Below are 68198 nucleotides of genomic sequence, written 5' to 3' on the forward strand. Positions count from 1 at the left end.
TTTGCACAGAAGACAGGACAAAGTGCTTTTTGGATTGCTGGATGTCAATTCAAAGCTAAGAAGTGCGTGCATTTCCCTACCAGATGTGCTTATAAGATGCCCATAATGCATCATTGTAAGAAGTTACTGCCCTATGTTTTGTGTGTTTTTCTAGGCTGAATGGGGTCATATTGTTCGTAATCTGAGCGTCGCTTTCTGAATACTGATGGAGGAAGAATAATGACCTAACACAGCACAGGTAAACAGAGGGCCTGATTCCCAGTGGTCCATGTCTTATTGGAGAGACAGTGTGAAACTGTGTTTGCTCTAGATCTGTGAGACTTTCCATTACAAAGAAGCAGGATGAGGCACAGTTCAGCATAAATACAAGTATGACGTGTGTATGAAATGAATCTATTTGAGATAGCTAATAGAACACATCTACCGGGATTGTTAATTTTTGAATCCCCATTTCTAAGCTTTGATGTTTTTTTTCTGGATCTTTACCCTTTCAAACCTATGGTCAAAAGTGTGGAATACCCCAAGAATGGTAGTGTTTCATGATTTCCACAAAAATATTAAACAGCAAAAACTGATAATTGATCATTAAAAATAAGAAGAAATGTTTCTTGAGCGCCAAATCAGCATATTAGAATGGTTTCTGAAGGATCATGTGACACTAAAGACTGTAATTGCTGCTACTAAATTACATTTTAACATATGTTAAACAAAAAAATGTGGTATTTTAAATTGTAATGATATTTCACAATAATATTCGGTACTTTTGATCCGTGTACATTCATCACTGTTCTCCAACATTTGTCTGAATTTTTTTAATGAAACAAAATGAAAAAGTGAATCAGTGTTATCTTGATGATGCACAAACCAAACGGTGTTTTGAAACTTTTTAGTTTCTGGTTTTTCAAATTGCTTCATGTTTGTAACTTCCTGCTATAACTAAAAATCTGTCTTTTGATAGATGGAATCATGCAAAGAGATTATTTAACGGGGACGTCTGACAAATAATTGCCTTAAATCAAATAATCAATAAATCATCCATGGCAGGGTGAGATAAAGCAGCTGTAAAAGGAACGCAGATGTCAAATATTGGGTCAAAAAAGATGTGAAAGGGTAGAAGTAGGTTATTGAGGCTATCCACCCACCTCACCTTTTACCTAGTATTTCTTAACTTCAATACCCTTGTACTTCAGAAAGACTGTCATTAGAAAGGTTACATGGGTGTCACTTTGTTTTAAAAAGTAGTTTGGAAAATTGTGTGTGGGATTGAGCAAAGATTTTTGGCTAATAATTACTCCAGTAACTCTTTACTCTAATAATAAATAAATATGTAGCGTATTGGAGTAAAGTTGCCCATTTGCTAGTTTCAAGTAAAAAAATGGCTACAATGAGTTCAAAATGCATGACTTTCTACCTGAAATAATAACAATGTAATGTGAATGTCTACTAATGTTGGTTTAGCTAATAATAGTTTGTTATTATTTTTTTCCAGTATAGTATTTACATACACTACTTTACTCAACCTAATAGCCTATTGCATTTTGATTGCTCTAGACGAGATCCCTTCATTGACTCGCATCATTAAAGATGCAATTTAGATAATTAGCAGAACCCTCTGGTGGAAGCTAATTGAATGGTTTAATGGCCGGACAGGTGTGGATGTATAGTCTCAGTGGGTATTCTGTGTTCTCGTGGCCAGGAACAGAGTCCCACTGTGCTCTTACAAGGTCCGTTTTTGCTGGACAGTGATCCCAATAGTAAGGTGTATTGATACCGAAAACATTCATAGCATAACGATATACGAACCAATTATAATGGGAGACGGCATATAGTTTAGCATATAGAATATTATCTTTAAACATTATTAATCTTAGTCTTTTTTTAGGATGCACTTATTTAAATGGTTACAAACTGTGCCCTCAGGGCTGAATTAGAAGGAATAGCAAAAGTTTTTTTTATGGACTAACACTTAGATTTCACACAGTGAATTTTGTTATCTCATTGTTCACCTCCAGGTGGGATTCAAATGTCCCATGAGATTGAATACACTGGATCCTAGTCCTAGCTTTAGGCTAGGGTATGGGTGAAAACACAAAACACCAGGCTTAATTGTATTGAATGTGCACTTGTACTTCTTAAAATTTTATTTTTAAAATGTTATACTTGCTGATAATGTAGAAGGCCTATTAAGGAAATAAAATGGCACTTAAAGTTGGCATGTGAAACGGATGTTGCAATGGTCTTTTCTTCCCTATTGTGGGATATATCTGAGTAAAACGGCTTCTCGAATGAAAAAATGTTGAGCGAGACTCGATTTTGTCCATCGTAATTGATTGGATGGTTGTAGGTTGTCAGGTTGTTCTGCGCTGCAAGAGGGAGGGGAAGTTATTTAGATTAAAGATTATGAGGGGGCACATGAATTTGAAAAGAACAATGATGTGCGTGGTCGTGGATAAATAATATATAATTTTATAAATGTTATAGATAGATTTATTAGAATAGAATAAAATGTCCATTTTGATTTCATGGTGACTTTAAAGCCTTTTGGTGCTCTAGCGGTTAATAAACAAAACTGCAATCAAAATTATTCAACCCCCCGGAGACTGTAATAATTTAAAAATGTAGGCTTTTCTAAAGATACAGAGTTTTTAAAAAATTGTATCTATAACATACATTTATAGGATTTTTTTGTAATACAGCTATGTCAGCCCTTATTCAACGCTGCTGTTTTAATTTAAGCACTTATTTGTATGGTATGGTACGAAATTGTGTTACAACACAATTAAGCCTTTGTAAACTCTATAGCAAAACTGAATTAGCTTGTGCTCTCACAAAAGCTATAGAGAACAAATTGTTTTATTACATTAGAAAGTCTATGGTTACAAGAAGATTTCCAAAACACTAAAAGTTCGACTCCGCTGCCAGCCTTATTCATAAGTTTAAAATTTGTTGTACCAGAAAACCATTGATGGTTTTGAAGAAAAAAGCACAATATCATTAAGGGGAATAACATATTTGATCAGAGCAACTCTCATGGCCTTCATGTTGGGATATCTTGCTGAATGCCACTTTTGACCAAGAGGACCATGAAAGGCAGACTTGAATATGCAAAAAATCATTTGGATAGACCTGTGGAGTTCTGGAAGTATGTTTTATGGAACAATATGACCACACTGAAACTTTTTGGACTCATGGATCAGCGGTATGTCTGGTGCAAAATAGGCAAAGCTTATGAGCAGAAGAACACCAAACATGGTCAAACATGAAGTTGGTCCAGTCTTGTTATGGGGGTGCTTTGCTGTTGCAGGAAGTGAATATCTTGTATGAAGGACATCATGAATTCTTTGAAGTATCAATCCATTTTGGCAAAGATGGTGATGCCTTCGGTGCAGAGACTGAAGCTTGATGATCAATGGACTTTCCTGAAGGACAGCCATCCCAAAATATATATATATATCCAAATCTACTTAAGCTTGGTTCAGGGATCAGACGTAGAATGTTCTTAAGTGGCCTGTACAGTCTTCAGATCTAATTCTCATTGAAAATATTTGGTGGAATTTGAAGAAAGTAGTGGTCAAGTGAAAACCAAAGATTATCAGTGACCTGTAAGCTTTTTCAAGCGAGTAATGGGCCAAAATTGCAGTAGAGAGGTGACAGAAGCTTCTAAGCACTTACAAGCAGCGTTTATTTGAGGTTATAAAGATAGAATAAAAGATTCTGCACAAAATTTGACTTTTGGGGATTGAATAATTTGGAACACTTTTTTTTCATTTCTCATCAACTTTACATTCTCAGAATTACTCAAATGTGTATTAATAAACTTTCTATAATAGTTTACTGATGCCTGTCACAGGGTGTTTTGGTGTTGGTTCATGTTCATTGTTCATTGTTCATGGTTTAGTTTTATCTTGTTCTTGGTTACATTTAGTTTATCATGTTATGTTTGAGTGTCATGTTCTCTGTCTTGTTTCCTGGTCTTGTCATGTGACTCCCATGCCCTCATGTGATCTTGTGTTGTCATGTCATTGGTTCATTGTCTCATCACTGTTCACAGGTGTCACTTGTCTTGTCATTAGTCTGTGTGTGTGTATTTAAGCCCTCATGTTTGCCATGTGTCTTTGTCAAGTATTGAATGTTGTAACCCGCTGTAGGTGAGTGTTTCTCAGTCCAGTCCAGTCCAGTCCAGTCCAGTCCAGTCCAGTCCAGTCCAGTCCAGTCCAGTCCAGTCCAGTCCAGTCCAGTCCAGTCCAGTCCAGTCCAGTCCAGTCCAGTCCAGTCCAGTCCAGTCCAGTCCAGTCCAGTCCAGTCCAGTCCAGTCAGGATTATGTTTGATTAAATAAAGAACTGCATTTGGGTCCTTCAACTTGCCTCCAGTGGATCCTACCGTTACAATGCCTTTGTTGAATGGTTTTCATAATATTTTGTTCTTGGCAGCAAAATGTCTTGCAGGTCAAGGGGGTTGAATTATTTCGATTGCAACTGTATATGACTGGTCATAAAGGATATGGAATTGATAACACTTATTATAGGCGTACCAATTCAGGATTAGACAAAAACATGGATTCATAATGTACATTATATACATTTTGTAAGTTTTGAACAAAAAAAGTTAGTGTACCTTTAAGTGTACTTAAAGATAGTACACTTTCATGATTATGTTTCTTAACACCCCTAAGTACACTTTGTAATAATGTCACATTTAATGTTTTACTTTAAAGTACATTTTAAATGATGTTTTAATAATCATTCAACATGTACAATTATTAATAAAAGAACATGTAAATCACTTGATTATAATTTTAACTGATATTATTATTATTTTAAATGTTCTAAATTACATTACATTACATACACGACATGCAAGTTCAAAAGAAATTACATTAAAGTACATTTTAGTGTACCAAATTCTATATTCGTAATTGTAAGTGGGTCAAAAAGCACTCTTAAGTAATAATACATAGTAATAATAAACTAATACATTTTCATTTATTGTATATATATAACATCCAATTAAGTGTCTGAAAACATTACATTCAGTTTGCACTTAAGTATATTCATTTAAAGTAAATTATTTTAAAAAAAAAAGTATGCTAAAGTGTACTTCTTTTTCACAAATGGTCTCATTTTCTGCACTAGTCATTTCATCTTAAATCAAAAACTCATTTTGTAAGTTTAAGTTGTGCCACATCAAACAAATTAGCTTTTTGAGATGTTGATTTATAATGGTATTGACTTTGCTTTGACTTTAAAGCATTACAGAAAGCATTACAAACGTGTGCCTCTGTACCACATTTTGCTGGTTTAGATTGTGTTTATTCCTTCTTTCGATGTTCCCTTCATATTTCATGTGCTCAGTTGTCAATATAAGCCCTGCAAGAATGTGCACAAAACCACCCCCATCCTGCTCCTATCGGTCACAGATAGACTCTTCGTATGGGCTCTTATAGCAATCCTCTGCGTGAGTTCTGATAAGGGTCTTACTGCTTTGTAGCTGAATCAATACTGACATCAAAAGCCCCAAAGTTCACAGAATTAATTCCCGTGGTTAAGTGCCTGACAGACACCTCAGAACTGGCTGTACAAAATTAGTTTGTTTGACAACATGTGATGTCAAGTAATTGAAAAACTACATATTTAAATGCCATAATTTCCTCTGCTGTGTTTTGGGCAAGTGTCCTATTCATGTGGCAGCATCTATTAAAAGGTTGTCAGTGGCATCATGGGAATGTAGTCTAATCAACTTTGTTTAGATGACTGTGTTCATGTTATTGTCTCTCTGCCTCTCCCTCTCAAGGGTCAACCGTTTATTTAATGCGGTGAGACTGATCTATTACGGAAGATGACCTTATTACAGAACGTGACTACTTAAATTCCACTCACATTTCAAAGCTTGATTCCCCTCCATTTAATTTCTTTTAGAGTAATTAACAGCATCCACTCTGTCATATTTCATTTGAATGTATCCATGGTGATCGCACACTCACCAACCCCCATGACATAAACCACAGGATGGATATCTGTGTATATGATGGAGGAGGTGGAGTTTAGGTGGAGGGAAGATGATGGGGAGGCGGGTGGGGCTTAAGTTTGATATACAGTGCCATTCAAATGGCAGATTAATGGGTGAAGAAATGGGTGTGGTCATCCTACCAAGAAGATGAGATACATTTGCAGGGAGACAATACATAGAGATGAAAAAAAAAAATTGCACGCACTTATTTTAAATGGGTAGTTCCACCAAAAATGAAAATTGTCATCATTGACATTCTAAACCTCACTCTTAGAAGAAAAGGTTCTATATAGAATCTTAAAGAGTTCTTTCAGGCGATTCACATAGAACCTTTTAGGGGTTCCCATCATGGGATCATTTTATGGATTTCATTTTCATTCATTTTTAATTTCAATTAACCCTTTCATGCATGGCTTACACTACAGTGGACAGATATTTGGAAGCCATTTTGAGCCATTTAAGTTTTAGTACCATGTCCCAAACATTACGTGGCGAACCCCCAAAACGTTGATTCTCTGAAGTCTATGATTCCATTGTATTATTGTCTTTGTATCTCTTTGTTGTTTTGAGATATTGCATCATACATTCAAAATAGCGGAGAGAAGAGGAGATGAACCAATTACCTCAGGAATAAGTGTTAAATCCTTTTATTCTCAGAAAACCAGACTGGAACAAAAAATATTTTTCAGCTAAATAAGATGTAATAAATTGTATTAATATTTTTCGTGCACATTTTCTTCTGTGACAGAAAATACATCTGTCCACTCCAGTAGACGTCATGCGCCACAGGGTATATTGTGCCTATTTCCACCTTATTTTGTATGATTTAAAAATGATATAATTTACACTTGAATAGTTTTATTAAACAGTAATATTAAATAGTCTTCATATTTTATCATTTATTTCAATGCTTACAGTCTATATTTACTTATTAGAAAGTGTAGGCATGAACAAATTTTATATATTTCATAATTATTTTATTAATAGTTTTAATTGACGGAAGAAGGTAAATCAAATGAGACTAATTATGATACTGGTTTTGATTGGTTTAGAAGAAAAAAAAGAGTTCCCATTCAGTCCGTCATGTTCAACGTTACGTCAGATTATGACGTTTCGACACCTAGAATGATGTTTTTCAAATGTCCTCTCTATTGTTGTTGTAATGTTCTTATGTGTATTCATACCATTTGCTCTTAGTAAATGTTTTAAAAACATGTTTTTTTTTTTTTCAGACCAAACAATGAGTTCTATTGAATCACTTTGTATACCGTTGATGCATGGTGTCCGCTGCAGTGAACAGATATGTAACTCCCTCAAAATAAAATATATTGAGAGGGAAAAAATTTTTGGCATGATTTTTCACTTGTTTAAAAGTAAACACACACATTCAAAAATATATATTACTTTGTGACTCGATAATTCATGCATGAAAGGGTTAAATCTTTTAAATAACCCTTAATGTTTTGCCAATCATTATTATATATTCAGGTCTTTAGATGGATCTCTATCTGTCGCGATAAGATAAAATTATTACAAAGAATAAAATAAAGCAAATTTTGTTACATTTTGGAGCTTGGAAGTGTTCCGTTTGAGCAGATGTTTTATGCCATCATTACTGTCCTTGTCAGAGCTCATTTTCCAGTACATTCAGCATCTGGCTCATAATCCCAATCTCAAACATATTCTCGAAACTATCATTTTCAACATCTTCAAAATCAATATTTATCGCTGAAAGCTTCTTAGATCCACCATCAGGTGACAGTGACACTAATATTTGATTGTGCTCATTACAGTAAATCGCTGAGCCATTTCAAGTTTGCTTATGATGCTTCCTATTCTTTTGTTTTCTGCCTGCGGTAACTATGAGTGATATATCACATCATCATTATGTTTTGGACATTGCCTCCTTGTGGAATAAAGGTGAATTGTACTTATTTAGTCATCAAAGATGAAAATTTACTTACACTGTTACATACCTCGGGTCGTTAGTGACCCTGTACCATTTTTACAAAAATAAATGGGAAAACAATTTTTCTTGTTATATTGTTTATAATAAATTGATTGAGGAATACTAAGAAGGTTGATGTCTAACTTTAAAAATGAATGAGGAGGATGGTAGTGAATGACGCCCCAGGTCACTAAAGTTAAAGTTTATTTTATGTTAGCTATGATCCATTACACTGTCCATTTTAACAATGTTGAAATTAACATTAACTAAGAAGAAATAAATGCTCCCTTAATAATATTTTTCATTGTTAGTTCATGTTAAATAACGTAGTTAACAAATGTAACCATATTACCAGATTGTTTTTTGCAAAAACCTATTTAGAAAGTTGTTTCAACAAAATATTAAAACCATCAGACCATCAATCACTGAAAATCTTTTAAATTAACTATTCTAGAGCTGAAAATCTAAATTTGTCATGTGGTTTTACATAAGAATGTCAGCCGCAGCTCAATTATCTATGAACAACATTACGGAAGACAATCCGAGCATTGAGTGTTTAAAGCCTCTTCTTCTCAGTAAGTTTCTTTCGGCATTATATTCAGCTTTTATTTCTGCTTAATTACAGGTCATAATATGAACGGGGGTTAGTTCAACCGCTTGCTCTCAGAAAATAATTGAAAAACTAAATGTTATAAATTGCTTTTTTTGTTTAATATAATATGCTCCATCTTGCCCATAACAATATAATTTGTGAATAAATGAATCCCAATCGCCTAAAATATCTCTAATTGTGATGTCTATGAAGATTTGCTTTAATCAATGAAATATTCAATTTTTTTCTATCAAAATTCTGAAAAGGAGGAGGGATAGAGGATGTTGGCCTGGAGTCCCTTTCCTCAAATAATAGCAGCCCTCTGCCGTTCAATCTTTCCAGACATTTAAATTAAAGGTCACATGCAAATGACTATCTGTAAAGGCATGGCACTCACAGTATTGTGGAAAACACAAAAATTCAGCTATGAGAGTGAAACAATGTTAAGGTGTTTGCAAATATGCCGTTTCCTCTTAATTGCTCAGCACATCCATATAGTTGATTCCATTTACAATTCTATGATTAAGAGTTTTTCAGTATTTTTATGGGTATGAATTTTTTTCAGGTTTCTCTCTGATGTATAATGTGTGAATGGGATGCTGCTAGTGTGTTTTGAGATGGCTATTAAGTGTAATTCACCGCTTTGATATACATTTTGGACCCACTTTATATTAAGTGTCTTTAATATGTACTAACATTTAAATTAATAATTTGATACAATGCACTTATTGTGTACATGCATGTTTTTACATTCTACTTTATATTTTTTTGCATGTAATTACAGTTGTAATAAATGTATAATTACACCGTTGACCCTTCCCTTACACCTCAACCCACCCTTAAACCTAACCACACCACCACAACACCTGTCCCGAACCTTACCCGTATCCCGCCTCAATAGCAGCGAAAGTGTTTTGCAATACACAATCAGTACATTGTACAACAATATTTGTTGTAAGTTCATAGAAGTTAAACACACCAACTGAGATTCTTATTATTTTATTTTCTTCTTGCAGCTGACAGAAAATCTGTTCACATATTTGCATATGAATCAATTTCTACATTTCTGTTTTTTTCTGTTTTAAATATTATTAGTTTAAAAAGGAAATATTTACACATTTCAGTTATCAACACAGAGAGGTGTCACAATAATGTGGTCTTTTATTGTGGTTTTAGTAGTCTACTGTAACATTGGATCAAAGAAATCTCTGTTAACGCTATTAATATAGATGAATTATTAATAGAGGCTGCATGAAACTGAACATATAGTGTCAGTGTGCTGGTCTGGGCTCAGAGCAAATGGCATGTCCCTTGGTCCTGCTTTGATTCCAGACCGGCCATCTGCATGTTTAGACCACAGAGAATCCTCTGAGAGATCTAGTCACTGTGGTCTTGCATTAGATTGTGCACATTGTTTCAGACATTGTGCCCTTAAAGTCACCATGAAATCAAAATGGACAATGAACCCATTTTGGTTACACATTATTTTAAGGTGTCCTTGTTACAGTGTAATTCTACATTTAAGTACTAATAATGCTAAATAACAACTTGGTTTAGGTTAGTTGCATATAATTATGCATAATTTACTGTTATTACATGTGTAACAAAGACACTGCAAAATAAAATGTTACCCCTATTTTATATCTGTGCACATCGTTATTTTTATATAAATGAATGTGCCCCTCATAATCTTTAATCAAAATAATTCCCCTCCCTCCTGCAGCGACATCTCTTCTCAGATGACGTGTTTACTGGTGTGAGAATGGGGCAACCTGTCCCTCACAGGACATCCCAGTGATAGTAAACCCAACCATCCAATCAGTTTCTGATGAACAAAATCAAGTCCTTTTTCCTTTGCAATACTTTTTACTCAAACAATTCAACACTGGATTAAACCATGCTCTTTAAGTGTATGCATCTATGTAAATAATACAGTAGATATTGTGTAGACAACATAATAGTAAACTCTGTACCTACTCCGAGTTTACCCTCAATACTTGGTACACAATACACAGTGACGTGACATTCGATGGATTGTTTTTGATGAATGTGTCATTTTGAGTAGAAAATAAACTCCAAATGTCACAAAATGGCAAGTTGCTCAACCTAACAACAAAAAGTAATGATAAAACAGTGTAAATAGAGCTGGAAAACAGCGGAAATTATTCAAGCACCTGTGCATGATGGGAGCACCAGTATCAGAAAAGTTGTTTTACTCAATTTTATAACATTGATATTTACTGCTATAATTCCTGCAAGCATGAATTGAGTACTAATATAGAATTTACTACTTGAACTAATGTTTTCAAGTTGAAATTTTAAAAAAAAATCCCGTAGTATTTACTTCACCACAGAATCATTTTTATCAGTGTATGTTAATATTACTTTTCTTAACGTTTTCTGCAAGTTTTCGGCCAGTTGAGAAAGAGTGTGTGTTTCTCCTTTAATCAAACATCACGTAAAGTATAAACATGACAAAGCCATTGTCTGTGGTGCATGGCTTCACTCAAGTCCTCTTACACACACACACACACACACACACACAGGATTCAGAGGAGGGACTGTAAACCTCTCCTTTCAGACCAGCTCCCATAGGAACATTTTTGCCAGTCCTTCACCCTCATAATTATAATAAATTTGACATTTCTCAGATAATATTGATTTCTTTATTTTAACATTTCACAGTCAGTGATGGTCCAAAGCATTGAGAAACAGGATGTCTATTGATCTGGGACTCATGAATCCCTTTCGTGTATGTGATCATTTTTATAAGGCCTTTCTACCAAACATAAATCAATATTTTATATTCCCATCCTCAAAGAGGTGGGGGGTACGGGGGGTGATATCACTGGACAGAGACCTGACACCTGGAGAGAAACACCTAAGCTGCAGGAATGTTAAATGCTTGAGACAGTTAATGTGTTCATTACCAAACATTTAAACCGTTATTGCATTTGAACCAACACAGGATTATTCTTACAATCTTTTTTGGGGCTATTACATTTAGAGACGGGGCGTTCCATCTAAAATGTATTCTAGCATCAAAACATTCGCTCAAATCTGATTAAACTGTTTTTCAGCTATCTTCAAATACATCTATAAATTAAACAGTAGACATAACTATTGATTTGTTTCTATCCCATAATGAAATGATACTTTGTTCGGAGGGAAGAAATCAAATCTTGAAACAAATACTGTTAAAGGAATGGCCATCATTCATTTAACAAACTGAGATCTGGAACATCTGGCTCTCAATTAAATGAAACATTTCTTCAAAATACAGTTAATGGTTAAACTGAATGCCAAGACCAAACAGAACAAGCAAACCATAATTGATTAAGTGATTTCTGTATTTTTATCACCCAAATAATGAGAGAGAGGAAAATAGAAAAGAGGGGACAGACTTCTTCACTTTATATGGTCTTGACTGTGAGTTGGTCCACCTCTGCTGTACTTGAGCTTAAAATCCATTTGCACATCCTTTGTGTAAAAGTATTGATTCTTCATATCTGTATAGCCTGCACATTTTTACGCATTCAACTTTCTCATTCTGGTGTTGTGTGTATATATAACAAATCGTAACGATGTCAACGCGCTGACTACCTGTGTGTTTTTTCACCCTCATTTGAAATGATTCACAGGCTGTTGCATCCTGATTGTGTTTTGTTCTTTCATCTGTTCAATATAGATATGACCTTTTAAAAAGTTCAGGCTATACACTGAGAGACGAACTGCCGCGTTATCCGCGTTTCATAGAGCACTGAAGAGTTGCTTGCCTAACAAAATCTTTGTAATTTGGGCTATATCAGCTATATGTGAAACTTGCAAATGAGTATTAATTAAGAGAATAATTCCCAGCAGATTTGTCAGCTGACTGAAATAATTTTAACAAGATCGGTCATCAATGTATTTCTACAACCTAGCATTTGAAATGCTTTTTCATTCGTAAATAATTAAGGTAATGCACGGTCTTTTATTGAATGTTTTTTTTTGTTTGTTTTTTACATTAGGGGGGCATTTCATTCGAAAATAATTCACAAGACAATTTCAAGTTTTCCTCCTCATTTAATCGTAAATCTTCTAAAGAAATGCTGCCCATACAAATATCGCCTCCGAAAGTGTGTGTTTTTTTTTTCTTCGTTTCAGGAATTAATGGTGAATAGTCTACTTTAATAGAATGAGAAACCTTTCAAAAACGTTCATACGCAAATTCGAAAATTTTAATAGAACATGTAGCCTACATCGAAAGTCTAAATCTTATTGACAAAACGAGAGAAAATATATAATAGTTAGGTTTATTCAGCAATACACTAGATGAGAGAAGCTTAACATAGAATGCAGTGCAAAATCCATATAACATCATAGAAAACAATGATCTGAAATATATAAGCATAATGTTAAGAATTTGAAACCAGTTGCACGTAAACCTCATGGACGTTATTTCAATATGAAATTAATACAAAGTGCTGGAGAAAGTTAATAGCTTATAATGAATTCCATGCATACTTTCTGAACTGTAAAAAGGCGATTCGTGTCTTAATAACAATATAATTCACTACTCAAAATAATAAACACAAAAAACGTGCTATATATGTTTGTATCCATTCTGAAGTCTGAAATGTTTTTAAAAATCTCTCTTGTGCACTCAGTACAATCTCTATACTATAATGCAGAATTAGCTAGTGGTTAAAGTACCAGTCGAAATGATTTTGATCTCTTAAATCATTAGGCTACATCTTGCATGACACGTGTGAAGTTGTATATAAATGCTTTGCAGGTAACAGAAACAATATGACGCGTAACAATACAAATACATTTCCACCACGCCGCATTTTTTCAGTATGAATACACTTTAAACAAGCATAAGAAGAGTCCTTTTCTCGCCACAATATTTTATCCTCAGTGGTTTGAATATCTGAATAATCTATCGATATTATTTCCTCCGCGGTTATCTTGAACAGAACTGTCCCAGGCAGCCGTGCTCCAACATAAACAATACCATCCGCCAAATTTCATTTCTTCATGTCCGACACATCGAGGCATCACGAAAGTCTTATGAACTTGTCGCCGTTCAGTGGATTGTTCAGAACGGCAGAGTATCATGAAAAAGTTTGTCAATGATCGCAGGCGTGGGAACCAAATCCTCCAGTTTCAAGTAAAAGATGCGCTGCAGTCCCTGCGTGCACAGCGCGCGCACCTCCGGCAGCTTCTCCAACAGTTTAGACAATTCACCACTGCAGGACACCTGGTCCTTCAGACAGTTTATTAGCTTGTTTTGAAGTTCTTCTGTTTTCTTGGGCTCTTTCAGTCCGTGTCTCTCTGCGGGGACAAAAAAACAACAACCCGTCAGAGGTCTGAAGCATGCTGTATTCTGTGCATCACTTGGAAAAGGTCAGACATGTCTTACCTGTTACTATGGTGAGAGCGGCTATGCAGGAGAAGGCAGAGACGTCTATGCTCATGCTCAGAAGGTTGGAAGAAAACTCGACAATAGAGTCGATCCACTCCCCAAAGCCTCGCACACACTGCAACTTGTGTAAAACCACTCCATTGCAAAAAATAAGTTTGTCCTCTGCCAGGTTAGATCTGGAAAAAAATGGCCAAAGAGATGATTTGTCTTTTGTAAAGTAGCTATCCATATAAAACAGAGAGTTATGTTCAATTCATGATGCATGCTTACCTGTAAGCCAGCCGCAGCACAAAAAGTTCAAGGAAGGCCGACTCGAAAAGCAGTTCCTGGTCGCATTTGGGAAGGTCTGTAAACCCGGGGATTTTTTCGGCCCATCCGCGAATGATGCTCATTGAAGCAGTGAGTAGATCGTAGAACTGCTGAATGTGCAGAGATTCGTCTCCTCCACCCTGATACTCTGGACTCGTCTGAAACTAGGTTTTAATACAATACATGTAAAAATGTAAATATTCCTCCATAAAACAGTTTATTAGCAAAGGCAACTTTTTTGTGCTCACATTTTTCCATTGCGCATTAAAGCTTAATATTGTGCACATGCTCACCTTTGAGTAGTCCAGCCGGGCCATAGAGGGGTTGGAGTCTAAATGCGCTCTCACTAGGGCGTTCAGGAGATTGACGGGTGTCATAGGGACAGGGATGTCCTGGGGACTTTTAGGTTTGGAGGGGAGGCGACCTCTTCGACCTTTTAAACTGGCTGTTCTCACAACTGTAAAAAAAAAAAAAAAGGGTTATAAACACTGCACCACAAAATGAAACCAGATAATTAGCTACACCACATACAAATTAAAACAGAAAAGGTGCTTGACGTTACCTTCCTTTACCATCCCCACGACCAGGCACTTTTGAAAACGGCAATACTGGCATCGATTTCGCCGCCTTTTATCCACAGGACAGTTTTTGTTTGCCAGACAAACGTATTTGGCGTTTTTCTGCACCGTGCGCTAGAAAGGAACAGCACATGTATTCGGCGTATTAATTGCATGTAAATCTACTCAATTCGCATGGCAACAACTTGAACTGCAATCACGGTGTGAAGTTACAAAACAATAGGACACTCAAACCCTGCACTCCAACCCAAAGCTGCGTAATACATTCAAGGGCCGGACAAAGCAGACATTCGGTAAATACAGATCCGTGGGCAGCCATAATTTGGGGTCCCCCGACGCTCCCTCCGCGACCCCTCTTGTCGGATTAGCGAGATTATTCTATCACGATGGTGACATAAAGAGCTGTCTTAATGTCACCGCTGGGAGTTCCGTTACGCTCCGTTAGGCGCGATTCGACTCTCGGCACAAACCAATTTAATTCTAGATGAAAGTAATGGTTGCGGAGATGAACGGAGGTGTCCCTGGGTGCATATCGGGTCAAATCAATACAACTAAGATAATTAGGGCTATACTGTAGACCAGTCCTAAACCGTGTTCAAATCTCTAGTTGGGCTGGAAACCAAAAGGTTACAGGTTCAGACCCTGCAAATGTTATCCATGAACTACAATCATTTACTCTTGCGCAAAATAAACCCAAAGGGATTACGCCTCTAATTTGGTTAAAAGACTTGCAGTAATTAGTGATAAACTTGTACCTTGAAGAATCCTTTGCACCCCTCGCATGTGCGCACTCCGTAGTGCTGGCAGGCGGCGTTGTCTCCGCACACAGCGCACAAACCCTCGCTGGACGGAGATCCTCTTGCCTGGGGTGAGGCCACCGGGCTTTCCAGTAATGGATGTCCGACGTTAAGGGAATGGGGTAAACCCACAGCGTGCTGTTTCCTCGGAGGTCCCGGTAAACCAAAACTGTCCAGCGCACGATGCGCACCCGGGGTGTCCGGGCCCATGGACACGTGCAGAGATCCATCGAAGCGCATCTGGCAGCTTGACATCGGCGTGTCAACAGGAGACTGCTTGAACGAGAACAACCGAGACATCGCGTTTTTCCGCTGCTGTTCTATCATGTGTGATGTCGCAAGGTAGTTCTGATGAAAGCTGTGAAGGGACCCGCTGTCTTCCCACGTGTGGTGTGGAGGCGCTGGGAAACTGGGCGATTGGGAGATGTTTGGGGAGGATGGTTTATAGTATATAGGTCCGGTTTGGGGTATGCTCTCCTCAGCCTGGTGCGGCTGATGATGATGATGATGCTGCTGCTGCTGCTGCTGCTGCTGCTGATGATGATGATGGTAGCTGTGTGCGGGTATCTCCTCCACCTTGATGGACAGCTGATCCCCAGAGTGGGACATTTGGTAGAGGCAGGGAGGCTTCACGTCGTAGCTGGAACTGTAGGTGTCCACAAAGGTGCTGAAACTGGGGAGCGAGGAAGTGACAGCTATCTCTGCGTTAGTCAGGTCCATGCTAAACTTGACAAACTCCGGTGTTAGGAAGTCGCAGTTGTACTCTCCCGTGGTGTTGTAGCTGTAACTCTGAGATGCAGGGCTGGCTCCTGGAGGTGATGTCCCATACTGAGCCTGGACGCAGGGCATGGCTGCAGTGTTAGAGAACTCAATTGTAATGGCTTTCTCTGACAGGGTGCATGATATTTGTTCAAATGTTTAGTTTAACACTTTTGGAAACAAGTGTCTATTAAAATGCAAATACATTGTACATATTTACTTTTAAAATGATAAATTATATTTATGTGTAACCTTATAAGATGTAGACATTGAAACGCTCGACTTTCCATCGGAAAGTATGTATGCAAACTTTGTGACATGCATTTCCATGGCCTGCTTCAGTTTACCTCCGCGCACCTGCTACTTTTATCTCTCGTGGAACAATCTCTGAAGTCAGGGATCTTGCACAGGTTGATGTCAGAGCGTGTCTCTCCGTTCGTTTGCTTTTCTGGGAAAGAAATATTTTATCATTTATATTTTTTTCTTCCAAGTATTAAGATCAACATATATCTAACGCTCTAAGCATTTCAACTTTGAAAATCTACCTTAACCGTACTAGCAAGATTAAAATGACTATTTTTAAGTGTGCAAACTAAAATTAACGGCTGTTTTTTAAAAGTTAAGAATAGGTCATGTATTTATGCTAGATGTATTGCTTTACAATCTTGCCACAAATTCTGAAAAGCATTTAAAATAGTTTATTGGTGGAAAAACATCATGATCTATTCTCTGTTACATACCTCAAATTGCAAATTATGTATCCATGTAGCTGCTCTTGTTGATAGAAGTTCCGTTTGCATGTAGAGCCTTTGCGCACCTTACTCCTTCGACTGCACCCGAAGACTGGAGCCCGAGCGCAATGTGCCTTTGTTTATGAGAACTCTGAATGCCACAGCCCACGTGCAAAGAGGGCGTGACGTCAGGCGCGTCAACTCTTGACGCGAGCTGATCACTGGACAGAGGGACTGTTCTTCGGCGCGCTCATTGCGCACGGTGCGCAATTCAACCGTCTGCGCGTTTGCATATGCGGGGCTGTCCACTGGGTCAAATGAGTTGAATTTCCTACACATTGTCTGTTGCGCAAAATCATTTCCAAATATAGAAACCACCTACAAGAGATCAGATCTCACGGTTTTTAAAGCAATGAACTGGATTTTTTGTGTGTAGAATACTACTATTTTGGGAATCGCCAGTGAGCATAACAAATCAAAGACTTTATTTTTAAGACGAATTTTTGATCAAATTCATAAAGGCTTTCAGCGATGATTGGTGGCAAATGAAATGTTCTTCTTTCAGCACACCTGAAATGAAAACCACAAATTAAGAATTCAATTAAAAAAAAATAATAAAATGGTGTAAAAATAAATAAAATACATAAAAGGGTGCAGAACTACTGTTGCAATATTCTTTTTGCGAGTATAGGCGCGGGGAAAATCCATAGGTTAAATGAGTCCTAATAAACAAAAAGATTAAAGTAAACCAAATTATATATTTTTATAAGGTGAAAAAGATATGGCATAAATACTTTGCATTAAAACAAAATCGTATTATTACCCTTTGAATCTAAGGATGCAGGACTAGAAACTGATTCAAAATAGTGACGCCATGTCTGTTTGCTACCTGCATCATGCTTGGGGAAAGTTTCAATAGATTAGGATGTGTTTCATCTGATTCCATTGCTCTCTCTGAGCGGTGAAGGCTTTCCATTGTGAGAAGGGAATCCCGCTGTAACAGAGGCAACTTTGTTTGGACTGAAGCGAGCTGCGTCATCGCAACGTCAGCAGCTTCCAACTCCATGACGCCTGAATGCGGTCGCGCTCAACTTTTTTAGGCTGAAAGTCTCACCTGTGTAACTGACACGATATATTAAAAAAAAGCCTGGCGAAAAACCCTCTGGAAAAAAAGAAAGAATTTGAAAACATTCCAAAATGCACGCAGTCCTACATATAGTGCCACATTCGTGTTTAACATGTCATAATAGAGAAAGTAGGCTAAATGTAGGCTACACAACTGAGAAACAAATTGTTCTCGGATATATATGTTATAGCAATGCATGTTGTCTAAATCCAATGGGTCGTTAAATCCTACTGTTTAACTGGGTGTGTTTGTGCACCTTCCCTTTTTCATAAAAGATGGTCTAACCAAACGCCTTTCTATTCTTAGTGCGTCTAACAATTAGACGCATGCAAACGCCTTCCTAAATATGATTGGACGAGAGCTGAGAATCCTCTAAACTGATTCGTCCATTCGCCTGTCTGTCAAATACTTCCTGTCATTGTACTTCCTGGATTCCTGAATAAGTAACATTGTAACATCACAGTTGATACCTTCACTGTCCATGATTTTCCTTTTTAGAAATCATCATCATCACCGTCGCCAAAATCAGTAAGTAAAAACCAGGGGTCTCGCCATACTATTCGTGTTATTATTTGACGTCGTTCGTCGAGTCTGTCCGGTCTATTCTTGGATGCGAGCCACCCACTGTTGCTCCATCCCATAGTGTGTCTATTATTAAAATATTTGCGTTACACAATGCTTTATCATGAGTACATTTCATAGCTGTAGGCTTTGCTTTATGTTATCTCACAATGTATTTGCAACGAATTCGATCGTGGATGATTTAACGCGATGTTAATGTGGGTTCATGTGATGGACGGGATGGATTACACGAGTCTGTATTCATCACTGTTGACTTTAATATTTGTGCCTAAAGGCAACTGTTCTGTTGTTTCTAATTAAGTGAAAATGATTTGATGAAGGCCAGAATCAGCCTACATGTTCACACTCAAGCCTGCTCTCATATTCATTTGATTCTTGTACACGAACTGGTAAAACAATAACCTGTAAGATCCCTCTCAGACATTGTGGCTCCTCTCTGTGCCTTGCACATGGTTGGCCATAAACGAGCCATGCGGGACAGGCGTGAATTCAAACAGTGTAGTAAAAATGACTCACTCACTTCCTCTAGTATCATGTAGTGACATGACTTGCATCCCTACCCGGAGCATTAGGTCGAGATATTATAGCTTTACTTTGACCTTCAGCAGAACCTGTCAGTTCTAGGATTCATACAGTAGTCATTTACACAAACTGGACTTGGAAAGCTGACATTTGTGAGTTTGACACAAACTTCTGGGGAGATTCTGACCAACTGTTATGGGTTTGTTTTATTACATCATGCCAAGGTCAGTGATTGTGACAGGGAAGTCAGTGCTTTGTTTTTAGTTTCTCAATATGGCTGATTTATACAATGTATATGCCCCCTCATTACCAGAAATACAGTTTATATATGTCTATATATTATACAGTCAAACCGAACATTATTCAGACACCAGATATCATTTTTACTAGTGGGTGCTGGACACTATAGTTAATCTAAGTGAGGATAGCAAAATAAAGTAAACTGTGACATATTATACCCAAAGATTCTTCATACTAGTAAAATTTATTTAAAAATTGGAATCAAAATTATTCAGGCACTTTGACCGGACCATGCTTTGTGTAAGTGTTTTTCTAATGCAACCTTTTACACCACAGACTGAACAAAAATTAAGCTTTGCTTGGTCATTGGTTGACCTAAACTGGTATTATCTAATTGTGTACTTAAATTTAACAGCTGACAGCTGGTTGATTGTAATCCATTACATACCTTTCTATCAAAGGTATCTGATATTATCAAGATGAATTTGTTCTCACACAGTTCTTGTCATATTTTATTACCATTTTCTAAACTATAGCGGATAAACTGTGATAATGTGAGAAAATGTTGAAGGTCTCGAAATAAATGTTTGTTTGACTGTATATATTTCTATTATGCTGTGTTATATTTAAAAATGTATTTGATAATTGCCCTTTTTAGTTAATTAAGTTTAATTTCAAGACACCAGAGAGGAGGCAGACATATTAGCATATTAGCAAAAAATTTATGATATAGTATTTTCATTCAATATAAGCATCCTTATGTTTTTGCTTAAACTGCATAAATGGAAATTACATTTGTCGTAATAATTTGTTCATATACACTACATTGTGCAACAAAAACGTCTTACTGCTGGTTTATCTGTGCAGTTCTGCTGTATAACAGACTAAACAGGAATTAGACAAATAAACATATATCTTTTTTTTGGATGTTTCGAAAATCATTTATTCATGAATCTTCTAAATCTGTTTCAGGGATCAATGGCTTTCAGAAAGGCAGTGAAAGGAGCCCTAATAGGGGGCGGAGCTGTAGCAACAGCCATCAGCCTATCACAGTTCTTTGAATACAGGAAGAATCAGGTATATATTTACAGTAAACAGCATCCATGTTGTTGCTTGGAGTCTGTCTTATACCATCTGAATGTAAAACTAAATTGGCCAATTCTTTTGACAAATACCAAGAATTTTGTTTTCACATTTCACATCCATACAGTGACTCCTACAGGTTATAGTGCAGAATACACAGAGCGCAGCTGTTCACACCCATCTGTACAACAGCATGTCTTGTCCTGACTCAGGAATGTGCTCTCTGTATTGTTTACATGACCTTAAAGATACAGCTTAATCGGCTCACATAGGACAGTACAACTCAGGCCCTGTATTTTGTATCAATTTATATCTATTTATAACTATTACCTATTTATAATTAAAGAAGGCTTATTCATGTTTTCATGTGGTCAACAACCGCACAGAACAGATTTCATGAATGAGTGCGAATAATCTTATTAAGATTAAACCTAGCAAATCCAGATACATTTACAAATCTCATTCGCACCTTTAGGTATTGCCTCGAGTCTCCAAACTTACCCTGTTCTCTCTCTAGGGTAGACTACCGTGTTAAAATCAGGTTTTGTTTGCTAAAGGGAGATTACACTTGAACAGTGATACACACATTGTTTAAAGGATCTCTCTTGAATATGTAATCATGAACAATCTGATCCCCATTCAAGCCATCAGGGAGTGTGTCACACACCATGTTCTGTCTGTATTTAAACTAGTAAGAACCCCAGGGGTCTTGTCTGTTTAGACGCTATACCAAATAACGGAAGGTCAAGTAGATTAAGATAATCAACAAGGCTTTCTGAAACAAATGAAGAAAAAAAGACAGACCCTTGAAGAGCAATGGGAGTCCTGATTTTCTCTCTCATCATTTATTTAAATCTTCCCAAGCCCATTTTGTCCATTATCTTGCATCTCAACTGTTCCAATCCCAATGAAACTCCAGGGAGCGAGAGAATTATGCACTTTCAAGGACGTGGTTTCCATGGAGATTGTCACTCCACGATTAATTTGGTCCAAAAAACATTTATGGGAGATCTTGAACTTAGATATTTTCCCTAACCATCTAGGTTACTCTGTGTTTATTCAATTTACTGATATGATTTGCAGAGATTTTTTTTCTCAGATGTCACCAACACGAACGACTTTATTAGCAGTCAATCAGATCACCTTCGTGTGGAAGCTTGTTTCCGCCACGGAATAAAACAATTTCAAAGATAATTGCGACTTTTTATCTTGCAATTCAGACTTTTTTTGCTCAGAACTGCAAGATATAAACTCGTAATTGCGAGTTATAATGTCACAATTGCAAGATATAAACTCGCAATTCGGACTTTCTCAGATATAAAGTCGCAATTGAGAGTTATAAAGTGGAAGGGGAAAAAAGAAAAAGTTTATTAAAAAAATAATTCGGACTTATAACTTGCAATTGCGAGTTTATATCACGCAATTCTGAGAAAAAAGTCAGACTTGTAAGATAAAAAGGTGCCGATTACCTTTTTTATTCTGTGGCGGAAACAAGCTTCCATACCTTCATGTCACATCTGCATCAAGTTTCACTGACACAAACTTTTGTTCTTTTGTTTTTCCATTTATTTATGTTTATTTATCCCTTGTGTCATCTCATTGCAGCCTAAATGGGTAAGCAAAAGTCAAAAGAGAAAGAATGAATCTTCTTTCAAAAATTGCTTGCAATCATGCATGTGGCAGATGCTAATCTTTGGGATTGTGATGTTAATTTGCTGAGCGTGTGTGTGTTAGTGAGTGCCTGTTTGTCTCCTCTATGGCAAGGGCACTGTTACACTCTGGCTGAAGTATCACTCTGCGGTGGCCGATTGCGTATTTGCATGAAATTCTCTGTTTCCGTCATGCACTTGTCCTGATTGCAGGACAGCCTCTCTTAATAGTGTGCGGATGTTTTAAATATGTCTGTCCTTGGAAATAGACACTAATTACTGAATCTTGTTTTTACATGCTATTACTGTCTAAATTGCAAATGTCTGGGCTCATTTGGTCATTTGCAAGTCAAATGGACCTTACAGGCTTTTGGGGGCAGATTGATGTAATCATTTAGGCCAAATGCTAACGAAAAAATGAATAAAACGTTTCATCATGGCTAAAACCCTCGACACCTATAGCTTCACCCAGGCTCGTTTTCTCTGCACTGGAATTTTACGTCTGATATATTGATAGATTGGCAGCTGTTCATTCACAATTTTTGACTTTACAAAAACACTTCAAATTTTTGTTAACACTTTAGTTTGGGGACCAATTCTCACTATTAACTAGTGGCTTATTAGCTTGCATATTACTAGCATATTGGCTGTTTATTAGTACTTATAAAGCACATATTAATGCCTTATTCTGAATGAATGAATGGGTGAATGTGAGGCAATATGTAAAGCGCTTTGGTGGCCATGGGTCTGTTAAAAGCGCTGTATATTCACCATTTTACCATTTATTCTGCATAACCATATTCTCCCTTAAAGGGATAGTTCACCCAAAAAAATAAAATTCTGTCATAATTTACTCACCCTCAAGTTGTTCCAAACCTGTATGAATTTCAGTCTTCTGCTGAACACAAAAGAAGATTTTTTTGAAGAATATGGGTAACCAAAGAGTTGATGGGCGCCATTGAAAAAATTACTATAGAAGTCTATGGGGCCCATCAATTGTATGGTTACTGACATTCTTCAAAATATCTTCTTTTGTGTTCAGCAGAAGACAGAACACAACAGAAATCCATACAGGTTTGGAACAACTTGAGGGTGAGTAAATGATGACACAATCTTCATTTTTGGGTGAACTAGCCCTTTAAGGTGATGTGGTCATGCAGAATAAGGCATTAATATGTGCTTTATAAGTAATAAACAGCCTTTAATCCTATCCCATACCTAATAAATTAGGAGTTTATTGAGGCAAAAGTTTCTCAAACTAAAGTGTGACACATTTTCTTTTACTGATGAGGAGAAGTATTGAAAATAGCAGTTGTATTTTGAGAGTTAAAATAGTTAAACTCATATCAAGCTAAGCATAAGGATAAAATATCACATTGTTGTCTGTTATGATATGAAAGGTCACAGTGCAAATTGCCATAAAGAGTGACCATGTCATGAATGCTAATTTGAATGTTTTTAACTTTCTTAAAAGTAAAACTAGAACTGACACCTAGATGTGAACTGAACTAGAACTCTGATAACCCAACACTAATTTGACATTACCAATAATGCATCCCACTTAATTCCCCTCTCTCTGCATGGTGACTAACAAAATGTTTCCTGAAATATCTTTTATGTTGACTTGATGTGGGGTGATCATTATGAAAGTGCATGTTCAGAGTTTCACTAGTACATTTATAGACATCTGTTTAATTGTCTTGTTTAATTAATCTAATTAAACTTGTCTAATTATTATTATTTTAAAGATCAATCCAGAAAAAAAGAAATTATTGAAAGAATCTAGAATTGTGAGAGACTGTAATTTTACATGCAGTTGCACAGTAAAACTACTAGAATGTCAATTCTGGCCTAAAACCTATTGTTATGCATTTGACCGCATTGTCACAATGTTCTGTTTTTGTTTTGTACCTGCTGGATGTGTTCAGGCCCGGATAGCATATGTTGAGGCGCAGGGCGAGCTAAAGGTGCCGTTTAAAGATGCTCTCCCAACACGAGAGGAGCAACTTTCAGCACTACGAAACACAGAGGAGTTTGACGTCTTGGTGGTGGGTGGCGGAGCCACAGGCTCAGGATGTGCCTTAGATGCAGTCACACGAAGTATGTACTTTTTGGACAAAGTTTTGCAATATTTACTATACTTATATTAACTTTGCATGAGTGTGTTTATTGTGAAGTTCAGTTTTAATCCAATAATAAATTGATCCAAATGCATTTTTAGTGTTATTTAGGTTATTGTTTTATAGGGTTTTTTTTAAAGGTGATGATTTATATTGGATTTTGCAAAGATGCTTTATTCTCATTAGATGTTGATGCTCTGGAGGCCAGACAGAATGTGCCTGGGTGCAATAAGCATGTTGTGATTTTACAGAAAGTGGAGAAAGCCATATGTAAATGACAGCAGCTGCAGTCTAAATATTTGGCACCATAATGTCTTAAAATGCCAGTGCATTGTCTAATCCGTTCCTTACTTGTCTTTCTGCCCCCTCGTCCAGATCTGAAGACCGCCCTGGTAGAACGGAGCGATTTTTCATCGGGCACCAGCAGCAGAAGCACCAAGCTCATTCACGGAGGAGTCCGCTATCTGCAGAAAGCCATCATGAAACTAGATTATGAGCAGGTGAAGGCCCCATTTTTCCCTATTTGCCCCTAATATTTAGAAGAAAGATTGCGAGGCCGCTTACGCCACCACTGTGACATTTTGAGCAACTATCAGACAGAGAGAAGCACAAACATTTAGTAGGATGCTGCAGATCTGAGGCATCAGTGTGGAAGATGAATAACTAAAACTTAGCTTGACCATTAACTATTTCAATAAGTCTGATTATCAGTACAATGAAAAATGATGCTGTCAATTATAATGGGAAACAACAGGAGTCTCAGATTTGAAACTCGAAATGACTGCAGTCAATTGGTCGTCGGACAAATTTAAAAAACGCATTAAAATGGATATTTAAAACAGGGTTATTATAGTTAAAGCTGCTGTCTGTAACTTTTTTTGTGTTCAAGATTTACAAAAAATATATAATGAGATTGTACAACATGAATCCATTTTCCAAACCGTGTTTTTGTCTAACCCTGAATCATTATGGTACACTTATGATAAGTGTTTATATTGGGACTATTTCAGACTGGTCTGGTAGGAACCGCTGCGGAGGAGCACAGTCCCTGCTTGACACACCATAGACATAAACAGACAGAAGTAGCTCCGGCTGCAATGTTCTTCCGCAAGACGCTTGCAGTTCTGTTTATTAACCGCTAGAGCGCAAAAAGTTACGGACTGCAGCTTTAAGTAAAACTAAAACCATAATTTAAAAAAATTAAATGCACAAAAAACTTATTTCATTTCAGCTAGTTGCCAAAGCAAGAGTTCTTATTTTCATTTTAAATTGATGTACTAAACTCAAAATTAAATAAAAAACTATAAAAACTATACAGACATATTTCATGTAAATAAAAACATCAAAAAAATTCAAACTAATCCAAAATGGAAAACTATAATAATATCTAAATTATACTAAAATTACACTGATTGAAGTATTTAATAGTAAGTATAATGACAGTAAAATATAAGATCATATTTATATTAATTGCACACATCAGTATTTTGCTGTAAAAAGCCGCCAAATGAAGATAATTCAACTTGAAAATTTCCAATGGGTTTTTAGAGTAGCCGTTTCTTCCATTTATGACTAAATTGACATCTGTGGTTTACATTAATTGAAGAATCCTTGATGTTTTGTTCTTCAACAAAAATTACATACATTTACACCTCAAATATACCTTGAAAATATGTGTACATGAATCTTCTGGACCCAGAAATTTTGATTAACAGATTTATTTCTGCCTTCAGTACATGATGGTAAAAGAGGCCCTTCATGAACGTGCCAATCTTCTGGAGATCGCCCCTCACCTGTCTGCACCTTTACCTATAATGCTTCCTGTTTACAAGTAAGAAAACCAGACAACCAGAAAAGTCAATAAAAACTGACTAAAAACTGAAAAAAAGGAAGAGACATATTGGGCGTACATGGCAGAACGTTAAAGAGAAACACAGGAGACATCCTAGATGTATAAAATACAGTTTTTGTATTTAAAAACATTGATAAGTTCACAGAAATGGCATCGAACCTTTCATATGGTCACCCGTAGCAGTTGGTGTTCGGAAATTCCGTGGATCAATGCTGAACCTCTCGCCTCCTCAGTCTCTGCCCCTTGTCATTCTGGGTTTTTAAAGGATCTTCCTGTCCTTACCATCATCATTACTAATTACTCGTGGCATTTATGTCTTGCTCTGATATTTAAAGCAGCCAGAGAAGTGTGAAAGGGTCACAGAAATGAGAAACCTCAAGATTACATCATTTGCCTGTCAGATTTTTTTTTACATAAAACAAATGTCACAAGGTGCTATATATGATTTAGCGCTACTTGGACAAATTCAATTCTGCCCATGTTCAACCATATCTATTTGAATTAGTAATAAACCCGGCTAAAAAAAAAATGCTTAAACCAGCTTGAACTGGTTCTGAGACCAGCAAACAGACCAGGCTGGTAAACCAATTTGACCAATTTTACTCACAAAATCCTTGTTTGTATATTTGAATGCAGGTGAATTCATTTTTATCAGCCATGTTTGTTAACAGAAACCGAGAGTAATAGTGTGTTATTGTTACTGGACATGTTCTAACCAGGTGGTGGCAGCTGCCGTATTACTGGGCCGGCATTAAAATGTACGACCTGGTTGCCGGATCACACTGTCTGAAGAGCAGCTATGTCCTGAGCAAGAGCAAAGCACTGGAGCTTTTCCCTATGCTGAAGAAAGACAAACTCGTGGGAGCCATTGTCTATTATGATGGTGAGCAGGAACGAATCTAAGATTTCAGTCTTGAGTATGATCTGAAATATGATATTCCGAGCCGAGGTGTAACTATGCACATTTTCTTTTTCTTTTTCATCTCTGTTAGCTATGGAAGCTTGTTTCCGTCACAGAATAAAACATTTAAAAAGATAATTGCAGCTTTTTACCTCACAATCACTCGGATTTCTGAAATTTTTTCTCACAATTGCAAGTTTTTATATCACACAATTCTGAGAGAAAAAGAATCTGATGAGATGTAAGTGATGTAAACTCGCAAGCGAGAAAAAAAAGTCAGACATGTGAGATAAAACGTTGCAATTACCTTTTTTATTTTTTATTCTGTGACGGAAACAAGCTTCCATAGTTATAGCCAATAATCAATTTAAAATGCTAAAAATGAATTAATTTCGGGAATCATTTTATATTATAAAAGTTCAAGCGTTTGGGTTGGTAAGATTTAAAAAAAAGTTTTTTTAAATTTCTTATGTCCACCAAGGCTACAATTATTTGATCAAAATAGAGAAAAACAGTAATATTGTGAAATATTATTACAATTTAAAGATGCAATTTATTTTTTATTTGTTTGAATTTTCAGCATTACTTCAGTCTTCAGTGTCGCATCATTCTAATATGCTGATTTGGTGCTTAAAAACATTTATTATTATTTTTATTATTATTATCATCATCATCAGTGTCTTTCTGCTTAATATTTTTGTGGAAATTCATATTTTTTCATCATTCTTTGATGAATAGAAAGTTCAAAAGTACAATTTATTTATAATAAAAATATATTTTAACAGTATAAGGATCTTTTTTTTTAATCTTTCTGACCCCAAACTTTTGAATGGTAGTGTGCGTACTACAATAACACATAATGCCACATTTAAAGACATTAAACGACTTAATGGCATCTGTCTCGTAACATAGTCAAACAGGGTTGAACACAGTTAAACCCAAGTCATTATATGGCCACAAATGGAGAAAAAAAAGCTTTCACCTGCATGGAAACCTTGCTGTTAGATAAAAAGTGCTGTTTTACAGGTATCATCGCTTCCATAAAACATTTCAATCTTCTAGTTGATAGTGCTTTTCTCTTTTCATTATTTACATATGTGACCTTTAAAAGAACAATCGAATTGAGCCGTATCGAATCGAATTGCTGTCGACCCATAGATTCACACCCTGATTTCAGAGGTTTATTTCTTGTGAGAGGCTACGGGTTTCAATCTGGCTTTTTAAAATAAATGATTATTTGCATTTGTTTGCCAGTAGTTGCATATCAGTAACAGTGGCTTACTGATTGCATTTCATTTTGTAATTTCACTGGAATAGAGCTACGCCCCTGCTAAATAGGGTCTAGCAAAGACTATGACAGTGAGAAATAGGAGAGGAATAATTTTTTGCTCTTTAAAACAATACAAATCTTTTTGAGTATTGCCTTTGCTAAGCATGTGATAGACAGAATGACTGAAAACATTTCTTTAAATAAGCCAATTCATTACAATTCAATTCACATTTATTTGTATAGCGCTTCTCACAATACATATTGTTTTAAAGCAGCGTTACAGAAAATGCATGTGTCTTCATGACAATTTAGAGTTATTAAAAGTGACTGTGTCGAAGTCAAGTAAGAAATGTACAGTTAAAAGACAATACAAATCATGCAGTAAGCTAACATGTATTCCTTTAGGCAGAAACAATGAGCTTGTTAAAGCAATTTAAATAGAAGTTGTGATCATAATGATCAATTCGTGATTTGTTGTCACAACTGTTGTCATTTGTTGTTTTATGCAGCAATAAGTGCAAGCTCATTTGTCTCTGTGACATTCCTGCATAATCTCTGGAAAACCGCCACCGGCTGTTACGGGCCAAACTCATTGTGCCTTTCTCTCTTGGCCCGTCTGCGCCCTGGGCCGCCCGAGGCTGCCACCAGGCAAAACTTCCATATGTTCCTGGTTAGTCTGGGTGTGCAGAATGTGTCCCCTTTATTCAAGGTCCCGTCCGGGGCAGCACAAGCCCCGCCCTCCAACCCTGCCTTCCGGTGCTTCCTGTCAAACTACATTTGGCCCACACTGATACACACGGTCCCTCGCAGGGTGCGCGGGCAGCTTATATTCAGGGGGTGTGCGGCGGCTATCTGAGCAGCGATCTGTCACATCGCGTCCATCTGTGGGAGAAACAGAGGCAAAGAGACGTCTGGATGCTCTGTTCCCTGCCGCGGTGTGTTTACGTGCCGCCCAGTGACTGCGTTCAAAAGCGTCTTAATTTGCGTATGTATGTGTGTGGAGAATCGAACCCAGCGATTGTAATGACAGTTTAGAGGTTTTATTCGTTCTTCTCCCCACGTCCGTTCCTCCTCCTCCCCCCCTCACCATCCCTCCTTCCCCTGGGTTGTCAGCCGGCTTTTCTCTCCAATTATTCAATCTGGAACAATCACGGCCGTGACATTTCCGAATCTGACCTTCTCCGCTGGAGATCGCAGCCTGCCTGTCGCTATTTGCCTCCCTCTATTTCTCTTCCTCTCTCTCTTTTTCCCCTACTCGCATCGCTTCTTCTGCTCCTGTCCCTCATCCTCCTTGAGTCCTCTCTCCCTTTCTTTCTTTCACTATCTCATCCGCGTGCACGGCCGCCCGTCACATCCTTCCTCCGCTATGATATGTCATTCATTCTTTCTGTAGGTCTTTTTTATTAATCTAATCTGACGCTAAAACTCCCTTATCTGCGTTTTCAGTCATTTGTAATGTCACGGTTTCTTTATTTCATTATAATTTCGCTTGCAGCACAAAAGCACTGCTCTTTTCGTCGTACCTGCGAGCTGTACTCTAATAAACATTCAAGCTCAGCCAAGCGTTTTCTATCTACTGCTGCGGGACAAAGCTTTCCGTGTGAGCTGTGATTCGTCCTCTTACATGATATTAACAATTTTCCAACATGCAGATGTGCGCATTATCCTTCTTAACATGGATGTTTTCCCTGCATCATGATTTGAGCGCACAGCCGTGAGCCCAAATCCGGCCAGCGCAGGTTCATGGGATCTCTAACAAAGCATGCTGGTGCCTTCACTGCACATTATTCTTTGAGAAGTGTGCCCTTTAAACAGGCTTCCTGCCTGTGTTATTATTTTATTGTCTGGTGGAGTTGCCCCGAGCATGTGTTAGCATTAGACATGCTTACGTGGGTTACCTATCCCTCTGGTTCTTTAGCATGGAGAACACAGAGGCGTTTTCTAATTCTAGTAGCTCTTTAGTCGCCGTAATAGAGTGATATCGCATTGGCTTCAAGGTTTCCTGTAATTCATGTTTCAAATGTGTCTGAAATTGTTTAAATGCCTCGAATGGCCCTATAACAATATTGAACGCCGTCACACCACTTCAAACATTGAAGCAAGTCTTGACTCAGTGGCCTCTGGCATGTACAGTAAATCATTGTGTACCTACTTTACTGTATTTTGGGGACACATTTGTACCCAGAAGTGAGCTAAATCTGACAAAACCTCCTTTTGGAGGCATCCTGATTGGGAAAAACAGTGAATAAGTTAAAACTTTTAGGGTTAGGTTATAGTGTGTATAACTAGATGTATATAAAAACAATAGAAGTCTATGGAATGTCCCCATTTTGAAAGCTAAGTAAATTGTGTGTGTGCGTGTAGCTATAGCTTTGGGGCAATTTTACAAAAAAATTGCTAAAGTTACACTTTTTTTTTTTAGAGATTCTAGCTATATGGGGAAAGCGTTTCAATAAACTGCAAGAAGTTATTTTAAAAGTTTTCTTTTAGTATTCTAAAAATGCAAAAAAGCAAGTTGCCTTTTAGGGATAGTACTAATATGGTAACACTTTATTTTACAGTGTCCTTGTTACACACGTTACTGTTGTAATAACCCCTAACCCTATAAATTAAGCATAATTAAATCCTAACCCTATAGTACATGTAGTTATTTATTATTACACAGGACTTAAATGCATAATTACCCTGTAACACAAACACCTTAAAATAAAGTGTAACCCTAATACTTAGCTTTATTTAAATTAAGTACAAGTACTGTACTTAACTTATTACGTTTAAGTTTTTTGTGTATGTGTATTGAGTGACATTTTGCTCCGGCTCTTTTCAGGACAGCACAATGACGCCCGTATGAACCTGGCCATCGCTCTTACAGCGGCCCGTCATGGGGCCGCTATTGCTAACTACACAGAGGTGGTTCATCTGCTAAAGAAACCAGATCCAAAAACGGGCCAAGAGAACGTTTGTGGAGCCCGTTGCCGAGACATGGTCACAGGTGAGATATGCCCGGACCGAAAACGAAATGATCTATTATTCAGAGAAAAAGGTGCGGTCACATTAGCGAAATTTTGCTGAATTGACAAAAAAGGTATATTGTCTATTGCTAATGGTGTCACGATCAGGGCTCTGAACCGGTTCAAGGAACGAAAACGAAAACCGGAAACGAACGAAATTTTAAGAGGAACGAAAACGAAATCAAAATCAATTTGAATCGTTCTGAACAGAAACGTTAATTTGAAATGACCATTAACCGGTTAATAACGTTATTTTATCGTTCTTTTAATATTTTACTTTGGCAGTGACCAATCATGAATTGAGTAGTACGGCATGTGACGTTGATGGATCAAGCGTGAGTGAAATGCACCATCATCTATGAATCTACCGTCAGTGCAGAGCGCGCATTTTCATGCCTCAAGTACATTTCTTTCCCCGCTGAGGTCTACAATGAAAGCGCAGGTATTGGAGGACATTCTTTTCGTACGTTTAAATAAGTAGTACGGACTTTAAGCTCAAATAGACTGATTTAGACTAGTTTATGGATTCCGTTTAAGCCTATCCAAGTAGGCTATAGCATCTATCAAACATTTTTCCCATAGTCTTTCAGATTGCCAATACAGGACAGGTCAATGTTTTCTATATAGACGGTTGATGCTTCATATTAAATGGTATGTTATATTGCATTAAATGATCAAGCTTTATTAGCTGACTGAATTTGATTATGTGATGCAGTGTTGCGCAGTGTTTGCTTTGAAATTAGCAGTTGACGGTGCATTAAGAGAGCAATAATTATCCAGTTTATTTATTCTTTATTCATGCAATTTTTAAAACAAGTCGTGTTGAAAAAAAGTTATGTACAAAGAATGTTATCACTCTTCTGAAAATAATTCGGCATAAGAGGGCCACTTTAGATTGTCTAACGCTCCATTAAAACAGGTCCGCTATGCTTTGTAATTAATGCATGTATTTCTGTTGTGGTTTTAAAAATGTTATGAAATAAATATTCAAGTTTAATTACCATGCGTTATATTATTATTGAGTGAAAAATAAGTCTATTTATACATATTTGTTTAAAGTATAGGCTAAATTAAAATAACGTTATTAACCGGTATTTTTTCAAATCAAACCGTTTTCGGAACAGTAATGTTTATTGAGGAACGCAAAAACGGAAACGCTATAATATCGATTCTGCTCGGAGTGAACCGATTGATATTTTTTTCCGTTTTTAAGCCCTGGTCACGATTTATGAAGCTTACAACTCAAACAGAGGTAACTTTCAAACCAAGCAGCTTTCTATTGGTCGACATGATGACCATACACATGACCAACTTGAAACCGCTGCGAAGTCTGCGTGAGCAATGCCAATTATGGGTGATTTCGGGAAAGGTCCATAAGCCGGGACTCGAACTTGGGTCGGCCAAAATGCAACAACGCTAAATGTTGGCGTGCTGCCCACGAGGCTATCGCCACCAACCACATGACCAATTTAATTAATCAAGATATTGACATGAGATCCTAAAGTAAAGTCTACATATAGGTTGTCTTTTGAATCTTTGCTTTCTTTTATAGTAGAATTTTCCCACAAACCAGTGCTAACTCGTCACCTTTCGGTTACCCTTTTACATTTTTTGTCCTTTTAATAGATTTGTCTTCCATTCTTAGCAAATGACCCCTGGGGTCAGGTCAGCTGTGTTCAGTTCAGAGTAACACCTCACTCTGCCGTTTACAGGGAAGGAGTTTGACGTTCGTGCCAAATGTGTCATCAACGCTACCGGCCCCTTCACTGACTCACTGCGCAAAATGGACAACCAGAAAACTGCCAACATCTGCCAGCCTAGCGCAGGAGTGCACATTGTCATCCCTGGATACTACAGGTACCTCCCTGAATCCTTCAAACTTATTCTACCTCTTTTTCCTCAAGTGTATTTTTATGGTGTTAACAGTGCAGAGAGAGATGACGTACATTTGTATCCTCCTCCCGATTATAGCCCAGACAACATGGGGCTTCTAGACCCCGCCACTAGTGATGGGCGTGTCATATTCTTCCTGCCCTGGGAGAAAATGACTATCGCCGGCACGACAGACACTCCCACTGAAATCACAGCCCATCCCATCCCTATGGAGGAGGACATCAACTTTATCCTGAAAGAAGTCCGCAATTACCTCAGCCCTGACGTAGAAGGTAAATTACACTGCTTATGCTTTTTCTTTTAAATGGTTTTAAAATTTGACATGCTGACAAAGTTACACCTAGAGCAAAAGAGAAACTGAAAATTGCAAGACACAACAGACAAAAAACCTGTTTTCCATGCACTGGTCAATTTTGAGCACCTTTTTAGAGTACCTTTCCTTTGTCCATGAAAAACGATCTTACTCGCGCTGACAGACAGATCCGATGCATGCGCACAAAGACACCTCTCACAGCGGGCACAAACACAGAATTACAGTACTTCAAAATATATGTCTTGGCGAGTATTCACACAAAAATCTGTTATGTCTTAAGTGAACGTTTGGTTAACTGTTGGGGAAAAATATCCTGTGTAACATTATAAACTATCCGTGCGGTACAGTAGGCCTTAATATATAGGCTGTCTGTTTCATTAATTTTAATCAAACAATTGTGGTATCATGGAAAAAAGTTGAATATACAGTATATTTTTCCTATATATATTTGGTTTTGACTTTATGTGTGCCAAATTTGGTGTTATTAGCAGGGATTTTAAGGTATGGTTGCTAGGTGATCATGTTTTGGAGCCTTCAGAAACCTTTAACTCGGATTTGTTTTTAAAATAACAATAGCTAATTTTTTTCAAATTTACTCATTGCGACTCATTTTGCCAGCCGTGTCCCATATGTTGTTTCAGACTGGTAGAAAGAAAACACCCAAAATGCACTTATAAGTGTTTATTTTATTGCACTCTATTTGCATCTGTAGATTTCAATTACAGACATTCTCTCAAAATGAGTCGCATGCACTTACATACACCAAACTTTACTGTTTTCTCTTTTATCTATATTCTGAAGTTTTCTCTTTTTTACAGATTTATAGGTTTGTTCATATATCATTTACCTGATTTTAAAAACTTGGTAATCATTTATTTTTGACAGCATTTGCAGATTTAGTGATAAGAGATATCCAAAATCTCCCCTGTAAAACCGTTGACTCTAATATGTCAACAAAATGAAACAAGAATAATTTAGAACCTGGCTTTGTCCAATTTTCAGATTTTTGTTCTGGAAATGTATGCAAATGATTGCTTATTTAATTAATTATAATACCTCAGTTGCATATTTAAACAACATTTCAGAAAACCTTACATTCTTAATGTAATTAATACATTGGGGAAGTATGATGATATCTGTTAGTTACATGTTTTACCCTATTCACCTGGGGAACCATGTTATGCAATAGAAGTGGCCTAATTATTTGAGTACTTTTGGAGAAGAGATGTTTGGAAAAAATAAATGCCGAAGGATGAGATAATTTTGAAAATAAATGAATATAAAAATATTCTTGTAAAAGGTCTGTTTTCCCAGACCCTGTTGGGACTTCATTCATGCATTCATGCACCAATAATTGCTGTTAAAGGGCTAGTTCACCCAAAAATGAAAATTCTGTTGTTCCAAACCTGTATGAATTTCTTTCTTCTGCTGAACACAAAAGAAGATATTTTCAAGAATATGGGTAACCAAACAGTCGATGGACCCCATTGACCTGCATAGTATGGAGAAAAAAAAATACTATGGAAAGGCAACAGGAAATGCAGGAAACGCTGTCAGAGTACTGTATTACTGTTCTGTCTACATTGCCAGAACACATGTGCAGGAATTGTTAACGATAACCAAACATAATTGTTGTATGGAAAAGAGCTTTGAGGATTGAGCAACATGAGAATGATTAGATAATGATTTATGGTCACACTTTAGATTAGGGTCCAATTCTCACTATTAACTAATTATTAACTACGACTTTTGCCTCAATAAACTCCTAATTACTGCTTATTAATAGTTAATAAGGTAGTTATTAAGTTTAGGTATTGGGTATGAATCAAGGGATGTAGAATAAGGTCATGCAGAATAAAGCATTAATATGTGCTTTAAAAGTTCTAATAAACAGCCAATATCCTAGCAATATACATACTAATAAGCAACTAGTTAATAGTGAGAAACGGAGCCTAAACTAAAGTGTTACCTGTTTTGTTTTTACAGCAAACAGTCTGCATAAGGTGTGACTCAATTTAAACATCGTCGTTCAAAAGATTGGGTTTCGTCAGATTTTTGTGATAACCAAGGCTGCATCAAAAACACAGTAAAAGCAGTTATATTGTTGAATATTATTACAATTTAAAATAACTTTTCTATTTTAATTTATTTTAAAATGTAATTTATTCCTGTGATGACACAGCTGAATTTTCATCATCCATTATCATCCGTCTTCAGAATCACATGATCCTTCAGGAATCATTCTAATATGTTGATTTGGTGCTCAAGAAACATTTCTTATTATTACAGTTGAAAATGATTGTGCTGCTTTGTTTATGTGAAAAATGGCGTACATTTTTTTCAGGATTCTTTAATGAATAGAAAGTTAATAAGGACAGCATTTATTTTTAATAGTTTTTTGTAACAACGTAAAAGTATTTTTCTGTCAATATAATGTGTCCTTGATGAGTAAATTGCTTTTAAAAAAATTGCACTGACCTCACTTTTGAACAGTAGGGTATGAATGGATTATTTCTGCCACAGTGTTTTAGACAAATATGAAAAAGCTGCATGAAAAAAAAGAGACTTTCATTTCTGCATGCATGTGAATGAATAGACAGGCAGGCTTGTATTGGTTGTGTTGAGTCTAGTAACTAGTTTGGACTGATAACTCCAAGCGTCTCCCTCTGAAAGCAGAGGTATTGATTTTTGAGCGCAGCCCTCTAATTGTTCAAAGCGCCGTGGATGCGGGCTTGATTGCTTGATTGATTAGCTTCATAACTAATTTTCCCTTCGCAAAAAACGCTTCCTCCTTTCTCTGATTGTTGGGCAAGTCGTTAAGAGTTTGTTGAGTCTCGTTATCTCATTCAGCGCTGCATGTGTCTTTCAGCTACTGTGGAAAGTCATCCGGTTGTCAGTTTTTTAACAGAATGTATACTCAAAACCACAATGTGACGGCTGCCGTGTGGCAGGGTGTCTTCTACTTTGTTGCGGGCGAGAATGAGAGACCGGATGGGCGACTCTGTTGACCCGGGAGGGTTGATTGAAAGTGTGAATAAAGATTGAGCGATGGAGGAATGCCACAGAGACCTTGCCTCTGGATGCAGGGTTGAAACTGGACTGAACTGCTCTACTGAAGGCAGCTAAAGGGATTTGACTGTGGGAGATTTGTCACACTGACAGTGTTGCGGCAAGATCTTGTTGTTTGTCCCTCAAGTAGAGAAATTGTTTGAGAGAGAGAGAGAATGGAGACATTTTAAGTTAAGTTTTTGGGACTCTCATTTTTGGAATTCTCATTCAAAAATGTCATTACATTGATCGTAATTTAATCAGTTTAATCAAACCTGTTCAAAGGAGGGTAACCATATAGGAAGCCACCAATATAGAATTTCTGTGCAAACCTTAGTAAATTACCTTGCATGATTCATTTAAATACTCTCCTCACATAAATTTTGCATCTGAAAGGGAAACTCCTACAAATGCATATGCAATAGAGTCAGCCGCAAAAATAACTGTGTCCATGCCCTTTCAGCGCTAATTGAAATTCTATATTTTTTTTTTAATGCCAAAAAAGGGTTTGTGCTGGTGCAAGCTTTTAGTAAATCTGGCCCTAATTGTTTTATATTTTAGATAACTGAAATTATTTTTTTCTAAGAAGCATTCACACGTAAGCTCCAATCTAGAATTTGAAATGTGAAATCCTGAATCAAAACTAATCAAATATGCATCAAACACTCCAAATATGATGATCCAATTTTTTTTCTAATTTATTTACATAGAAGTTTTAAATAATAAAGAAAATGTGTCGTACAACCAGTAAACAGTGATGAGGACAAACACCGTAGAAAGATAAAACACAAGATTATTCTTGAACGACAAACAGAGAGAAATCTTATGATTAACTCTTTCCCCGCCATTGACAGAATTTTCCAACTTTCCGTGTTTTCACTGTTATACGGTAGGGTGCGCTGTTATACATCATCTGAAAAAGTACAGAATTTCCTGATCAAAACACATGTGAAAAAGAAGCAGAAACAAGTGATAGCAGTGCTTACCAGTGGTGTGCAGTGGTGTTTTCAAATGAGTCCTCACATTTATTTATATATATATACATACACTAGTGCTGTCAATCGATAAAAAAAAAAACTAATAATTAATTGCAAAACATTTTCTGTAATTAATTAACCATCTGCGTTTTTAACATTTTTCTATTATAATTTCACAGTTACTCTCCAAATTAATGTACAGACAATTTAAATACACTATATTTGAAATATTTGTTGTAATGGCATCTTTTCATGAAGGCTAGTATCACTGATCCTAAAACTGCTACTGATGTCTCTGACATTTTTTTTAAAAACATTAATGATATTAGACATTCAATATTAAAGTATAATTAAAAGCTATATCAATTTCAAGTGAATTTAAAACAATCTTCACATAAACCCATTATAATAAATGTCATATTTACCTGTGGCCTTTCTACCTGTCTGTCTGCATAAATAGAATAACTCCTTATTAAAGGTACAAGGTTATTTAACTCATTTAAGACTGCTCTTATGAGAATACTCGACAAAATGGGCATTTTGGCATAATTCTGTGTGTTATTGTTCGTTAAGAGAACTGGATTCTGGCGCACAGGACATTAACAGACAGTGCGTTCTCTTTTGCCTTGTGGTGCTTGAATGGTTTTAAAGCATTTGCATGAATAAGAGCATGATCATATAATGTAATGCTAGCCAAAGAATTATAGAAAAACGGTTGCTGAGTTAATTGTGTAAAATATTTTATATATATATATATATATATATATATATATATATATATATATATATATATATATATATATATATATATATATATATATATATATATATATATATATATATATATATATATATATATATATATATATATATATATATATATATGTTGAGGTGTTGAGGTGCAGGCCAGTCAAATTCCTCCACACCAAACTCACACATCCATGTCTTTATGGACCTTGCTTTGTGCACTGGTGTGCAGTCATGTTGGAACAGTAAGGCCATCCCCAAACTGTTCCCACAAAGTTGGGAGCATGAAATTGTCCAAAATGTCTTGGTATGCTGAAGCATTAAGAGTTCCTTTCACTGGAACTAAGGGGCCAACCCCTGAAAAATAAACCCACACCATAACCCCCCTCCACCAAACTTTACACTTGGCACAATGCAGTCAGGCAAGGACAGTTCTCCTGGCAACTGCCAAACCCAGACTCGTCCATCGGATTGCCAGACAAAGAAGCGTTTGCATTGTACTTGTTGATTTAAGGATTGGATGCAGCTGCTCGGCCATGGAAACCCATTCCATGAAGCTCTTTATGCACTGTTCTTGAGCTAATCTGAAGTTTTGAGGTCTGTAGCTATTGACTCTGCAGAAAGTTGGTGACTTGTGTGCACTGTGTGGCTCAGCATGCGCTGACCCCGCTCTGTGATTTTACGTGGCCTACCACTTCATGGCTGAATCGCTGTTGTTCCCAATTGCTTCCACTTTGTTATAATACAACTAACAGTTGACTGTGGAATATTTAGTAGTGAGGAAATTTCACGAATGGACTTATCACAGTACCAAGCTTGAATTCACTCCTGAGAGTGACCCATTCTTTCAGTTCTGTTTGTAGAAGCAGTCTGCATGCCTAGGTGCTTGATTTTTATACACCTGTGGCCATGGAAGTGATTGAAACACCTGAATTCAATGACCCCCCACAGTCATCATGTTTTTAGGTCATTTCAAGTTTGATTTTGACGTGACATAAAGCATTGATATCTAAGCTGAGTTGTTTACTTCTTTTTAATTAGTCTTCCCATTAATGCCATCATTGTCTTCATTCAGGCCGGCATGGAATCAAGAGCCGGGATTTATCGCACGAACCAATCATATCCAATTATAACCGATCGTATCCAATCATAGTTGGAGCCATTGCCTCCTTTTACTTAACTTTCCCCCATTCATTAAAATTGCCTCACAAAAACCCTGCACGCATTGGGGGCTCTGTTTTGAAGTCAATAAAGGGAGAGGAGTCAATCCTCCCGCTGTAACTTTAACTGCAGGAGTGCGGGTGTCGCTGTAGGACAGTGTTACTTTATAAAAACATGTGACTTCTACACGTTTTAATATCACATTTTGTAATATTTGCGTTGTTTTATTTTTGCAATATCAATTATTTTCTCATCTCATTTTTTTGAGAAGGCACTGCCTCCCCTGGTGCGTACATGCTAAATGCATATGTAAAATAACACAATCATCAACATTAAATAGCATATAAATAAAAATTGCCTAACATTACTGAATGAAATGGTGACCCAGGATGAAGTATAGGACTGTGCAGGCATGTTGACTCGATCTACTCCATCTATGTTTTGATCATTGTTCTAAATCTAGACATAGTATCTGACAAAAACGTGATTTTTCTCAGGGTTTTGCTCAAAATTTGCTCAAAATGAACAGAGGGTCTGTTCTTTCTTATATATTGCATGTTCAGATATTCATATAACAAAATATTGTCTGGGCCATGAAAATGATCAAAAATGCTGGTGCTAGGCTGCTGGCTGGCAACTTTTTTCAAAAACATTGCCGGGGAAAGAGTTAAAGTTCCTCGAGATTTAATTTTGTGCTTCAATAGATAGTTCGCCCAAAAAAGAAAATGTTCCAAAGATAAACGAAAGTCTTATGGGTTTGGAATGATGTTATGGTGAGTAATTGATGACAGAATTTGAATTTTTGGGTGAACTAACCCTTTGTCTGTTTGTTGTGATCAGTTGTGTTACTTCACGTCCCATTTTCAAGTTTAATGTTGACAGGCAAAATGCATGTTGGAATATTTTTAACACAGATATTAATATTATTATTATTATTATTATTATTATTATTATTATTATTATTATTATTATTATTATTATTATTATTATTATTATTATTATTATTATTAGGGCTGTCAAAAGATTAATCGCATCCAAAATAAAAGTTTGTGTTTACATAATATATGTGCGTGTACTCTGTATAATTATTATGTATATATAAATACACACACATTCATGTATATATTTAAGAAATATTTGCAAACTGTATTTATAAAATTTATATTGTATATAAATATAAATATTTTATATATAAATGTAATACATTTTTCTTAAATATATACATGCTTGTGTCTCTATATATTTATATATATATATATATATATATATATATATATATATATATATATATATATATATATATATATATATATATATATATATATATATATATATATATATATATATATATATATATATATATATATATAATATATAAATAATTATTATACAGAGTATACGCACATATATTATTTAAACACCAACTTTTATTTTGGATGCAATTAATAGCGATTCATCTTTTGACAGTCCTAATTGTTATTATTAGCTTCCCTTTTCAGCAAGTTATTTTCGAATGCTAATATTGGCCTATACCAATACGCCGATATATTGCGTATCCCTAATAGGTATGGCGATCGTGACTCTTCGAGAACTCTCCAAGTGCATTCCACAGCTTGAAAATGGACTGAATTCTCCCCTTGAGAATTAGATTACTTGAATGCATTCGACAGCCCAGCGGTCTATTGCTGAGGTTCATTTAGACTCAAGGTGTGTGTGTTATTGGTTTCCCAAGTCTGCTGTCTGCTGAGCTCCCTAGCCTTGTCATAAATGTTTCAGAGATGCCCTTTGATAATGAGAGTGCTGTCTATGTTTTTCCCCCCATTCAGAAATATCAACCTGCATATTACAGTGGCAGGTGTACCACGGATCGATACACAACTCCCTCTTAATAATTAATGCTTGAGATGTCACCACAATAGGGAAATTGACTCCGGACTCGTACATGATGTTCTAGTAATGGTTTGTTGGTTTAACAAAGTAACAAAGCAATTCAAGATTTTACGGACAATCTCGCTTTCCATGTTCCCTTGTGATCATTTATCAGACAAAATAGCTTTTATTGCAGACATCGCTGTCATTTTCATGTATGACATACAATAGGGTAGCCTATTGTAGTCCTGTCAATCAGATACACTGCACACACACTTCAGCTGTCAGAGATTGTCAGCGTTTCTGGTTTCTTTGGTTCTCAGTGCGGCGAGGGGATGTCCTGGCGGCCTGGAGTGGCATTCGTCCGCTGGTCACCGACCCCAACTCCAAAGACACGCAGTCCATCTGTCGCAACCACATCGTCAACATCAGCGACAGCGGACTCGTCACAATCGCTGGTCAGTGCCACTAATTTGTGCCTTGGTCTCCATTTTGTTAGAAATAGTTTCTGTAAAACTTTTGTACAGTAGTGTGTGTTCTGATAAACAAGTCCTCTTTTTAATGCAAAAAATACATAATATTAAGTACAAAATATTTTTAAATAATTAGATCTCACACAGAACATTTTAAATATGACAAAGTATTAAAAATACACAAACACTGTTTTGTAATGAGGAATTGGCCAATTGGGTTACTGACAGGTAGTATAAAGATTTCATAATAACACTCTATCTACTGTAGGTGGGAAGTGGACAACTTATCGTTCCATGGCTGAGGAGACACTTGATGCTGCTGTAAAGGCTCATAACCTCTCATCCGGGCCCAGCAGGACGGTCGGTCTGATGCTGGAGGGTGGGAAGGACTGGACCCCCACCCTTTACATTCGCTTGGTTCAAGACTACGGCTTGGAAAATGAGGTGGGTTTTGAAGCTTAACTGCTTAGCATTCTGCCAGTCAAAGCTCTTTGGAGCATGTTCAACTGCTCCATAACGCTTCAGTCCCCCCTGATTCTGTGGGGAAGAGAAAGTCTGGCAAACCCTTGTTTGGAAGCACGAGAGCTTGATGGAGCCGTAGCGCTACCATGGATGTTGTTTTGCCAGCATATTTAAAAAGGTCAGCATGCAGATATTTTTGACAGCACTTGACCTTTGGTGAGAGATATAAAAGAAGAGTTTGAATCGATGTAAACGGGGTCGTGTTTATTTGTCAGAATGCTTAACGAAGCATAGGTGTCCATAAGCTTGTTAAAGAATTATGAAGAAAACACCTCAACATGTTTAAAATCTTAGACTAGCCTTGGTTACAGTGGGTTTCCTGTAAGGTGACCACCAGTTACTCGTCAGTTTAAAAAAAGCCCTAAGGAGTAACATTTTCATTTTCTAAACTCACAGGTTGCCCAGCACTTGGCTGCCACCTATGGAGGAAGAGCGTTTGATGTAGCTAAGATGGCTCACGTGACAGGCAAGAGATGGCCCATACTGGGGAAACGCCTTGTGTCTGAATTTCCCTACATAGAGAGTGAGGTAAGCACTTATCTTAAGCAACTTAAGAATTAACCTCTAGTGGACCATTTGCTAAGCCCCACCTTTGAAACATTGCTGACCAATTCTACTGTAGCAACTGCTGACATTGGCCTTTTTCTCTGACAAGCTTTTTTAATGGAAAGAGGAACTGACTGTTCAGATTTAAAATTCAATTTTACATTCATCAAAAAAAAAGTGTTGCTGCTGAGTCACTCTCATTAGTATGGAAGCTTGTTTCCGTACCTGAATAAAAAATTAAAAAGTAAAACAATTTAAAAGATAATTTAAACTTTTTATCTCACAATTCAGACTTTTTTCTCAGAATTGCGAGATATAAACTCACAATTGCTAGTTAAAAAGTCCAAATTTGAGCGGGGAAAAAAGACATCTTGTCATATATCACAATTCTGACTTTTCTCGCAATAGTGAGTTTACATCTCGCAATTCTCAGAATTGCATGATATAAAGTCGCAGTAGTGAGTTATAAAGTCATAATTTTGCGAGAAATAATTCAGAATTTTACTTTATAACTCGCAATTCTGACTTCATTTCTTGCAATTGCGACTTTATATCACGCATCTTAAATATCTTGAATGTTCCAATAAAAGTCTTAATTCAGACTTTTATTGTAATGAACAGCTGGGAGTAGTAACATCCTGATATTTCAAAATAAGAGTCACAATGGTACTGCATTATGTGGGATATTATTACAATTTTCATTACACAAAGAAAGAAAGAAAAGAAAAGACCAACAGCCATTATTTATTAATTTCAATATGTAGATTTTTACTAGTATCAGCACAATGATCTGTTTTTTGTCTTTTATTTTTTTAGCAAATTATTATTGTTTGAGCCAAATCCAATATTGATCTATCTCTAATCTGTATGTATTCATGTTGGTACATAAATCAACTTCAAAAACATATTGAATAAAACTTAAACTTGCAGTTACCCTGTTTTTCAATTGAATGTGGGTCCGTTTAATTAAGTAATAAAATCTAAGAAACAATATTTATTTTGAGATTCTATGTGCTTGTAGTTTATGGAGCTAAGGTATTCATTTTATTTGTGCAGGTCTTAAAAATGTCTTAAATTTTATTTTTTTAAATGTGGTGCTTTCTGTCTGGATTTAGGTGCAGTACGCTATAAAGGAGTATGCATGTACAGCCATCGATGTGATTGCTCGTCGAACACGACTGGGCTTTCTGAACGTACAGGCTGCAGACGAGGCTCTGCCACGTATCGTTGAGATCATGGGCAAAGAACTGCAGTGGACTGAGCAAAAAAAGAAAGTATGTAATTTATATCAGGGTATATTTCTTTAGAATGCAGTCTCATCGTGCTGCTTTTTCCCCCTTCATTTTATGTGAATTTTTTAATTAAAATGAAAGCAGAATCCACTTTAAATTCACATTTAGAGTGTGAATGAATTCTAATCACAATTCAAATTCGTCCTGAACATTTTTGTGGCAATACTTAAAGGATTAGTTCACTTCAAAATGAAAATTTCCTGATGATTTACTCACCCCCATCTCATCCAAGATGTTCATGTCTTTCTTTTTTCAGTCGAAAAGAAATTACGTTTTTTGAGATAGACATACCAGGATTTTTCTCCATATAATGTATTCAATGGTAACCAACTGGTTGGTTTATAGGGCTTCGAAGGGCTTCAGAGGGCTCTGCATGATCCCAGCTGAGGAATAGGGTCTTATCTAGAGAAACCAAAATAAACATTTATAAAAAAAATAAACATTTATATACTTTTTAACCTCAAATGCGCAACTTCGGTGTTGTGATTCTTCACGGCGTAAGGGCGTATGATGTCATCACATCAGAAAGGTCGCATGTATGTGGAAGTACCGACCCAGTGTTAAAACGAACGTGCAAAGACTAAATCAAACGGCCTTTACGAAAATAAAGGTAAAACAACTATGTCGGACAATTTTAGAGTTGGAGGAGAGTTTTTCGACACTGGGTCGGTACTTCCACCTATACGCCATGGACGTGACCTTTCCGACACGATGACGTCATGCGCAGTGAAGAAGAACAACATCGAAGTCACGCATTTGAGGTTAAAAAGTATATCAATGTTTGTTTGTTTTTCAGAAAATGACCGATCGTTTCACTAGATAAGAACCTATTCCTAGGCTGGGATTGTGCAGAGCCCTCTGAAGCCCTTTGAAACTGCTTTGGACCTTCAAACGGTTGGTTGCAATTGAAAACCATTATGTGAAGAAAAATCCTGAAATTTTTTTTTTTGACTAAAGAAAGAAAGACATGAACATCTTGGATTAGATGGGGGTAATTATCAGGAAATGTTCATTTTGAAGTGAACTAATCCTTTAAAGTGATGTATGGAATTTATCTCCTAAATTGATTGTACAAACCTGCTACCCTCGCCCTGAGCACCACTTTTTTTTGTCTTGACCGAATGCTAAAGGTCTCAGCCAGGTTAATTTAGGTAACCCCTAATAATAGACTGCAGCTATTGTTAGTGTGACTCTTAAATAGTCTTTCTAACAAGGAGTCTCCACTTCAAGATAAGAACACAATTCAACTGTACAATGAACTCTTAGCACAACACCTCTAGATGACTATGGCTATTACGTCTGTGCTCACAGGAGTGTATGTGTAGTGCGTTTGTAAGGAGGGGATAGAGTTACCCCAGCTTTTGCACGTTGGTCGTGGGTTTCCTGTCTGATAAACAGAAGCGCTAATAATAGCACCGATCACTGTGCAGCTTTGATACTGTTCAGTTCCCATGAGTTCAGCGCTCAGATCTGCTCACAATGCAGGTGCACCACACCCATCACACACATGAGCGGACAGCGACACAATGCTCTGCTGGGAGTCTTGATTCAGCGCAGGTATATCGCAGCTCTGCAAAGCCGAGACAGTATTTTCAGCCTGCGCACTGCAGGAACGTTAACGTATAGAACACGTTTGAATTTTGGCTGAATTTAAATCATTTTTACTGCCTCAAACATTCCCAATCTCATCTAGAAATAGAAAAAAAGAAAATAAAAAAACTGTAATTTACTTTCATATGAATAATTTCATATTCCGTCCTCTCTCTGACCCTTTATTTATTTATTTATTGCTGTGCCTTGAAGACTTGAAATGCCCTCTTCAGATGTGAAATGAGAAACAACACTTTGACATGATCTGTGAGTTCGCTGTTGGGTACAATAGACCATTTCAGTGTTTTGTGGGCGGAGCCTACCTGGTGGCAGAAAGTGACAGTTCTGTAGTAGCAGTCAATGGAAGCTTGTTTCCACCACAGAATAAAAAAAGATAATTGTGATAATTGTGAATTTATATTTCACAATTCTGACTTTTTTCTCACAACTTTGATTTTATATCTCGCAATTCTGAGAAGAAAAATCAAAATTGCGAGATATAAACGTGAATTCGGATTCAGTCCTAGTCTATGTTCACACTGTCAGTCCAAATCTGATTATTTGTGTATCTGATTGGAATCTGATCTAAAATGATTGACTGTCCATATTGTGTATTGCAACTGTTCAGATCCGATTTGTGTCCATGCTGCTTTCGTTTTCTGAGATATTTGAATTGGTTTCTATGGCAATGTTGTTGCATTTGTAGGTATACGCCAAAACAGCAACCGCAACATAAAGGGGTTTGCAATACAAGGGGTGTGAAAATGTGTAGCCGCCACGGTGGACTACTGCGTCTTCTGAGGCAGTGGCAGAACCGTAGGAGGCTGGTATGCGTGGCTTTATTCTGTGCTGTCGTATCCACCAGTTTCAAAACATTTATAATATACGTTATACGTTATAATATCATTTTCTGCTCATCCGACACTTTGCAACAACACAACCTTGCTACTGCAAGTAACTTTCAGCATGTTTCTTATAACAATGTCTAACATATACATTTTACATGGCGTGAGAAAGTCACATAAACCATGCGAAATCCGATCAGAGTGGATTTTCAGAACGGATTTCCAGAAATGCGATTTGAAAAGTATTTCAAACCACATACACTATTTTGCCAAACGTTTTGGGACGCCTGCCTTTACATGTACATTAACTTTAATGACATTCCATTCTTAATCCGTATCGTTTAATATGCAGTTGGCCCACCCTTTGCAGCTATAACAGCTTCAACTGTTTAAGAGTGTGATTATAGGAATTTTTGACCATTCTTCTAGAAGCGATTTTGTGAGGTCAGGCACTGATGTTGGACGAAAAGGGCTGGCTTGCAGTCTCCTCTCTAATTCATCCCAAAGGTGTTCTATTGGTTTGAGATCAGGACCCTGTGCAGGCCAGTCAAGTTCCTCCACACCAAACTCGCTCATCCATGTCTTTTATGGACCTTGGAACAGGAAGGGGCCATCCCCAAATTGTTCCCACAAAGTTGGGAGCATGAAATTGTCCAAAATGCCTTGGTATGCTGAAGTATTAAAAGTTCCTTTCACTGTAACTAAGGGGCCAAGCCCAACCCCTGAAAAACAACCCCTCCACCAAACTTTACACTTGGCACAATGCAGTCTGGCAAGTACTGTTCTCCTGGCAACCGCCAAACCCAGACTCGTCCATCAGAATGCCAGACAGAGAAGCGTGATTCGTCACTCCAGAGAACACGTCTCTACTGCTCTAGAGTCCAGTGGCGGCGTGCTTTACACCACTGCATCCGACGCTTTGCATTGCACTTGGTGATGGAAGGCTTGGATGCAGCTGCTCAACCAATTAAACCCATTCCATGAAGCTCTCTACGTTCTTGACTTTGGAGGTCTGTAGCTATTGACCGTGACAGTTGACCATGGAATATTTAGTAGTGAGGAAATTTCACGAATGGACTTATTGCGCAGGTGGCAATCTATCATGGTACCACACTTGAATTCACTGAGCTCCTGAGAGCGACCGATTCTTTCACAAATGTTTGTAGAAGAGTCTGCATGCCTAGGTGCTTGATTTTAAACTCCTGTGGCCATGGAAGTAATTGGAACACCTGAATGCAATGATTTGGAGGGGTGTCCCAATACTTTTGGCACATTTCATGTGATTTTTATTGCCGTTTACACTCGCTAAATCTTATCGTATTTCAATCGGAAATGCAAAAAAATCGGATTTGGACTGACAGTCTGAATGTAGCCCTAGTTTCCTATTCTGTGTCTATTTTTACTATTTTACTGTTCACCTGGTGTTCATTGATCTCATTAGTTCCCTAGTTTACTCTGATATACTGTTTTGTTCAGTTCTTTGGCCTGTCTTGCCAGTATTTTCGTTGTTGTATTATTCTGTTTCCTGAGTTTTCCTTGCCTGTTGGATTTATTGGATTCAAATGAACAGTTAATAAACTGTGCCACTCAAACCTGTTACAATCAGACTGAAATGATCAGGGGATATAAATAATGCATTAAAATCTATTTTATCCATTTGATCCTTTGGAAAGTTAAGCCGAGTTTGTTTTTGTTTGTCTATAGGAAGAACTGGAGGCAGCACAGAAGTTCCTGCACTTGGAGATGGGTTATAAAGCTCGCTCTGAGCAGCTCAGCAAGACTACAGAGATCTCACTTACTGGCCAAGAGGTGGCAAGGTATAGTGTGTGTGTGTGTGTGTGTGTGTGTGTGTGTGTGTGTGTGTGTGTGTGTGTGTGTGTGTGTGTGTGTGTGTGTGTGTGTGTGTGTGTGTGTGTGTGTGTGTGTGTGTGTGTGTGTGTGTGTGTGTGTGTGTGTGTGTGTGTGTGTGTGTGTGTGTGTGTGTGTGTGTGTGTGTGTGTGTGTGTGTGTGTGTGTGTGTGTGTGTGTGTGTGTGTGTGTGTGTGTGTGTGTGTGTGTGTGTGTGTGTGTGTGTGTGTGTGTGTGTGTGTGTGTGTGTACAAGAGCCTACATCTCCCACTCTCCTAATATTGTCTTTATTATGTATAACAGGTTTAAGAAGCGCTTTTACAAATTTGATAAGGAGAGTAAAGGCTTTATCACAACACTGGATGTTCAGCAAGTGCTAGAGGTGAGATATAATCTAAATGTAACAACCATATTCTACATCTAGCATTTTTTTGTTTACATATAACATTGTTTCCCTGAATCCATAATGTTAGTCAAGGTTTTTTGCACCCTTTCTTTTATCAGTTTTTGATACTGTTCCTTTAAAACTTATATATATATATATATAATCTTACACGCTTGGCTAACGTCTATTTATTTAATCATGGTAGGCCAAGTGCTGGTTTATGTGAAAGTTAACAGGTGGGAGAAAATCATGTTTGGATCTGTGTGTTAGTTTTTAAAGTGACTTTAGTAGCTTTAAAAAGGGTTTATACACAAAAGACTATGCACTTATTTTACATTTCAAACATACTTTATTCAATGTCTGTAGGTAGTATTTCTTACCTGAATACTATTGTTAGACCTACCTGACAAACTTCAAGCACTGTGTATTTTATTTGTATCTTTGTTCTATAGTATTTATTTGTTCTTATTTTTATTTCTTATTTAATTACTGTTAGATTTGAGTCAACTAAATCTATTGTAGATTTAGCCGACTAAAACCATTCAAATGACTAAAATATGAATAAAACTAAATGGCATTTTAGTCAAAAGACTATGACTAAAACTAAATCAAAATTTGCTGTCAAAATTAACATTGCATCAATGTATCCTAAAAAAATTGTATCATGTCTCCACAGAAATAATAAGCAGCAAACTGCTTAGAATATAACAAATAATAAAATATAACATCATAATAATATTTCACAATATTACTGTTTTTACTGTATTTTTGATTAAATAAATACAGCCCTGGTGAGCATAAGTGCCTTCTTTCAAAAATATTACAAATATTAGTGATTCTAAAGTCTAGTGTGTTTCTTTTGGATTATCACAAGGCCACATATGCATTTAAACTACTAGATGACCTGTACTTAAACATCTTCCGCTCCACCACTGTGAGTGATAGGTGGAATGGAGAGCTACAGTTTCACTGGAATGCTGCGGGAGAAACGAAGCATGTGTTTGCATTTATCACCAAAAACCCTAAATTGCTTATTAGCCTTCATTCTCTCAGCTCTCATTGTCTCTGGTTCTCATGCAGTCCATTTTCTTTAAGCCTGACTCTGATGTCTCTTAGATACTGATTCTATCACTGTTTTGTGTTCTTTTAGAAACTCAGCATTCAGATTGATGAGAACGCCCTCCACGAGATCCTCAACGAGGTGGACCTCAACAAAAACGGACAAGTGGAACTGGATGAGTTCTTACAGGTATGAACCCTTAGAAGCCATAATAACGGCTATTTATATACAGGTTGTCTTGGTGTCGCTCTGTTTCAGGTAGGATTTGTAGTTGTAGGTGTGAAATCCTTAAAAATAAAAGTGCTTGTTATCTACATGTCAGACCATCCATGTTTTGTCATAATCCGATGGGTTCACAGTGATTAGTAGCTCTGAAATGTCATACCTACGTCGGAATGAGTATGAAGTTGATCTGGTGTCTCAAGAGTTTCAGTTAATTAATAATGAGCAGCACCATTCTGCACTTTTTACCATAGTGAAACATCAATTAGTTTAATATATATGGATCAGGAGAAAGGTGTTAAAAGTAATAATCACCCTTTCTGGGGTTTGAACCAGTAACCTTTTAAAGAGATAGTTGACCCAAAAATGAAAATTCTCTCATCACTTACTCACCCTCATGCCATCCCTGATGTATATTACTTTCTTTCTTCAGATAAACACAAAAAAAGATTTTTAAGAAAATGTTGGGGAGTCCATATAATGCAAGTGAATGGGTGCAGCTCGTTTGGCGCTTACAAAAGCACACACAGTGATTGTGACCGTAATCCATATGACCTCAGTGGATCAAGCAATGTCATCTGTTTGAAGCAAAACAATAGAATAATTTTAATTAGAAATCAATGCTTCTGGTCTTCTGTCATTTGAGAGATCACACGAGGGACGTTGTGACACATGACGCAAGTGATTTGCGAAGCTTGGTGAGAAGTAACACTAAAGCACAGAGGTCCGGTTGGGTGACAAATCAGGTTCGTTTCTCAATACCAAGTACGCAAATTTGTGACTTGCGTCCTTGGTAGTTCAAACTTGCCAAGTTCGACTCAGGAGAACAAACTCCAGAGGACGGAAGGACACAACTCCGGTACTCTGCTAATGGAACAGCAGCGTTCTTGATAGCGTCACTCAGCTCGCTCTCACTCCGGTTATCTCTATATGTAGCTATATTTTAGGCTACAATAAAACGAAATATGTCATAAAACACCACTCTGCCTTAAACATCTTAAACATATTAATAGCCTCACAAATGTGGTTCAGGCAACGCATACCTTATCTTCAATGCATGTATATTTAAACGAAATATAAAACATAAGCCTGCCTTTTTTTGTTTACATTAAAACAAATATTAAACATATTATTGTGTGGTTCAGGCAATAAGTGTCCATATGATTATCACCGTAATAAAATTAAATATGACATAAAACAGAACCTAGTCTCTTTTTGTTAAATGTCAGTTTATGTGTTATCAACGTTATAAAAGTATAAGTATCAAGTGAAAGAAATTATGTTCAGCTATTATGCACTATATAGTAAGCTATACATATTTTAAATTAATATTGTTCGAATGTATTTAGTATAATCATTAACCGATAGTATAGAGATCCGATTTCGAGGAAGGACCCAATTTGTCATGACTTCACATCGCACTTACGTCACTTGTCACAACGTCCCCCTGGGATCGCTCATATAACAGTAGACAGGAAGCATTTATTTATAGTTTAAAAAGTAAAAAATATTAGTATTTTTCTAATGCAGCACAACTGTTTTCAGCATTGAAAGGTTTCCTGAGCAGCAAATCAGCATATTAGAATGATTTCTGAAGGATCATGTGACACTGAAGACTCGAGTAATGATGCTGAAAATTCAGCTTTACCATCGCAGGAAAAAATTGCATTTCAAAACATATTAAAATAGAACATTTTAAACTGTAGTATATAAATGCAAAATATTTTGTAGCATAAGTCGGCATGTTGCGATAGTCTTTTCTTCCCTATTGTTGCAGTCAAACAGCTTCTCAAACATGAAAAAAATGTAGGGCGGGGCTTGATTATGTCCATCGAAAGTGGATTGAATGGTTGTGGTTTGCTATTGCTGTGATGTCATGTGAGTGACAGGTTGTCCTGCCCTCTCTTCAGTAAACACGTCAGAGCAGATTAAAGATTATTATGAGCACATTAACTTTTCAATGGAGGTGTATTTAAAAGCAGTAAATAGTGCATTTTAACCTTAAAGGAACACGCCACTATTTTTGAAAATAGGCTCATTTTCCAACTCCCCTAGAGTTAAACAGTTGAGTTTTACCGTTTTCGAATCCATTCAGCCGATCTCCGGCTCTGGCGGTAGCACTTTTAGCATAGATCATTGAATCTGATTAGACCGTTAGCATCTCACTCAAAAATGACCAAAGAGTTTCGATATTTTTCCTTTTTAAAACTTGACTCTTCTGTAGTTACATCGTGTACTAAGACCAACGGAAAATGAAAAGTTGTGATTTTCTAGACCGATATGGCTAGGAACTAGACTCTCATTCCTGCGTAATAATCAAGGAACTTTGCTGCCGTGCCATGGGTGCAGCAGGCGCAATGATATTACGCAGCACCTGAAAATAAGCTAACTTAACATAACATAACAATCAGATTCTATGATCTATGCTAAAAGTGCTACTGCCAGACCCGGAGATCGGCTGAATGGATTCAAAAACGGTAAAACTCAACTTGTTAAAGAGCACCTATCATGGCATTTAAAATGTTCCAAATATTGTTTTAGAAGTCCCCAACAACAGTTTTGCATGCATGCAATGACAAAAAAGACTTTAGTTTTCTTATAATATGCATTTATTTTTACCTGTTTTGACAGCGATTGTCAAATGATTCCTTTAGTGATTCACTTTTCAAAACCCCGCCTTTACGTGACGCTAATCTGCGGTGATTGGTCCGATGACCCAGTCAGTTGTGATTGGTTTAGTCTGTGCAGATATTTTCGGAAACGGAACGCCCATCAAAGTCTTATAGTGACAGTAATTTGTTAATATGTGTCAGGAGTTATGAATATGAAAACCGCGTCGGTACTGTTTGATTGTAATATGAGCCTCAGCTGATCTCATTCATAAAAAAACTCCTCACGAAGACTCGCGACAAATCAACATCCCTCAGGGCTTTTAGTTCAAAAGTGTGCAGATGAGGAGACATATTGATAGATTCTCATATGTCTGTGTCAAATTTCTAAACAGAGGAGTATTTTTTTATTCAATACTTCCTCAAAATGGGCAGTTATAGCCTAATCATGAGCGATTGAGTCTCTTACGTGTTGTTTTCAATTCATACTGGCAGCCGGAGGGCGCTCTGTGCACATGTAGTCCATGTATGGTACAGACAGACGAAGAAGAACCATGTGTCATAATAGAAGTCCATAATAAAAGCTTCCTGAGATCGCGAAACATACACACGTCTCGTCGCCATGATGTTTACTAGTTTTCACTGGCGTCTTGGAGCGCAATAAGTGGGCGTATCGTATTCAAATAACTTGACAAGTTGACGTCATCTAGTCAGAGAAAAAGCTTCGGTCTTCTAACGATTCTTAAAAATGACTCCGAGTCGACTCTTACTTTTGAAAGAAAATAACTATATATACGGTGCACTGTCATATTTCAAGCTATCACAGGATGTTTTTGTTCACTTAGATCTATGTTACACACTACATGAAAGGTAAATTTCAAAATTCCATGATAGGTGCTCTTTAACTCTAGGGGAGTTGGAAAATGAGTTTTCAAAAATAGTGGCGTGTTCCTTTAATGTCTCTGTCTGTAACCATTAAGCTACCATCACATGTTTGATTGTGCCTCTGTTTTGCTCTCTGATTGGTTCAGCTCATGAGTGCTGTCCAGAGAGGCCAAATCTCTGACAGTCGTCTGGCTATCCTGATGAAGACGGCCGAGGAGGGGCTGGATCTGAGAGGACCCGTCACGGTCGACCGCAGCGGAGGCGGCGTTTGAATCCCAACAAGATCCACCAGACAACAACTCCCACCACAAAGTTGGATAAACACCAAAAAGCTCTGACCGCTGTGTGCCCACGCCGGTCAGATCACAAGCACATCCTCTCAAGTCATTAACTCACCCTACCATCTGGCTGCCTTTGACCACACTCGTTTTTAAAAAAATCTTGTAAAGCTTTTGTTTTAGCATGCTTATTTAAATTGATTTCGAATGAAAAAGATATTATTAGAGCTGAATATATTCTTTAAAAATATTTCAAAGTGTTGAGAGTATATATTTTTATCTAATGCATGCAGTGCCATGTTGTGTGACCAGGAACGCATGAATAGATTGTCTCCTTAAAGGGATAGTTCAACCAAAAATGAAAATTAGCCCATGATTTACTCGCCCTCAAGTCATCCTAGGTGTATATGACATTCTTCTTTCAGACTAATAAAATCGGAGTTATATTAAAAAAGTCCTGGCTAATCCAAGCATTATAAGGCAGTGAATTGTTGTCTCGTTTATGAATCCATAAAAGTGCATCTATCCATCATATAACTGCTCCACACGGCTGCGGGGGGTTAATAAAGGCCTTCTGAAGCGAAGTGGAGCGTTTGTGTAAGAAAAATATCCATATTTAAAACTTTATAGACTAAAATAACTAACTTCCAGCGGATTGTCGTACACATCGATTTACGGGCGAAAGAGTTACCCTTTTAGAGTTACGCTTTTTTTACGAAAAGCGCTATATAAATGCAGCCCATTTACCATTTACACCTAGGATGACTTGAGGGTGAGTAAATCATGGGCTAATTTTCATTTTTGGATGAACTAACCCTTTAATGTTTATCTGAGCAGCTTTATCCTGTGAGCTTTCTGTTGTGCCATGTTATTAATGCAGATTATTTGCTACTGAACACAATGAGAGTCAAGGGCTCCTGGTGTCTTCTGAGGTAAATGATGCACTATATGTAAATTTAGCTGTTTTACGCTGCATATTGCAAAATTTTCACTGTTCTGAACTACTCTATTGTTTCAATCATTTCAAGTCTTTATTTATTCCTGTCTCAAACATTTTTAATTAATGACATTATGTTGAATGCGTGCAATTGTATCACTGTATACAGATCAGTTATTTTAATGAGTCTTAATCAGGTTGTGTAACAGTGTTTTGGGACTTTGCATTGGCTTTGGTTCAACAAGAGGGTATTTACAGATTATAATGAAATGTAAGAGCACTTATTTTAAATGTTGAACGTTTTATCCCTTATTCAAATTCACGAACAGTTGAAACTCCACTTTAGAATGCGTCTCATAAAATCTTGCCTGTAAAAGTAATTGGTTATCCGTTAATTGGTTATCCAAAGTCTTATAACTGTAAACTTGATGTAGAGGATAACAGGGAATGTACTTGATGTGCCTTTCTACTTAAAGGGATAGTTTATTCTGTCATTTACTCACCCTCATGTTGTTCTAAACCTGTATGATTTTCTTTCTTCTGCAGAACATTAAAAAAAAGATATTTTGAAGAATGTCGGTAACCAAAGTTCCCATTGACTTCCATTGTATGGAAAAGAAACACTGAAACATTCCTCGAAATATCTTCTTTCATGTTCCACAGAAGAAAGAAAGGCATACAGGCTTGAAACAATATGAGTAAACGATGACTGAAGACTATCCCTTAAAAGAGACACTTAATGAACTTTGTATGTCGAAACGCACACTCCGACACACACACACTAACAGAGCGCAATCTTTTACTTGACTATGTATTTTTGTGGTTTTAACATGCTTATGTATTTTTATATTTAGATGTTTATGTTCAGACGTCAGATGGAAACTGCTTTTAAATGAACTTGGATGCTTTAAGCTTGATGATTTAAAAGAAATGTTTTGTACAATGAAGCTGCTCCTGTTTTGTAATCTGCTTTGGTTTGTTATCATCATGCAATGAACTCTTTAAATCCATCACGATATGTTTGGTGTTTTTTCAGCTACAAGAAGACCACAGAGATCTTCTAAGAACCGTGTTGTCCATCAGGTTTGACAGCTTTTGCATACGAGAGCTGGAGCAGTTCAACTAATTTATTGTTTCTCCCGACAGGATGTAATTTCAGCCTGATCCTGAATGAAAGAAATTCATATTGTATGAAAAATATACAGTAAATCAATCTTCAAAGCCTAAAAAAAACACAATTCTGTAATTAAATGTATCTGGTTGCCTTCTGCATTGTTTTGACGTGCCTTTATTATGTGAGCGACAGTCGTTACGCTCAGTGACTTCATATTTCTCACATAATGTTTGTGGCAGTTGAAGCATGTAATGTCTCCTTCTCACGTAAGCATGCACATACACTGTTTCCTTCCCCCAGCCATTCATTTTAATGGAAGATGTCAACTAATTGACTCTAAAGCCACCACTATATGTCTGTAAAATAGCTGATTAATAGGTGTCTGAGCCAGGAAGGCCTTTCAGGAGCAGGGCATCTCGTCATACGCCTGCCTAATAATCCCTGTATAGACTCTTTGACGGTGTGAGGCGAGTGCGGCCCATTCCAGTGTGATCGGCACCTAGCAAAATGCAATTAAACTAGCATCCCAGGTCTGCAGCTATGTCTAATCCTCATTTCAGATGGTGTCGGAATAGCCCTGCGAATCCGATATAATTACACTGCATGCATATTAAATCAAGCAGAGGTCCAAGTACCTTAAAGGGATAGGCCACCCAAACATGAATTAATTTTTTTAATCAAAAATGTCATTATTTACACATCCTCATTCCGTTCCAAACCTGTATGACTTTCTTTTTTTTTTGAGTGGAACATAAAAGAGGATATGTTGAAGTAATGTTGGCAACCAAACTATTTCGGTTCCCATTCCTATTATATAAAGGGGTGCATTAAAGGGTATAACACACGGTTCTCGTGTTAATCTTGAGTGCCTATAGACTAGAGTATCATATTTATAAAAGACAGATACGCTGCGAGCTCGTGCAGTGGGCTCGCGCGTACACACACACACACACACACAATACCACATCGCACTATCACTGGATAACTTAAAGGTCCTGTTCTTCGTGATCCCATTTTTCAAACTTAAGTTAGTGTGTAATGTTGCTGTTAGAGCATATATAATACCTGTAAAATTATAAAGCTCAAAGTTCAATGCCAAGCGAGATATTTTATTTAACAGAAGTTCCCTTTCAAAGCCTACAGCGAACGGCCGGTTTGGACTACATCCCTGTACACCCTGCTTTAATGACGTCAGTAGAACAGTTTGTTGACTAACCTCCGCCCACAAGAATATGCAAAAAAGGGGGCGTGGTCTTGTTGCTCCCGCGTGGAGAAGAGGAAGTGTTGCGTTCGGTTGCGTTTGTCGCCATGTCGTCCAGACGCTGTTATTTTCATCCCGGAGTCAAATCACCTTTGTTTGGCCTTCAGGGGCTGTAGTTTGAGCGCGTTCATCTCCCCGTTATGGTAAGAGGCGTGACCTTTCCGGGCAACGTGCCCTAAGCTGCTGTCGAATCACAACACGGGAACCGCTGGCACAATCAGAACTCGTTACGTATTTCTGAAGGAGGGACTTCATAGAACAGGGAAATCTTTCAAGCCGTTTTGAGGACATTGAAAACAGCAGTATACAGATAAGTAAATTGTGTGAAAAATACTGTTTTTTTACACGTGAAACATGAACACGTTATATTGCACACTGTAAACACAATCAAAGCTTCAAAAAAACAGGAAAAAACGGGACCTTTAAGATTCACTATATGTGTTTACACTTGTGCACCGATTGCCAGCAAAACACAGACATTTGATGCAGTTTCACTCACCGCCTGTGGTTTCGACTCATGACCGGGAACAAACAAACGCACTTGCAGAACCGTTTCTGTTGCTTCTCCGGAAAAACAAACTGCATCCACTGTTTCCTTAACGCTTGGTTATTTGGGAAGCTGAACAAAGTTATCTTTCCCTCACAACCAAAACACACTTCTTTAGTGACATTGTTGATTTCATGGTCTAAAAACGTGGTTGACGTGCGCACTTGCTCATCCAGGAGAAGTGCCCATATAAGCATTTCCACCCTTTAGGCCGTCATACAGCGCCATACCAAGCTGTAACCTCCCGCAGTTTCTCTTGAAGCCAATACGGAAGTGACTTAAACTGCAATTCATCGACTGGCCACTCGGGACAGGATCCAGAAGGGAGCAGAATCTCATTGAGCCCCATGTTTAAATGCACAACTTTACAGCAGAAAAGCAGATGTATACAGCCTGGTACAAATTGTGGTTTTGGTCTATACGGCTAATTTTGCCCTTCATGACAACTGTGAGGGGGGGTGAATTTTTTTATAACTCATTCGTTTACATTATATAAAGCATTAAAAATCCTGCATAATTAAGGGCGTGGCCACTTTGAGTGACAGGTGGATAGCCATCTATCTGCTGTCTGTTAGTCATCACGTCACCTCAGCTCTGCCCATGTCCCGCCTCTTTGCCATTTTCTATTATCCGGGAGTGACATGCAAAGACGCGCTGACAAGATGGCAACGGCCCTACTTAGTGCTTCAAAACGGCTCTTCAGAATCCTGTGGGTGACGTCACGGACACTACATCCATATTTTTTTACAGTCTATGCGCCATACTCGAAAAAAACTTTCCGAGGCTTGTTCGAATCCTGAAAAAGTGTATTTGGCTCAGAAATACGTTATACGTCCAACTCGTTTTTTGACATCTCGGCCATGTTTACCATGAGAATCCAACTCTTTAACAGTGTAAATAAGTCAGAATGCATGAAATAGCATTAGAGCAAAGTACCGCAAGATTGCCATACACAATTTGATGCCATACACTCCTGCTGTCTTCCATCAGAGCTGCTCCCGTGAGTTTTGTGGTCTGCGCGCGACTCAAATGCTCCGCTCTCACTCAGGTATTAAAGTTCGACTTTTGTCGTTTCAAATGTGATAAGAATTTACAGTTTTATTTGCGTTGCCGTACTTTAGTCACTGTCTATAGACCGTGTTGCACGTTCATAAAGAGAGTAGGCTACGAGACGATATTGTTAAGCTCTAAACTGCTGTGTGAAAAGGATATTTCGACACTCAGGCTCTCAAATTATTCTCAAAACTGGCCTTGGTAAAATAATATAATAGGGAGTGTCTATTGACACCAAGTGCAAATAGCGTGCTTTGTCGGCAAGTGCTATTCGCAATAGCTCGGTAGCTCCGCCTAACAATGCCTGGTTGGGCCAAACAAGATTTGATAATATGTATTTCAACATCTTTAGTGGCGCAATCAGTAAAGCATAAGGTTTGAGGATCTTGGTTTTTACGCGATCAAGTTACGCGAACCCGGGTTCGAATCCGCCTTTTGCAAAGCTCGCTCTTATCCCTTTTCCCATCATATATCACATCGGAAAGGCACTTACTTTCAATAATAAATAAGAAAATGTTCTAAAAGTGGAAATAAAGTGCCTAACGAAATGTTTAATAATAATAAAAGCATTTATTTGGTAGGGTTAGGGATAGGTGTTGGGAGGGCTTTTATTGTCCCATTAAGGCGTCCTCCATTTAATAATTTTAATAAATGTAATAATTTACACTCTATGTTATTATTGCCTCCTGTTAATGGGATGCAATAATTAACAGAATTAACAGTTCTTTGTAGCCTAGAAATCTAGACGCACCCTAGCGGCAGCAAATAAAATTTGCAGCCAATGCGTCTAGCAACTCTCCGTTGGCTTGTGAGCTGGAAAAACCAAACTCTAGTCAGGCCAATCACATCGTATTTAGCCTCGGTGGGCGGGCTTAACATAATGAGGGCAGAGGTGCGACGGTTCCGCGTGCTACTTGAAAACAAAGAAGCTGGCGAACAGCGGTCTTTCGAATCGGCTTTGGCCCCGACTCTGGAAGACTTGGAGTTAAGCTTTTCTTTGAGAAAACAAAAAACGGCACTGAAGTCATTCTTAAAAAAGGAAGACGTGTTCTGAGTTTTGCCGACCGGATACGGCAAAAGTTTAATCAATCAACTAGCTCCGCTTCACCTTCTGCATTGCTCTGGTTGGTTGTAGCGTTGTCCTATTGCGTGCAGAGGGAATTTGAAAGACAGCCGTTTATCCCGCCCCTCAGATTGAGCCCTGCCAAAGGTGTGTTCTCAGACCCAACATCTGGATGTGGGTCTGGCTTGTCAGGCTAAGTTCTTTGCACATTTTGTAAAGAACTGCTACTTTTATATGGTGTAAATAGAATATATCACTATTTATATGCTATTTTCACTTGAAGTGTAAATAGAATCTAGTTGCTATTAACACTTGGTGTAAATAGCCGCTGCTGCCATAATAATAATTTTAATAAAATAACAAAGTCTATCTCCAAAAACATGCATCAAAGACCTTTCAGCTAGAAAAACAAGGGAAAAAACATTTCTAAAGTTATGTCATTTGAATTTATTCATACATGAGCACAAATTCAAATATGTATTGACTAATGGCCTAATGACATTTTTATTAGGGGAAGGGCCAGTAGCCCAGGGGCCACTGGTTATCTAAACCATTATGGGATTATATGGACAAAAAAATATAATGGAAGTCAAAGGGAACCTAAAAGATTTGGTTACCAACATTCTTCAAAATATCTTCTTTTGTGTCCTGCAGAAAAAAGAAATGCATACGGGTTTGAAACTAAAGTGGAGTAAACAATGACAGAACTTTCATTTTTGGGTGAACTATCCCTTCAATGTCATTTTTAAAACTAAAGTCTTCATAATACAATAACAGGTCCCACTTGTGTCTTTATACTAAGATATAAATTAATAATTTGATACAATGCACTTATTGTGTACATTTTAAAAATACCTGCATGTAATTACACCATTAAACCTAACTTTACCACCTAACCTTACCCTTTAAAGAGGATAAAACTTAGAGTGCACTTAAAATAAACAGAACGTTATCGTCCGCTGGTATGGAAGCTGACATCGTTGTAGTTATCTTTACAGTTATCGTTATTGGTGTGAACGGGCCTAAACCCTATAAGTACACATATAGCCTTGTTAATTAATATTACTCAGTACTTAATATAATAACACTAAAACAAGGACACCTTAAAATAAAGGGGCCATTTACACGACACCATTTTCGACAAAAAAAATTTGCGTTTTGGCCGTTCATTTACACCCCAATGGCATATTGGGGGCCTGATCACGCAGACTTTTGAAAACAGGTTTCAAGTCACACTGTTATCATATCTGTATAAACTACAAAAATGTGTTGTTGTTTTTTTTCAGTTCAGTCTAAAGGTAGTGTTTTGCAATAGGCTACAACAAAATAAGTACATTGTAACATTTATGTAAGCACATAGTAGCTAAAGACAACTAATATAAAGTGTGACCCAATAACATTTTGATGTACTGAATGTATGGATTTCAGACAACACCTCAAGTTTTTCAACAATATGAAGAAATGTTACATGATAGAATCATTGGTTTTATTAACGCTGTAATGTGACTGCGGAGGTGCCCTGTTACTGGCAGTGACTGGAGGATTCCCTTTGTCGGCATGCCAACGAGGTGATGCACAGCACAACAATGAAACAAAGCATCGTGGGATGTGGAGGAATTTGCAGCTCCTTCCAAGATTTTGCTAGAGACATCTTTGTGTTGCTCTGCTATCAATGCAAGATCTCTGTTTTGTTTTTGTTGCGGTGTGAATGGATATTGGTGTCCCAGGTTTGAGGCTGATGAGTCAGACAGTCATCAGACCCACATGCACTGAGACACTGGAAAGAGAGAGAGAGAAGATTATTCCATCACAATACAGATACAGTTTTTTGTTTAGATGTGAAATAATGAGTATTTCCACTAAAGAAAGTTAAGAAAAAATACTATGTTGGCAAATTAAGTGTGCCATTTCTAATGGGGTGCGATTGTTAATAAGATGAACGCAACACACGCCTCGCGAGCAGCGGGACTTTTATTATGCCACAGTCGCCGCTGCCATTTCCGCTTTTCCGGTCATGAGTATGAGGTAACACAGCTCTGTTTATCACATTAGAAACATTTGAGTGTGTTGAAAATTAAGTTATGACGTTACTCTGTGCGTTTGCTCGGCGGCTGCTATGACACTTGTTGCACACTGTAGTAAGAGTAAAGCGTTTCTGCAAAATAAAACCGAGGAAACCGAGGGGAACGCAGACATGAAGCAATCGACAGGTGACTCCCTCACACGTCCCGGTTCCTTGGTTAAAATAGCAATTTCTCACGATTTACAAATAGTTGGAAACATTTGGGATGTTGTAAGTACTAAACTGAACAAAATATATAACACTGGCCTAGTGGTTTTTGGATATTTTACTGAAAATGTTTTACATTGTGCACCTTTAAATGTGCAAATATTTGAAATATCGTTGATTGGCCCTATTAGAAATGGTACATTTATTTTGTCATTGTAATAAGTTACACATTCATAGTTTGTTTTTGTTTGTTTTTTAAAAGAAAAATAAATGAATACCTTAATTTAGGACACATTAAAGACATTTGTAATGTTACAGAGTTCTATTTCAAATAAATGTGATTCTTTTTAACTTTCTATACATCAAAAAATCCTGAAAAAAATAATAAGAAATGTTTCCTGAGCAGCAAATCAGCATATTAAAATAATTTCTGAAGGATCATGTGACACTAAAAACTGGAGTAATGATGCTGAAAATGTTCAGTCAGCACAGGAATAAATCACATCATAAATGATGTTATATTATTATTATATTTTAAATTGTAATAATTTTACAATATTAAAGTTTTACTGTATTTTTGATTAAATATATTCAGCTATACTGAGCATAAAATAAATATTTCAAAAAAACATCTTACCGACCCCAAACCTTTGAAGAGTAGTGTGTATCAGTAAATTAAACCCACCAGATTAAAATAATTCATTCACCTTCATGTTGTGACAAATTCTTATGACTTACTTTTTTTAGAGGAACACAAAAGGAGATATTTTGCAGCTACGTTGCAATTTTTCATAATGATCAGAGCTATAGAACATAGTGAAATTTTATGTAATTTATATTTATAATAAAGACATCTTTATTCACTGAAAATCTCTTAAATTTCAATTTGTGCTTAAAATAGTCATTAACATATATAAAAAAATCTTATTAATGTTTAAAATTGTATGTTGCAATGCAAGAATTGATGATTGATGCTTAATATGCATGAACTCAAATGAGATTTGAGAGCTTCTGAAAAAATCTAAAATGTTCATTTTAGAACGTACAATCCTTTTGTATGATTATGGTTTTTAAAAGTATTTGTTTTGTAACTTAAACCTTTAATTAACTTTTGGTGACCGAATCTTTTCCTGACCATTTCCTGACCATTAAACACACACACACACACACACACACACACACACACACACACACACACGGTTTCACTATCTTTGTGGGGACTCTCCATAGGCATAATGGTTTTTATACTGTACAAACTGTATATTCTATCCTCAATAACCCTACCCCTAAACCCCCATCACATACAACTTTCTGCAATTTTACATTTTCAAAAAAAAAAAACGTTCTGTATGATTTATAAACTTGTTTCCTCACGGGGACCTTAATTTAGGTCCCCACGGAGTCCCCATGAATCAGAGTGCATTCAGGTTGAAGTCCCCACATGCAGGATAGAAAAACATGAACACACACACATGTTGGGTTTTATGTTTTATGGGGACTTTATTATAGACAAAATTATTTTTGTACTGTACAAATATAAGTACTGTATATTCTATCCTCTAACCCTAAACCTACCCATGCATTTTTACATTTTAAATTGTTTTACATCACTTAGTATGATTTATAATCAGTTTTCCTCATGGGGACCAAAAATGTCCCAACAAGGACAAGTTTTTGGATATTGGATTATATATATTGCCATAATGTAGGGAATACCTGAACCACACTCATGCGCGCACACACACACACACACACACACATTTACTCACACGCTCACAGAGGCTTTGGCATCCAGAGCAGAGACAGTGTGCTGTCATGCTGTTTCTCTGTATGCAGCTGAAAGCACACTGACTGCACTAAAGGTCAATTGTCAACAATCCCAATAGCCAGGCACACCCCCCTGTCTGCAACACCCCCACACTGCATACAGCGCTGACACAGATATGACACACACACACACACACACACACACACATATACCTTACCCCAGTGCACTGATATGCACATACACCTTTTATACTGAGATATTGGTCTTGCAATAATACACTACCGGTCCTAAGTTTGGAATCATTAAAGGGTTAGTTCATCCAAAAATGAAAATTATCCCATGATTTTCTCACCCTCAAGCTATCCTAGGTGTATATGACATTCTTCTTTCAGACGAATAAAATCGATAGTTATATTAAAAAAGTCCTGGCTAATCCAAGCATTATAATGGCAATGAACTGTTGTCTCGTTTATGAAGTCCATAAAAGTGCATCTATCCATCATATAACTGCTCCACACGGCTCCAGGGGGTTAATAAAGGCCTTCTGAAGCGAAGTGGCGCGTTTGTGTAAGAAAAATATCCACATTTAAAACTTTATAGACTAAAATAACTTCCGGCGGAAAGCAGTACGCAATTCGAAAGAGTAACCCCTGACGCGACGTACAGGAGCATCGCAAGCTTTGACGCCTCTCGTGGATAGGACTGGGCAACAAACTCAAGCCCCTCTTCTCTTATATCGAAATCCTCCACCATTTCTCTTTAAAAATTCTCGTTTTAGACTCTAATTCATGACCAGTGTTTTGTTTTGCTCTATCCTCTGCACTTCTGCGTTCGTCAATACGTCATGTATCAGGTCAAGGGTTACTCTTTCGACCGTAAATCGATGCGTACGACAATACGCCTGAAGTTATTTTAGTCTATAAAGTTTTAAATATGGATATTTTTCTGACACAAACGCTCCACTTCGCTTCAGAAGGCCTTTATTGACCCCCCGGAGCCATGTGGAGCAGTTATATGATGAATAGATGCACTTTTATGGACTTCAAAAACGAGACAACAGTTCACTGCTATTATAATGCTTGGATTAGCCAAAACTTTTTTAATTTAACTCCGATTTTATTTGTCTGAATGAAGAATGTCATATACACCTAGGATGGCTTGAGGGTGAGTAAATCATTGGCTAATTTTCATTTTTGGGTGAACTAACCCTTTAAGATGTTTTTAATGTATTTGAAAGATGTCTATATGCTCACCAAAGCTGTATTTATTTGATCAAAAATACAGTAAAATAGTAATATTGTGAAATATTTTTACAATTAAAACATTTTTAATTAAATCAATGTATTCATTACTCCAGTCTGCAGTGTCACATGATCCTTCAGAAATCATTCTAATATGCTGATAATTATATATAATTATTATTTTCAATGGTGCTATTATTAAAAATGGTTCTTATAATCTATGTTGAAAACATTTTTTTGCTGCTTAATATTTTTGTGGAAACCATGATAATTTTTTTTGGGATGAATAGATAATAAAGAATAGCATTTATTCTATAAAATTCTATATATATATATATATATATATATATATATATATATATATATATATATATATATATATATATATATATATATATATATATATATATATATATATATATATATATATATATATATATATATATATATATATATATATATATATATATAAATAGACATCTTGTGTAACATTATAAATGTCTTTACTGTTACTTTTGAGCAAAAGACCTTGTTGAATAAAAGTATCAATTGATTGATTTATTTTTTATCTTACTTTTGAATGGTAGTGTATCACGGTGGTTGCAATATTATACAGCACAATTGTCTTCAGCATCGATGATAATAGAAAATGTTTTTTGAGCACCAAATCTGCATATTAGAATGATTTCTGATGTGAATGATGTGACGCTGAAGTAATGATGCTGAAATTTAAGCTTTGCCATTACAGGAATAAATTTTAACGCAGCTATTTTAAACTGTAATAATATTTCACAATATTACAGTTTTACTGTATTTTTGGTCAAATAAATGCATCTTTGGTGTGCAGAGACTTCTTTCAAAAACATTAAAATCACTTAATTATTCCAAACTTTTGATTGCTATACAGGTTAAAAACATATTTATATATACATCAATAGAAAAACATTTTCAGATTTTTTTTTTTCAGACCTCTGTCACCTTTTAAAAATCGAATTGACCTTAATGAACCTGATTAACTTTGTCTAGGTCCTTTGAACCCATCATGTTAATATGAAAATAATAGAGTAATTCCAGGATGGGACAGCTGTATGGCCTGCATGTTCTCTACCTACAATGATGCGGATTGACCCAGCTGACAGCACTTTCCAACCTTAAAAAATGGGATGAAAAACCAATTAGACCTTTTCCTCCAGTTCCTGCGAATAGAGGAGAAGAAACGAAGCCTAACTAAAGGTCATCTGACTGGAGATATGAGTGGCAGCGTTAAAATCCTCTGCTCCTAATTTTCAATGTTTGCCGTAGCTTTGCAGGGTTGTCTGCCTTTCGCCGACCCCTCTGGCCCGAACAGCCATTAATTGTGGAGAATAATCTGGTACAAATCTGGCTGACATGCGACCCAGTGCCCTGTGCTGTGGAAAGTGTGTGAGAGGATTAGGACGGGTGTAATGAAACCTGCAGGATGGGAAACCAGAACAGATGAGTTCACTAAAGAATATGAGGACACTGATAATATTGATAACATTGAGGCTACATAAAGTAAAGGCCTTTAAGAAATGTATATCCTACGTGGTCCTTTTTTTTTCTACAAGCAAGAACAGACTGGAGATATTTGGAGGCTTGAGAGAGCAGATTGCACACTACAACTCATAAAAGCAAAGGTCTTTTATATTGCCAGCTCTGCTGATATTAAACCAATTCACATGGGGTCTGAGAACAATCCCAGTGCAAAGCCATTGACAAACCATCTGTGTACAAAATAAAGGAAAGGATGAAAAAAAAAACAAGCATTTAATAAAAATTATATTTTTACAAACTCCATAACAACCAAATATCAGCATTTTTTCATTTATGTTGCGGAATTGCTAAGCTTTGATTGATATAGAGTTTTTAGTTCATTTTCATTTCAGGAATATACACTCACCGAAAGCATTATTAGGAACACCTGTTCAATTTCTCATTAATGGAATTATCTAATCAACCAATCACATGGCAGTTGCTTCAATGCATTTAGGGGTGTGGTCCTGGTCAAGACAATCTCCTGAACTCCAAACTGAATGTCAGAATGGGAAAGAAAGGTGATTTAAGCAATTCTGAGCTTGGCATGGTTGTTGGTGCCAGACGGGCCGGTCTGAGTATTTCACAATCTGCTCAGTTACTGGGATTTTCACGCACAACCATTTCTAGGGTTTACAAAGAATGGTGTGAAAAGGGAAAAACATCCAGTATGCGGCAGTCCTGTGAGCGAAAATGCCTTGTTGATGCTAGAGGTCAGAGGAGAATGGGCCGACTGATTCAAGCTGATAGAAGAGCAACTTCTGACTGAAATAACCACTTGTTTACAAACCGAGGTATGCAGCAAAGCATTTGTGAAGCCACAACATGCACAACCTTGAGGCGGATGGGCCTACAACAGCAGAAGACCCCACCGGGTACCACTCATCTCCACTACAAATAGGAAAAAAGAGGCTACAATTTGTACAAGCTCACCAAAAATTGGACAGAAAAATGTTGCCTGGTCTGATGAGTCTCGATTTTCTGTTGAGACATTCAGATGGTAGAGTCAGAATTTGGCGTAAAACAGAATGAGAACATGGATCCATCATGCCTTGTTACCACTGTGCAGGGCTGGTGGTGGTGGTGTAATGGTGTGGGGGATGTTTTCTTGGCACACTTTAGGCCCCCTTAGTGCCAATTGGGGCATCGTTTAAATGCCACGGCCTACCTGAGCATTGTTTCTGACCATGTCCATCCCTTTATGGACCACCATGTACCCATCCTCTGATGGCTACTTCCAGCAGGATAATGCACCATGTCACAAAGTTTGAATCATTTCAAATTGGTTTCTTGAACATGACAATGAGTTCACTGTACTAAAATGGCCCCCCACAGTCAACCAGATCTCAAACCCAATAGAGCATCTTATATCAATATGGG

At 37.1% G+C, this 68198-nt stretch overlaps 2 protein-coding genes across 3 annotated transcripts; one reads left to right on the forward strand and one right to left on the reverse strand.

Moving 5' to 3' along the window:
* Nucleotides 1-12751: 12751 nt before the first annotated feature.
* Nucleotides 12752-17246, reverse strand: nr4a2b (nuclear receptor subfamily 4, group A, member 2b). The gene is made up of 8 exons (XM_079840650.1): nt 17141-17246; nt 16748-16848; nt 15600-16492; nt 14829-14958; nt 14560-14723; nt 14228-14430; nt 13955-14133; nt 12752-13866 (listed from the first exon to the last, which is right to left on the reverse strand). The coding sequence occupies exons 3-8, from the start codon at nt 16488-16490 to the stop codon at nt 13631-13633; spliced, it is 1803 nt and encodes a 600-aa protein (XP_079696776.1). The 5' UTR covers nt 16491-16492; nt 16748-16848; nt 17141-17246; the 3' UTR covers nt 12752-13630.
* Nucleotides 17247-18653: 1407 nt separating this feature from the next.
* gpd2 (glycerol-3-phosphate dehydrogenase 2 (mitochondrial)) lies at nt 18654-56257 on the forward strand. Of its 2 annotated transcripts, XR_013818347.1 has the most exons (18): nt 18672-18785; nt 20574-20678; nt 24262-24433; nt 24829-24953; nt 26187-26284; nt 27025-27188; nt 31304-31468; nt 33200-33344; nt 33459-33652; nt 41819-41953; nt 42237-42412; nt 42887-43018; nt 44152-44310; nt 48468-48580; nt 48915-48993; nt 50147-50245; nt 53919-54396; nt 54811-55996. XR_013818347.1 is itself a non-coding variant. In XM_079841542.1 (17 exons), the coding sequence occupies exons 2-17, from the start codon at nt 20580-20582 to the stop codon at nt 54042-54044; spliced, it is 2181 nt and encodes a 726-aa protein (XP_079697668.1). In that variant the 5' UTR covers nt 18654-18785; nt 20574-20579; the 3' UTR covers nt 54045-56257. The 2 variants fall into 2 exon arrangements, 1 of the variants encoding a protein (XP_079697668.1); XM_079841542.1 differs by having other exon boundaries at nt 18654-18785; nt 53919-56257.
* Nucleotides 56258-68198: the final 11941 nt, after the last annotated feature.

Source organism: Gobio gobio, assembly GCF_949357685.1.
Source record: "Gobio gobio genome assembly, chromosome: 17".
Lineage (NCBI taxonomy): Eukaryota > Metazoa > Chordata > Actinopteri > Cypriniformes > Gobionidae > Gobio > Gobio gobio.

Coding starts and splice junctions, on each gene's coding strand:
- gpd2 (XM_079841542.1), top strand. CDS start 20,580: ATGGCTTTCAGAAAGGCAGTGAAAGGAGCCCTAATAGGGGGCGGAGCT. Junction 26,285..27,024: donor ATAATGCTTCCTGTTTACAA/GTAAGAAAACCA, acceptor TGTTCTAACCAG/GTGGTGGCAGCTGCCGTATT. Junction 44,311..48,467: donor GGACTGAGCAAAAAAAGAAA/GTATGTAATTTA, acceptor GTTTGTCTATAG/GAAGAACTGGAGGCAGCACA.
- nr4a2b (XM_079840650.1), bottom strand. CDS start 16,490: ATGCCCTGCGTCCAGGCTCAGTATGGGACATCACCTCCAGGAGCCAGC. Junction 14,959..15,599: donor GGTGCAAAGGATTCTTCAAG/GTACAAGTTTAT, acceptor GTTCCTTTCTAG/CGCACGGTGCAGAAAAACGC. Junction 14,134..14,227: donor GTGCTGCGGCTGGCTTACAG/GTAAGCATGCAT, acceptor ATTTTTTTCCAG/ATCTAACCTGGCAGAGGACA.